The following is a 65,952-nucleotide window of genomic DNA, read 5'->3' as shown; positions in this document are numbered from 1 at the left end:
GAATACCAACCGGTCGTATATGTATCTGACAAAGTACTTGTAGCAAGTGATGTGTTATATCACACTGGGTCAGGCGTGTTCCACAGCAAGCCAAAGTAGCGGGCGAGCCCCAACTGTTTGTACATGTATCCAATAAGTTAACCAAGGCAGTAGCCTGCGTTCACAGGACAAAAGAGACATACCAAAGAGTGTCCCAATATTTGCTCGAGTCAGACAAGCTGCCCATCTCACAGTTTTTGGAGAGCTGAGGCACTATTATCAAAGCTTTGTCTAGAATATGTCTAACACTATCTGTGCACTGCAACATGATCCGCCACGTGCCAGTCACTGAGAACGGTGCTGATGCCCTCAGTTGGCTACCGTTGCCCACCAGCGGGGTGGAAATGGCGCAGCCCGCAGACATGCCCGTTGTTATGGAAGTGCTAGAAAGCAAGGGGTCATCCATAACGGCTCCCCAGTTTAAGACCTGGACCAGCCAGGATCCCACGTTACCGCCTGCTAACGGCGAACCGCTAGATGGGATGTTGCAGCTTATCCGTCGCAAAGACGAAATGCTCATCCTATCAGATTGCCCCCAGTGGGGCAACCCTGCAATGTTGCAAAGAAAGGCAGGGAGGCTACACACAGTCGGTGGTCCGGGGCCTCCATACCATGGCCCAGGATCCATGGGGACCATGCGGTCTCCCACCACTACTAAAAGTCTTAAGGCCATTTGGGCCATCCTTGGCTTGCCAGACCTTAGGGTCATTGACAATAGTCCAGAGCGGCCAGCCCAAATCATAAAGCCAAGCACCACATGTGTCATGGTACACTCCCTACAGACCCGGCTATCTGGGTGCTACGCAGTCACCGGACAGAATCACTCAGAACCGAGTCTTCCGTATGCTATCAGCAGAGAATGTACCATGATCGCACGGCTCCCCCATGCGACATCAGAATAAATGATGTAGACCATGTTCATGGCCCCAGATGGGCTGCTAGCACTGTATTATCCAAAGAGGGGAATGGAGTGTTTGTGATGAAAATGGAGTGTTTGTTGTGAAACCATGTAATGGACAAACGCAGAAAGCATTTGGACCAGACCAAACTGCGAACTACAGATAACCAGGAACCACTAGGAAAGGACCTGGCCTCCGGTGACCCACTAACACAATCAACCTCGTTGTCAACCACGAGGATGAACCCACCATGCCTGACAGTCCGATCAGACCAGCCGCGCAGCCATGCAGCAATGATCCGACCAACTCACCCATGCCAGGACTTCAACTCAGGCGATCGACCCAGGAACGCAGAGCGCCAGATCGCCTCAACTTGTAAATAACTTGTACATAAGACTTTGGGGAGGAGTGATGTTATGTATGTATGTAAACCTCACCAATATGTAAGACTTGCCACCAGGGGGCACACCTGTGGGAGACCTAAGGGTCACCTGGGCAAGCAGGTATAAAGGTAATCTACCATGCTGCCTCCTCACTCTGGAGTCACATTAAAGAGACCAAGGTCACAACAGTTTGAGCTTACAATACAGTCTTGTGGAGTTATTCTGAATGTAACAACAGGCATCCCAAATCTTACAATATCTCCAGCTTGAGGTGGAGGAATTTTTTCCGACTCCTCACTTTATCATGATATTGGCTAGCCCTCTTAATCTGGATCAGCAGTATCATACCCAGATCAATTCACTACCTCCGATGTCCATCATCATGATAGGCAGTCCCTCGAAATCGAGGAAAACTTGCTTCCACTCTAAAAGTGAGTTCTCAGGTGACTGTACAGTCCAATACGGGAATTACAGTCTCTGACACAGGTGGGATAGTCGTTGAAGGAAAGGGTGGGTGGGGTGTCTGGTTTGCCACACGCTCCTTCCGCTGCCTGCGCTTGTTTTCTGCATGCTCTTGGCGACAAGACTCGAGGTGATCAGCGCCCTCCCGGATGTTCTTCCTCCACTTAGGGCGGTCTTGGGCCAGGAATTCCCAGGTGTACTTTATCAAGGAGGCTTTGAGGATGTCCTTGAAACATTTCCTCTGCCCACCTGGGGCTCACTTGCCGTGTAAGAGTTCCGAATAGAGCGCTTGCTTTGGGAGTCTCATGTTGGGCATGTGGACGATGTGGCCTGCCCACCGGAGCTGGTCTAGTGTGGTCAGTGCTTCGATGCTGGGGATGTTGGCCTGATCGAGAATCCATATTCATCGATATCCATACGCTTTATGACATTAACTTCATCCTTTCTGAATTATGGTACGATTTTGGTTTTCCATCCTTACCCATTATCATGGAGTTATTTGTTCTAATCAATTAGATTTTTTTTTGAGTGCAGGTTAGTCATAGAAATTGGTTTATGCATCAAAGTCTTGTACATCGGGTATATATATCAAATACACTATCATTACAAGTTGGAGAACTACCAGAGCATGTGAAATAATACGAACCTATGGCTGAGCTGATATATTGTGCCACATAATTGTGCAGCCTTTACTTAAGTATCTCATTTACTGTTGGTTTCACTTGAGCATAGTGTGGTGTCCCTGCACCTTACTACAAATTCACATGAGGCATGTACAGCAGACACAGTCACTACGTGACCTTAACCTTTATTCCCAGGACCAAGGAGTGCTGACCCTGGGTGGGACCTCCTCTTTTATACCTGGAAACCCAGGTGAGGAGTGTCTCCCACAAGTTCACCCTCTGTGGTCAGGGTGTGCATTTCTAGGGTATAAGTACAGTGTACAGGAGTTGCATGAAGGTTACAGTTACATGAAGATTACCGTTGCATGATGGTTACAGACATGACATCATCGTCCCCCTTATGTCTTTTTGTGTCAAAGGTTAAGTCTTACAGGTGGCTGACGTTCTCTTGTTGAGCGCCGCAGTTGTGGATCTGGTGGCTGAGCCTCAGCACGCGTCTCTGTCACCTGAGGTGATTCCGGCCTGTCCGGGCTGGCCGCAGGGACTGTGCACGCTGTGGATTGTCCTCGTTGCTCATCCACTGGCAGTGGTGTGAGTGGCATCTCATGTTCTTCTTCAGGTTCCTCCGTGTCTATACTGAATCTTTTCTTTACTTGGTCCAAGTGTTTGCGGTATATCTGCCCAGTGTTCAGTCTGACCACTATGAACCTATTCTCTTCTTTGCCGATTACTGTGCCCTCGAGCCACTTGGGTCCCAAAGCATGGTTAAGAACAAATACCGGGTCATCCATTTCTATACACCTCCCCCTTGAATTTCGATCATGGAACTCGGTTTGGGACTGGCACTTGCCCTCAACAATGTCTGCCAGGGCTGAGTGAATGAGGGACAGCCACGTTTTAAGCGTGCGTTTCATGAGGAGTTCCACTGGTGGGACTCCCGTGAGCAACTGTGGGCGGGACTTGTAGGCCAGCAGGAGGCGCGATAGGCGGTACTGAAGGGAGGGTCCTTGGATGCGCAGCACGCCCTGTTTTATGACTTGGACCGCACGTTCCGCCTGGCCATTGGAAGCCGGCTTGAATGGCACTGTCCGGACGTGTTTGATACCATTACCCGACATAAACTCCTGGAATTCATGGCTGGTGAATCACGGGTCATTGTCGCTGACCAGGATGTCCGGCAAGCCGTCGGTCGCGAAAACTGTACGCAGACTCTCCACGGTGATGGATGTCGTGCACAAGTTTAATATGATGCACTCGATCCATTTCGAGTATGCATCGACAACAATCAGGAACATTTTCCCCATGAACGGGCCCACATAGTCTACGTGAATACGTGACCATGGCCTGGTGGGCCAGGGCCACGGGCTGAGTGGGGCCTCCCTGGGGGCACACGTCGTGCACCTACGAACTCAGGGTTCTAGGTCTGAGTCAATCCCCATACATGTGACCGGGCAATGGCCTTCATTAACACGATGCCAGGGTGCTTGCTCTGGAGTTCCCTGATGAACGCTTCCCTTCCTTTCTGGGGCATGACTACTCGGCTGCCCCATAGCAGGCAGTCGGCTTGGATGGAGATCCATCCGTCTCTGAAACGGTCTGACCTCCTCGGGGCACGCCCTGTGTGCGGGCACCCAATCCCCAGTCAGAACACATTTCTTTATCATGGATAGGATGGGGTCTCTGTTGGTCCAGAGTTTGATCTGGCGGGCTGTGATGGGGGAGCCTGCGGTGTCAAAAGCCTCAACGGTCCCCTTGGTGACGGCCAGTGGGAGCCTGCTGAGCGCGTCAGCGCAATTTTCGGTGCCTGGCCAGTGCCGTATGGTGTAGTCATACGCAGCCAGTGTGAGAGCCCATCGCTGTATGCGAGCTGACGCATTGGCATTGACAGCCTTGCTGTCAGACAACAGGGATGTTAACGGCTTGTGGTCCGTTTCTAGCTCGAACCGTCTACCGAAAAGGTACTGGTGCATCTTTTTCACACCGTAAACACAAGCGAGTGCTTCCTTTTCGACCATGCCGTATCCACGCTCTGCCTGGGAGAGTGACCTGGAGGCATAAGCCACCGGTTGGAGTCGGCAGTCATCATTACCCTGCTGTAACACACACCCAACCCCGTAGGATGACGCATCGCACGTTAAAACCAGTTTTTTACAGGGGTCATACAAAGTCAGCAGTTTGTTAGAACACAGCAGGTTCCTCACCTTATTGAAAGCCCGTTCTTGACAGTCCCACAAAAGCCATTCACAACCTTTACACAGGAGCACGTGTAACGGCTCCAACAATGTGCTTAAGTTCGACAGAAAGTTCCCAAAATAGTTCAAAAGTCCCAGGAATGATCGCAACTCTGACGTGTTGCCAGGCCTGGGCGCCCGGCGGATTGTCTCCGTTTTTGATTCAGTGGGCCAGATCCCATCTGCGGCAACCCTCCTGCCCAAAAACTCGACCTCTGGGACCAAAAACACACATTTAGCCTTTTTCAGCCACAAGCCTACCCGGTCCAGTCGGCGTAGCACCTCCTCCAGGTTGTGGAGGTGTTCCTCGGTGTCTCGACCCGTTATAAGGATGTCGTCTTGGAATACGATTGTTCCAGGAATGGATTTGAGCAAGCTTTTCATGTTTTTCTGAAAGATAGCTGCCGCCGAACGAATGCCAAACGGGCACCTGTTGTAGATAAATAATCCCTTGTGCGTCGTGATGGCGGTCAGAAGCTTGGATTCTTCAGCCAGTTCCTGAGTCATGTAGGCCGAAGTGAGGTCCAGCTTCGTGAACAGCTTGCTACCTGCCAGCATGGCAAAAAGGTCCTCCGCTCTCGGGAGCAGGTATTGGTCTTGCAGCGACACTCGGTTGATGGTGGCTTTGTAGTCGCCACAAATCCTGACTGAGCCATCTGCCTTAAGGACAGGAACGATGGGACTTGCCCAGTCGCTGAATTCAACGGCTGAAATTATGCCCCCTCTGAGCAGCCTGTCCAATTCACTTTCAATTTTCTCACGCATCACATATGGCACCACTCTGGCTTTGTGGTGCACTGGTCTGGTGTCCGGAGTGATGCGTATCACTACTTTAGTGCCCTTAAACGTTCCGACACCGGGTTGAAACAGTGACCCGAATTTTTGTAGGACCTGTGAGCATGAACTTCGCTCCACAGATGAAATGGCGTGCACATCCCCCCATTTCCAATTCATCTCGGCTAACCAATTCCTCCCCAAGAGCGCGGGACCATTTCCCGGGACGATCCAGAGTGGCAGCCGGTTCTGTGATCCATTATGTGTTATCACCAAGTTTGTACTGCCTAGCACTGGGATGATCTCTTTGGTGTACGTCCGTAGCTGCGTGTCAATGCGTTCCAGTTTGGGCCTGTTAGCTCTGTCTAGCCATAGTCTCTCAAATTGTTGGGCATTCATAAGTGACTGGCTAGCTCCTGTATCCAGCTCCATGCGCACCGGGATGCAATTCAATAAAACTTTCATCATCATGGATGGCGTTTTAGTGTATGAGCTGTGGACGTCAGCCACATGAACCCGCTGAACTTCAGCATCCATGGTTGGGACCAGGGCTGCGCGCGTAAATTAGCTTGGTTTCCTCTTCCCCTGCCATGAAGGTCTGAGCTATCCACACCGCCCTTTCTAAAGTAAAATCCTTGGTCTCTATGAGCTTCCTGAAAATCCTGGCATGATTAATGCCCTCAATGAAGAAATCCTTTAACATCTCCCCCCTGCAGGCGTCTGTGAACTTACAGAGACTGGCCAAGTGCCGCAGGTCCGCAACGAAGTCCAAGATGTTTTGTCCCTCCCGACGCCGGTGTGTGTGGAACCGGTGCCGAGCCATGTGTATGCTACTCGCCGGCTTGAGATGCTCACTGATCAGCTGGCTGAGCTCTTCAAAGGACTTGTCCGCTGGCTTTTGGGGTGCGAGCAGGTCTTTCATCAGCGCATACATCTGTGGTCCGCAGCTGGTCAGTAGATGCGCCCTCCGCTTGTCAGCCGCTGCTGCTCCCAGCCAGTCCTTCGTGACAAAGCTCTGCTGGAGTCTCTCCACGAAGACGTCCCAGTTCTCACCCACACATTAACGTTCCTCTGTGCTACCGGTGGCCATCCTCGTGGTTCGGTGATTCCAGTTTCTCGTCGCCAAATGTGGTGTCCCTGCACCTTACTACAAATTCACACGAGCATGTACTGCAGACACAGTCACTACGTGACCTTAACCTTTATTCCCAGGACCAAGGAGTGCTGACCCTTGGTGGGACCTCCCCTTTTATACCTGGAAACCCAGGTGAGGAGTGTCTCCCACAAGTTCACCCCCTGTGGTCAGGGTGTGAATTTCTAGGGTATAAGCACAGTGTACAGGAGTTGCATGAAGGTTACAGTTACATGAAGATTACCATTGCATGATGGTTACATACATGACGCATAGGTTTTGGGAGAGGTCCTGTTAGACCCCAAAGCATGGTACAGGAGGCACCACTAAAACCACCTCATACTGGATTCATACTGGCTTTTCCCACATTCTGTTACCTACAAAACACAATTACAGTTAAAGTTATTATTCAGTCTCACACTCACTAGTACGTCGACTAAGTACATACATTTTGAGCGACAATGATGCAGACAAAGAAAACAGACAAGAAAGCTGAAGTTTAACATCTAAACTACAAGTAATGGATTTAAAATATTTTCCAGATCTCTTTTATTTGTATCCATCCATTGTGGACAATTCTTACTAAATTTATTTCTCCTTAGCCTGCAATTATTTTTCTTAAACTTAAATTTTAAGCATTTTTTTCTTAAACATACTTTCAATCCCTCTAACAGGTACCAGTGTGTTTAACTCTCATCTGATTGTTTCATTAATTAGATAGTTTCTCAAAAGAGTATGTGTCAGTGCTTAACACTTCCTGAGTCACATTAACCATTTCATGTCTTACTATTGTCAAGTAACTGAGCATGTCTGAGTTCCTCAGTGCAAATTCACCATGCATTTCCGCATGTTATTTGATTCATATACTACAAATCATGTCTGCACTCTTACACCGATGCCATCCAATAAAAGCCATCTTGGGCTTTCAGGTGATCTTATCAAAAGATTGTCTGGAGATCTTTGCTCATCTTTCATTGCATGTTCCCGATTATTTGGGTAGTGGCCAGGCTATCAAATTCAGTTTTCTTTAAAAGGTACATAGGCAAGAACACAAATGTCTCCAAGAGAAAGCTATCAGTTTACTATTCTTAACTACACTTTCCTGACTTTCACTAAAATGTTAGAAAAATTCTCATTTGGTGTTGTACTTTCCCTATTTCTGTCTTGCATCTTAAGTGGGGCATCCCATTAATTACTATTTACATCTCATCAGCTCTGGAGTAGCCTTACTGTCCAACACAATATTAAAGATAGAAAACATAGATCAAATGTTCTAACTTGGTCCAAGTTAATAACACTTAAAAAAAAAATTCTTTACAACCAGCTATATTGTACCCAAATCCATTTTATAATTTCAAACTTATCACAAATCCAAACAGCAATATTGCTGCACTGACAGATTTTTCCAATGTTCAATTTTATTTCTCCGCATACTTTTCTCTTTATACACAGCAATTATCCCCTTAAATTTCAGTTAGATTTTACTTTCTCGAGCGTTTGAATCATTATAATGTTCCATATCATTAAAATTTAATTCGGCAATTCAAAAGTGTTTCCTTGCTGAATTAAAAAAACACACATCAGCGGAAAGGGTTAACTTCTTTCTAGGTTTATAAGAAGGCAGAGAAAAACATTGTCTGACGTCGTTACGTCACTTCACGTAATTCTTTTTTCCTTTTTTTAAAAAAAACCTATCCCGATTTTTTTTTCAGTCTTTTACCTTCAAAACTTCCTCTCTCGAGTTTACACATCAAATGCAATTTTAATTTCAAAAACAAGTGATAGTTTACAAAGTGTCTTAACATACAAGTGCTTGCAATTCAAGTGCTCGTAATTCATTTATAAGGCTACTTCCATACCTTACCTCGTCTCCCCCAAATGGCATTTGTCTCTCATTAGAGAAAACCGCATTTTAGATTGTTTCCAAAATTTTTCTATTTCTTTTACTAAGGTTTCCAAACCCAAGATTTTCCAATACAACCAAAATGTTTAACAAAGAGAATCACTCAAATGTCTCTAAATTCCAATTCAAATACTGCCAATCTTATATTTAAATCTCCTTAACTGAACTAGAAGCTTTCATATAATTTAAAATAAAATTTTCCAAACAACAAAAAGGCAACTTTTATCTTTCCGAGCAAACATCATGTCTTCATTCATTTTTTTTTCAATGTGAAAATTTCATGTCCGGAACGATGGACATTCACACTGGCTCTAATGAACAAAATGTTGAATCATTGTGGGTGGAGATTAGAGATAGTAAGGGGAAAAAGTCACTGGTGGGCGTAGTTTATAGGCCCACAAATAATAACTTCACAATGGGGCGGACAATAATCAAGGGAATAATGGAGGCATGTGAAAAAGGAACGGCAGTAATCATGGGGGGTTTTTAACCTACATATCGATTAGTCAAATCAAATCACACGGGGTAGCCTGGAGGAGGAATTCATAGAATGCATATGGGATTGTTTCTTAGAACAGTATGTTACAGAACCTACAAGGGAGCAAGCTATCTTAGATCTGGTCCTGTGTAATGAGACAGGAATAATAAACGATCTTCTAGTAAAAGATCCTCTCGGAATGAGTGATCACAGTATGGTTGAATTTGTAATACAGATTGAGGGTGAGGAAGTAGTGTCTCAAACGAGCGTACTATGCTTAAACAAAGGGGACTACAGTGGGATGAGGGCAGAGTTGGCTAAAGTAGACTGGGAACACAGACTAAATGGTGGCACAATTGAGGAACAGTGGAGGACTTTTAAGGAACTCTTTCATAGTGCTCAACAAAAAGAAGGGCAGTAAGAGAAGGGATAACTAGCCGTGGCTTGACCCATCCACCTCCACGGAGGTGTGTGGGGGACCTGACCCATCCACCTCCATGGCACGAACCTGGTATTGCAGTACTTCCAGGAACGGTGCAGTGGCTCTAGGCCTTTTGGCTAAGAGCATTGGCGCAGAGTGATCCTTGGCGTGTGCAAGGTGACCTCTGGCGTTTGTGATTTGACAAAGAATTGGAACGATTGGCTACGAATTTCAAAAAAAAAAACTAGCCGTGGATAACCAAGGAAATAAAGGAGAGTATCAAATTAAAAACCAATGCATTTAAGGTGGCCAAGGTTCGTGTGAAACTAGAAGATTGGGAACATTTTAAACGACAGCAAAGAATGACTAAGAAAGCAATAAAGAAAGGAAAGATAGATTATGAAAGTAAACTTGCGCAAAACATAAAAACAGATAGTAAAAGCTTTTACCGATATATAAAACGGAAGAGAGTGACTAAAGTAAATGTTGGTCCCTTAGAAGATGAGAAGGGGGATTTAATAATGGGAAATATGGAAATGGCTGAGACCTTAAACAATTATTTTGCTTCGGTCTTTACAGTGAAAGACACAAAAACCATGCCAAAAATTACTGGTCACGGGAATGTGGGAAGGGAGGACCTTGAGACAACCACTATCACTAGGGAGGTCGTGCTGGACAGGCTAATGGGACTCAAGGTAGACAAGTCCCCTGGTCCTGATGGAATGCATCCCAGGGTATTAAAAGAGATGGGTTGTGTAGAGGACACAGAGAGGCTGCAAAGAGATTTAGATAGGTTAAGCGAATGGGCTAAGGTTTGGCAGATGGAATACAATGTCGGAAAATGTGAGGTCATCCACCTTGGGGAAAAAAACAGTAAAAGGGAATATTATTTGAATGGGGAGAAATTACAACATGCTGCGGTGCAGAGGGACCTGGGGGTCCTTGTGCATGAATCCCAGAAAGTTAGTTTGCAGGTGCAGCAGGTAATCAGGAAGGCGAATGGAACGTTGGCCTTCATTGCGAGAGGGATGGAGTACAAAAGCAGGGAGGTCCTGCTGCAACTGTATAGGGTATTGGTGAGGCCGCACCTGGAATACTGCGTGCAGTTTTGGTCACCTTACTTAAGGAAGAATATACTAGCCTTAGAGGGGGTACAGAGACAATTCACTAGGCTGATTCCGGAGATGAGGGGGTTACCTTATGATGATAGATTGAGTAGGCTGGGTCTTTACTCGTTGGAGTTCAGAAGGATGAGGGGTGATCTTATAGAAACATTTAAAATAATGAAAGGGATAGACAAGATAGAGGCAGAGAAGCTGTTGCCACTGGTCGGGGAGACTAGAACTAGGGGACACAGCCTCAAAATACGGGGGAGCCAATTTAAAACCAGTTGAGAAGGAATTTCTTCTCCCAGAGGGTTGTGAATCTGTGGCATTCTCTGCCCAGGGAAGCAGTTGCGGCTAGCTCATTGAATGTATTCAAATCACAGATAGATAGATTTTTAACCAATAAGGGAATTAAGGGTTATGGGGAGCGGGCGGGTAAGTGAGTCCACGGCCAGATCAGCCATCATCTTTTTGAATGGCAGAGCAGGCTCGAGGGGCTAGATGGCCTACTCCTGTTCCTAATTCTTACGTTCTTATGTTCTTTCTTATGTTCTTATGTTATGAAATAACCAGAATTTCACCATGACTACAATGAAAGTCGGGTTTTCATAGTTCCAATCAAATTCAGACCACTATTTTTTTTTCATAGCCAATATGTTATTAACTAAATACAATACAGAGCAGATAAAATAAAACAAAATAACACAGTAAGTTATGCCACTTTCCATAATCTTCTTTCTTCAGATGCCTTTCCAATTGACTGTAAAAATACTGAACTGGAGAAACATTAGCTTTTTATTTAACAAACATCACACACATCTTCTACACAAAAGGAAAAAGAGAGTGGAGCTTCCCCCAGCCTGTTGCCTCGAGAAACCCACACAGGCTTTTTTAAAAAAGGCATTGAAAGGAACAAGAGCTTCCCCTTCTTCTTCATCTCATTCATAGACTAAATTTAGTATCCTTCAACCCAATATAATCAATGATTACTTTTTTTTAGCAAGTAAGTAGGCGTCTTGGGCTTGCAATAACCAAATTGAAAAGACAGCGCTTTGTTACGAATTGAAGTGATTTAAAATGAGACCACACATTTTTAATTTAAACTACATAAGACAATTTTTTTTCCTGTAATCCAATTAAAACATCCAATTCATTTTTTTTTTAGCAACTGTAACTTCAAGGCTGAAGTGTTATCTTTTGTGCATTTCATAGCTCCATAAATCATAATCAAAATAAATTCGTACCACGAAGGGGACTTTGACCACAACTCAAACTAAGTTTATTGTGAATAAGGCAACAGGGACAAGGGTTTCGTCGGGCCAAACAAGTCAATCCTTGTTGGGTTAACCTCATGAGAGGGAGCATTAGTTTAAATTATCCGATAGTGTCTCTTAAGTACACCAAGATGCCGAAAGGGGACCTTTGGAAGGAATATAAAGCAAAGTTAGGTAAGCAGTGTGATGAGACACTGGTAGAGTCACTAGTAGTGGAGTACCTAACTTAAAATGTAATTCAATTCTAGGTACACAATGTACATTTTAACACTCAATTTATCCACACTTTTGTAAAACTTCCCACATCTATGACAAAAGGCTAGCTTCTGCACAGAAAAGTGGGTGGAGCTTAAACAAACATAACAGACACTTTCTTTTAAAGACAGACATTTACACCAACCTTTCATTCAACAAAGCTTATCTTTCTCGGCACAAAAGCTGAAGCTTCTGTGCCAGTTTTATTTTCTCTTTTTTTTATTTGTTTTTTTTCAGCAACTTATTTTCTGGTTCCCTGATTTTTTCTTCCTTTGCTGAGTTCTTAGATCTTCCCACTCTCTCTTTCCTGTACTTTTTGTTTATCTTATTTCTGAAGTCTCCATGCTACAGCACAGAGGTGGATTGTGTTAAATTTAGTGTTTTTTTCATTCATTTGGGATACTATTTCAACTAAGGGCTTGCTATTTCCACCAGATTCGTAATTTAAGTAAGGGTCACCCATTAATGCTCCCTGTGAATCAACTAATTGTCTGGTGAGATGGTTATTATCTGTTGTTAGGGTGCCTATCTGACCCCTAGCTTCAAGATTCTGTTGTTCATACATTCTATCATCCTGGTCTAGAATGACAGCACTATCTCTCTCTGCACAGAACATTGCTGCATAGGCAATCAAAGTTATTAGACACTCCACTACTAGTGTCTCTACCAGTGTCTCATCAACTGCTTACCTAACTTTGCTTTATATTCCTTCCAAAGATCCCCTTTCGGCATCTTGGTGTATTTAAGAGACTCGATTGGATAATTTAAACTAACACTCCCTCTCACAAGGTTAACCTGACAAAGATTGACTCGTTTGGCCCGATGAAACTCTTGACCCTGTGCCTTATTCACAATAAATCTGGTTTGAGTTGTGGTCAAAGTCCCTTCCGTGGTCGCCAGTTGTAAGATTTATAAGATCTGTCAGAAGAGACCTGTCCATGACCATAACAAACCATGCTGGGTACAGGTATATTGTAAATAAGTACAACAGATTTTATTAAGTAGTTTACTTCCAGTACAAAGAAATATTACTTAACAAGGCGATCGACAGTCTGTTCCTTGAAACCTCAATGGTAGCCCACTGAGTTGACTGTGGCGCTGTCTCTTGCTGTGTTCTGTTGACTGTGGTTCTTCTCCAGTCTTCCTCTGTGTTTGCGCTGCTTCCAGAGTTCAATAGTGCTATTCATATACCCTTTTTCTCCCATTCAAATGTTGTATAAGTCTGCAGCTGTTGAAGCCTTACAATACATCATTGTAAGAATTATGCCTTTGACCTTCTATGTTATCTCTACCCTCCCTTCCTTCATTTCTCCTCTGAGAACTTTTACACAGACTTCATTCTTAGGCAGTTCCTCGGACTTCCACGCTAAAATTGGGTTCTCATGTGGCTGATGAGTCCCATGTGGGATCTACAGTCTCTGTCACAGGTGGGGAAGACGGTGGTTGAAGAAACGGGTGGGTGGGGTGCTTGGGTTGCTGTGCGCTCCTTCTGCTGTTTACGCTTGGCTTCAGCTTGCTCTTGGTGTAGAGACTTGGCCCGAACATCATTTTGAAGGGTGGAAGATGCCTGTGCGTGAATTTTTATTCACAATAAACCTGGTTTGAGTTATGATCAAGTCCCTTCCGTGGTCGCCAGTTGTAAGATTTATAAGATCTGTCAGAAGAGACCTGTCCATGACCATAACAAACCATGCTGGGTACAGGTATATTGCCACTGCCCACCAACTACCACACGGGCTTGGCTGAGCAAGGTCTTGGTCCAGTGGCAAGTGGGTCCAAGACGACTGGAGACCGGGCTCCGCTATATGGGCCTAATACATACAAACACACATACTCCTACTATCGTCCTTTCTCCTTCCCGCAGGGCCTTCATTACTGAACTTGGCTTTACAAAATTATGGTAGAAATGGCACATGCTGCATACCTTTATCTTACTGATTAATATTCTGGTCTTGACCATTCTAATTCTAAATGAAGCTTGTTTCAGCAGTTACAAAAAATGGTTCATCATCATACATCATAGGCAGTCCCTCTGAGTCGAGGATGACTTGCTTCCACACTAAAAATGAGTTCTCAGGTGACTGAAGAGTCCAATGTGGGTACTACAGTCTCTGTCACAGGTGGGGCAGACGGTGGTTGAAAGAACAGGTGGGTGGGGTGCCTGGGTTGCTGCACGCTCCTTCCGCTGTCGACGCTTGGCTTCGGCTTGCTCTCGGCGAAGAGACTTGAGGTGTTCAGTGCCTTCCTGGATGCTTTTCCTTCACTTTGGGCGGTCTTGGGTCAGGGATTCCCAGGTGTCAGTGGGGATGTTACATTTTTTCAAGGAGGCTTTGAGGGTGTCCTTGAAGCGTTTCCTCTGCCCACCTAGGGCTCGCTTGCCGTGTCGGAGCTCCGAGTAGTGCGCTTGTTTAATGGAGTCTCGTGTCAGGCATGCGGACGATGTTGCCCATCCAGCGGAGCTGATTAAGCATGATCAGTGCTTCGATGCTAGGGACATTGGCCTGAGCGAGGACACTGACGTTGGGTGCACCTATCCTGCCAATGGATTTGCAGGATCTTGCGGAGGCAGCATTGGTGGTAGTATTTTGAGGTACCTGCTGTATATAATCCATATCTCTGAGCCGTAAAGAAGCGTGGGTATCACCACTGCTCTGTAGAGCATGGGCTTGGTGCCGAGTTTGAGATCCTGGTCTTCAAACACTCTCTTCCTCAGGCGACCGAAGGCTGCACTGGCACATTGAACGCAGTGGTGGACCTCATCGTCGATGTCTGCCCTTGTTGACACTAGGCTCCCAAGGTATGGAAAATGGTCCACATTGTCCAAGGCCTCGTTGTGGATTTTGATAACCCGGGAGCAGTGCTGTGTGGCGGGGTTAGGTTGGTAGAGGACCTTTGTCTTACAGATGTTTAGTGTAAGGTCTATGCTCTCGTACGCCTCAGTCAAGGTGTTGACAATGGCTTGGATTTTGGCCTCCGAGTGTGCATAGACACAGGCGTTGTCTGCGTACTGTAGTTCGATGATGGAGGATGGTTAACATAAGAATAGCTCAATCTACCATGATGCTTTGCTTCTTCGTTTTTACCACAGTTAGCTAAGCTTACACACATTTTACTTACTTTTATCATACAACAGTTAAACAAAAGCATTATTAAAACACTATCACAGCATGCAGGTAAGTTTTATCTTACACCTTTGCCCACCATAGGCACTTTACAGCCAATGAAATACTTTTGAAGTGTAGTCACTGTTGTAAAGTTGGAAACACTAACTAAGGGGATGAAGAAGCTCTCTCCTTTAGTTGCAATGAATTTTGACAGTCTCAAACTAGTTCCTACTGGGCGTGAATTCTGCTATTGCCTCACACTGTTCCATTTCGATCAGCGACGGATGTGATCAAACATCCACAATAATTAAAACCTCAAATTGCAAGAGAAGCCCAGAAATTCAGTGGTAAACCGATTGCTTACAGTGGATACTAATGCTGTTTTCATCAATTTATGGCTTGAAGGGCAAGGTCACGTGTTGAAACCTCCAGGAATACGTCCAACGAGAGTTGGCAACCTTTGTGTCCAGAGTTATACAAAGTCCAGAGAGAGGCAGAGTCCAGAGAGGTACAGGGGGTTAAACTGGATCATCTCTTAAAACGGGCATGGGGATCACAGTACGCAATTAACACGTGCGCGTTCACTGCGATGCTGTTTTAAATGATTGCTGTGTCCAGCCAGCGCTACCCGCACTGATCCATTGGCTGAAGACATCAGCAGTGAGCTCGATATCGCTAGTGGCTAGCGCTACTTAAAGTCAACCTGCACCTCTTAACAGGGGAGGTGCATTGTGCCTGCAAGAAGTGGTGGGAGTCCTTTGAAAAGTCAATCTGGTCTGTGACAATAAGAACATAAGAAATAGGAGCAGGAGTAGGCCATACGGCCCCTTGAGCCTGCTCCCCATTTAATATGATCATGGTTGATCCGATCATGGACTCAGGTCCACTTCCCTGTATGTATAATATAAGTATACTCCCTGTACACTCAATGTACAGTTACATAAGACTACTGGATGTACCTTCACACTGTATACACTATGCTTGTACCACCAGAGGGTGCAACTGGTGGAGACCTAGGGGTCACTTGTACACGACAGGTAACCAGGTATAAAAGGGAGCTCACCCTCCATGCTGTACCCTCACTCAGGAGCTGTAATAAATGGATTAAGGTCGCCACAGTTCAAGAACAATACCTTGCCTCGTGGAGTCATTACTAGAGTGCTTACAGACACAATAACTGGCGACGAGATTATGAATTTGCACGCGAAAATGGCTAACGGGGAAGACTGAGAGGCCTTTATGGAAAGGGTCGAACACTTCTTCATTACGAACAACCTGGTGGGAGACAACCCGACCTTGCTGGCTGATAAGCAAAGAGCTATCCTGCTCAGCGTTGTGGGCAAACATTTAAACAATCGATGAACTTCAACAATTGTACATCCCTGTCTGGAGTAAAAATAAAATGGGGAAGGTGGCTCAACTGTGACTAACAGGAGAAATTAAGGATCGTGTTAAATCCAAGGAAGAGGCATATAAATTGGCCAGAAAAATCAGCAAACTTGTGGACTGGGAGAATTTTAGAATTCAGCAGAGGAGGACAAAGGGTTTAATTAGGAGGGGGAAAATAGAGCATGAGAGGAAGACTGCTGAGAACATAAAAACTGACTGCAAAAGCTTTTATAGATGTGTGAAGAGAAAAAGATTAGTGAAGACAAATGTAGGTCCCTTGCAGTCAGATTCAGGTGAATTTATAATGGGGAACAAAGAAATAGCGGACGAGTTAAACAAATACATTGGTTCTGTCTTCACGAAGGAAGACACAAATAACCTTCCGGAAATACTAGGAGACTGAGGGTCTAGTGAGAAGGAGGAACTGAAGGAAATCCTTATTAGGCGGGAAATTGTGTTAGGGAAATTGATGGGATTGAAGGCCGATGAATCCCCGAGGCCTGAAGGTAGCTAATGTAACACCACTTTTTAAGAAAGGAGGGAGAGAGAAAACGGGGAATTATAGACCGGTTAGCCTGACATCAGTAGTGGGGAAAATGTTGGAATCAATTATTAAAGATGAAATAGCAGCGCATTTGGAAAGCTGTGACAGGATTGGTCCAAGTCAGCATGGATTTATGAAAGGGAAATCATGCTTGACAAATCTTCTAGAATTTTTTGAGGATGTAACTGGTAGAGTAGACAAGGGAGAACCAGTGGATGTGGTATATTTGGACTTTCAAAAGGCTTTTGACAAGTTCCCACACAAGAGATTGGTGTGCAAAATCAAAGCACATGGTATTGGGGGTAATGTACTGACGTGGATAGAGAACTGGTTGGCAGACACGAAGCAGAGAGTCGGGATAAACAGGTCCTTTTCAGAATGGCAGGCAGTGACTAGTGGGGTGCCGCAGGGCTCAGTGCTGGAACCTCAACTATTTACAATATACATTAATGATTTAGATGAAGGAATTGGTGTAATATCTCCAAGTTTGCAGATGATACTAAGCTGGGTGGCGGTGTGAGCTGTGTGAATGCTAAGAGGCTGCAGGGTGACTTGGACAGGTTAGGTGAGTGGGCAAACGCATGGCAGATGCAGTATAATGTGGATAAATATGAGGTTATCCACTTTGGTGGCAAAAACACGAAGGCAGAATATTATCTGAATGGCGGCAGATTAGGAAAAGGGGAGGTGCAACGAGACCTGGGTGTCATGGTACATCAGTCATTGAAAGTTGGCATGCAGGTACAGCAGGTGGTGAAGAAGGCAAATGGGATGTTGGCCTTCATAACTAGGGGATTTGAGTATAGGAGCAGGGAGGTCTTACTGCAGTTGGGCCTTAGTGAGGCCTCACTTGGAATATTGTGTTCAGTTTTGGTCTCCTAATCTGAGGATGTTCTTGCTATTGAGGGAGTTCAGCGACGGTTCACCAGACTGATTCCCGGGATAGCAGGATTGACATATGAGGAGAGACTGGGTCGACTGGGCCTGTATTCACTGGAGTTTAGAAGAATGAGAGGGGATCTCATAGAAACATATAAAATTCTGACGGGACTGGACCGGTTAGATGCAGGAAGTATGCTCCCGATGTTGGGGAAGTCCAGAACCAGGGGACATAGTCTAAGGATAAGGGGTAAGCTATTTAGGACTGAGATGAGGAGAAACTTCTTCACTCAGAGAGTTGTTACCTGTGGAATTCTCTACCGCAGAGAGTTGTTGATGCCAGTTCATTGGATATATTCAAGAGGGAGTTAGATATGGCGCTCACAGCTAAAGGGATCAAGGGGTATGGAGAGAAAGCAGGAAAGGGGTACTGAGGCGAATGATCAGCCATGATCTTATTGAATGGTGGTGCAGGCTCGAAGGGCCGAATGGCCTGCTCCTGCACCTATTTTCTATGTTTCTATGGCCTCGTCAGGGACTTGCTAACCCCAGCGACAACAACGACCAAAATATATGAGGAGCTCGCAACGCTGATACAGGAACAACTCAAACCTAAGTGGATGACTCATCCCCAGGACTCTAACCTGGCAAGTACTGTGAACTGTCTGGCGCCTTTTAGAGGCAAGGCTGCTGCAAGCAGTCTCTCTCAGGGAAGAGAGAACAGAACCCCGAGTCCTGCAACCCTGAGTCCGCCACATGGGGCCAACCAGCTAACCCCATGCTGGCGCTGTGGAGGAATTCACAGGGCCCACCAGTGCCGCTATAAAGACTATACATGCAAAGGCTGTAACATGAAGGGCCACCTCCAGCGAATGTGCAAGAGAAATTATACTCACTGGATCGATGAAGAGTTGGCCGATCATCCGGACTCCAGCGACAGTGAAGAGAGAGTCCATGAGGCAGCTCAGCCCCACGGTGAGGTGTACGGAGTGTTTACCTGCACCACCGAGAGTTCCCTATTGAAAATGGAAGTCGAAATCAACAATGTTCCAATTACGATGGAGGTGGACACAGGGGCGAGCCAGGCACTGATGAATCAGGCGGACTTTGAGAAACTCTGGGACAATCCAGTCGCACGACCTAAAATGATCCTGATCCAAGTGAAGCTGCTCACCTACACAAACAACACCATTCCAGTCGTTGGCAGCGTGGATGTCCAGGTGTCCCATGTCGGCGCGATGCACAAGTTACCTTTGTGGATCGTTGCTGGTAATGGTCCAACGCTGCTAGGAAGAAGATGGATGAAAAAGATCCGCTGGAGCTGGGAAAACCTCCAGCCTCCAGCGATCGACGTCCTCACGGCCCCAAAGTTGGATCCAGCGCAGCACCTGAAAAACCAGCCGCTCAATTGGACTGCGTAGAGATGACTCAGACCGCTCAACCCAACTGCGAGATGATCCAGCCGAAATGACCCAGGCTCCAGTGGCAGGACTCCGGAGGAAGAAAATCAGCGCAGAAGGCAACTTCCCTGCTTCTGTGGCAGTACTTGGGGAGAAAAGGATCACCGCAGCCTACCTCGTGGAGAGAAAGAAGATGGCGCCCACACCACGAGGTGACGCACCCGAAGTAAAGATGGCGGCGGCCAGACCACGAGGGGCAGCGACGATGGAGCAACACGTGATGCCAAGCAGCGAACCGAATTGGGGTAAAGATTGCAAGGCTCTCTTAAAGGAGACCGGCAACCCATCACAATTAAAGGGACAGTTCCACTCTTTATACAGCGATGCCGGTGATACTTATGTAAGCGATGTAATTGACAAATTCAAGTATGTAAATGTAATTAACCATGTTAAGTCGGGTGATTGCGATCGGAACTAATGTACTGTGAGAGTAAATGAAGTAATGATGTGCAATGCCGAATTCTACATGCATGCCGACAAAACCAAGAGCAACCTCCCGTCGGAAGCACCCAGGTCCAGCCGGACTACCTGATCATGTAGCTTGCGCCTCCAGGACCAATGTGATGCCCCAGGGAGCATGGCCACACACAGATGGAGCATACCAGCTGCAGGGCCAGCGATCAGTGGACGGCAAAGGCACCACTACCAGTACCCTGCCCCTGATCGGCTCTCCCTCTCTGGCCACCAGGGCCAGTACCGGGAGCAAGAGGCTAGCACCCTCTAGCTCTCCCAACAGCACCTGGGATGATCAGGCTCCCACTATCGCTGAAGGGCAGCGAAGAGACACCGCAGACCTCAAAGGAGGACAGGGAGGCCACACACTCCTGTGGCTCTGCCCACCACTAGGCAACGGCAAAGGCCCTGAGTCTCAGTCAGGTGAGCGATCCGAGCCCACCCATCTGGCAGGGGGCACAGCGCCGCCATCAGACAACCTGGACACAGTCCGGTTACTCTGGAACTAGCGTCCTCACCCACCTGTACCTACACAACCCAGGGGCAAGACTGTGATACTATGTATGTACCTTACCTGTAAAATGTACTTGTTCCACTACTGCAGAACCCAAACAGTAATGTAATTAATCCTATGTTTTTTTTTGTTCTTTCTTTCTGTACATGTATGCACATGTAGGTGTTGATCCACACACATGGTCTATGTATGGGGGGAGGGGGGGGAGGCGGAATGGATGTATGTAGCCATGGACACACAAGAATCACACACAGAACCCACTCAACCCCCACTGCAACCTCAACCCGTTCATTGCTGACCACGTCCCAATGTGGCAATAAGGATTGGGGGTCAACAGGGAGAGAACCAAGCCAAAGCATAGACAAGGTGCAAAGACGTTGGGCACTCAAGTCTAGGGCCAGGGCACACAATGCAAAGATCAGTGGCACAAGACTTAGGGGAGAGTGATGTTGTGTATGTATAATATAAGTATACTCCCTGTACACTCAATGTACAGTTACATAAGACTACTGGATGTACCTTCACACTGTATACACTATGCTTGTACCATCAGAGGGTGCAACTGGTGGAGACCTAGGGGTCACCTGTACAGGACAGGTAACCAGGTATAAAAGGGAGCTCACCATGATGTACCCTCACTCAGGAGCTGTAATAAATGGGCTAAGGTCACCGCAGTTCAAGTACAATACCTTGCCTCGTGGAGTCATTACTAGAGTGCTTACCCTGCCCGCTCTCCATAACTCCTTATCCCCTTATCGTTTAAGAAATTGTCTATTTTTGTCTTTAATTTATTCAATGTCCCAGCTTCCACAGCTCTCTGAGGCAGCGAATTCCACAGATTTACAACCCTCTGAGAGAAGAAATTTCTCCTCATCTCAGTTTTAAATGGCCCCTTATTCTAAGATTATGCCCTCTAGTTCTAGTTTCCCCTATCAGCTGAAACATCCTCTCTGCATCCACCTTGTCAAGCCCCCTCATAATCTTATACGTTTCGATAAGATCACCTCTCATCTTCTGAATGCCAATAAATAGAGGCCCAACCTACACAACCTTTCCTCATAAGTCAACCCTCTCATCTTCGGAATCAACCTAATGAACCTTCTCAAACTGCCTCCAAAGCAAGTATATCCTTTCGTAAATATGGAAACCAAAATTGCATGCAGTATTCCAGGTGTGGCCTCACCAATACCCTGTATAACTGTAGTAAGACTTTAAGGAATGGCTGAACATGCGAGAGAGTGTGCACCAAGGTTTTCTGACAATGCACTGGAGGTCTTGGTGCAAGATGTGGAGGGAAGGAGAGACATCCTGTATCCACAGCGGGTAGGAGGCCCTCCAGGGACTAACTAGCAATCTTGTTGTGCGAGGTCCCTTGGGGGAAGAGTGACCATTATATGGTAGAATTCTTTATTAAGATGGAGAGTGACACAGTTAATTCAGAAACTAGGGTCCTGATCTTAAGTAAAGGTAACTTCGATGGTATGAGGCGTGAATTGGCTAAAATAGACAGGCAAATGATACTTAAAAGGTTGACGGTGGATAGGCAATGGCAAACATTTAAAGATCACATGGATGAACTTCAACAATTGTACATCCCTGTCTGGAGTAAAATTAAACGTGGAAGGTGGCTGAACCGTGGCTAACAAGGGAAATTAAAGATAGTGTTAAATCCAAGAAGAGGCATATAAATTGGCCAGAAAAAGCAGCAAACCTGAGGACTGGGAGAAATTTATAATTCTGCAGAGGAGGACAAAGGGTTTGATTAAGAGGGCGGAAATAGAGTATGAGAGGAAGCTTGCCGGGAACATAAAAACTGACTGCAAAAGCTTCTATAGATATGTGAAGAGAAAAAGATTAGTGAAGACAAACGTAGGTCCCTTGCAGTCGGATTCAGGTGAATTTATAAGGGGAACAAAGAAATGGCAGACCAATTGAACAAATACTTTGGTTCTGTCTTCACGAAGGAAGACACAAATAACCTTCCGGAGGTACTAGGGGACCAAGAGTCTAGTGAGAAGGAGGAATTGAAAGATATCCTTATTAGGTGGGAAACTGTGTTGGGGAAATTGATGGGATTGAAGGCTGATAAATCCCCGGGGCCTGATAGTCTGCATCCCAGAGTACTTAAGGAAGTGGCCCTAGAAATAGTGGATGCATTGGTGATCATTTTCCAACAGTCTATCGACTCTGGATCAGTTCCTGTGGACTGGAGGGTAGCTAATGTAACACCACTTTTTAAAAAAGGAGGGAGAGAGAGAATGGGTAATTATAGACTGGTTAGCCTGACATCAGTAGTGGGGAAAATGGTGGAATCAATCATTAAGGATGAAATAGCAATGCATTTGGAAAGCAGTGACAGGATCGGTCCAAGTCAGTATGGATTTATGAAAGGGAAATCATGCTTGACAAATCTTCTGGAATTTTTGAGGATGTAACTAGCAGAGTGGACAAAGGAGAACCAGTGGATGTGGTGTATTTAGACTTTCAAAAGGCTTTTGACAAGGTCCCACACAAGAGATTGGTGTGCAAAATCAAAGTACATGGTATTGGGGGTAATGTTCTGACGTGGATTGAGAACTAGTTGGCAGATAGGAGGCAGAGAGTCGGGATAAACGGGTCCTTTTCAGAATGGCAGGCAGTGACTAGTGGAGTGCTGCAGGGCTCAGTGCTGGGACCCCAGCTCTTTACAATATACATTAATGATTTAGGTGAAGGAATTGAGTGTAATATCTCCAAGTTTGCAGATGACACTAAACTGGTGGAGGTGTGAGCTGTGAGGAGGATGCTAAGAGGCTGCAGGGTGACTTGGACAAGTTAGGTGAGTGGGCAAATACATGGCACTGTGTACTGTGGGGTATCTATTCCGTACAAGGAATCTATTCCGTATGTCACAGTTCTTCCAAGCATTTCACCATCGGTCATCAAGGCTGAGGGGACATCGCCGAAGCCACAGTCCAAAATGGCCTTCTAAATTTGAGACGGGTTGGTGGTAGGTTGTTCGTCCACCTGGATCGGCATGTCATTGCTAGTGTAGTGGTTGTATTCTTTGGAGACTGCATATTTGCGGCGTTTTGTTGTCAATAAAAGCGTACCGGTGATAATTCTCATAACAGAATTCAGCTGGACATCAACGGATTTCACAAGAGGACTTGATGTGACACACAACTTTAAAATGCGGCAACATTTTATATTGCTTACAACTAAAATCAATAAACGGAAATGCAGCTGCCGCTCTTTAATTTCTTGTATTGAATTGTTTAGTGAATAACTTTCTGCTTTTGGTTGCTAAGGGAGTCACGGGACCTGATGCCCTCACCATCATGGCGCCGAATGTGGCCGGCAACGTCAGCGTCACGTGGCCCCGTGCGTCGTAAAGCGCAGCTGCGGGGGTGCTGTGAAGTGTCGCGCGGCGCGGCAGGTTGCCATGGTTTGAGCGGTCGGTGAGTGTGGGCCTGGTAGGAGCAGCGGCGGGGGAATCGGGCTTCGTGCTTTCACTCGCCATCTGTTCGGCGTGATGGACAACTCGGGAACCAGTGGCGGCTTACGCGCCGGCTTCGGTCTTTTCGGCGGCGGCGGCGGCGGCGGCGGCGGCGGAGGAGGAGGAGCCGGCGGCGGCGGCTCGGTGCACGATTATTCCCAGCCCGACCTTTCCCGTGTCCCCTGTGAGTACCGCGCCCAGCACGGGTAGGCCGCAACCCGCCTAGCGCGGCCCTGCCACTGTCGTTGGTTAAAGGGACAACTAACTAGTAATCGTTTAGAACGAGTTTAACAAACATCGGTATAAGAACTAGATTATAGCTGATCCAAAACTCGGCTGCCCGTGTCCTAACTCTCTCCAAGTCCCACTCACCCATCACAGGCGGTCCCTCGAACGAGGATGACTTGCTTCCACGAAAGTTCACAGATGTTTCAATGAAGGACCCGATGTTCCAGTCCTGAACTCCAGTTGAGGGTGTGGAAGATTCCTGAGTTAATTTTTTTAACATGGAAACATACAAACAGAAAATAGGTGCAGGAGTAGGCCCTTCGAGCCTGCACCACCATTCAATAAGATCATTCCCTCAGTACCCCTTTCCTGCTTTCTCTCCATACCCCTTGATCCCTTTAGCTGTAAGGGCCATATCTAACTCCCTCTTGAATATATCCAATGAACTGGCATCAACAACTCTCTGCGGTAGGGAATTCCACAGCTTAACAACTCTGAGTGAAGAAGTTTCTCCTCATCTCAGTCCTAAATGGCATACCCCTTATCCTTAGACAGTGTCTCCTGGTTCTGGACTTCCCCAACATTGGGAACAATCGCCCTGTATCTAACCTGACCAGTCCTGTCAGAATCTTATGTTTCTATGAGATCCCCTCTCACCCTTCTAAACTCTAGTGTATAAAGGCCCAGTTGATCCAGTCTCCCCTCATATGTCAGCCCAGCCATCTCGGGAACCAGTCTGGTGAACCTTAGCTGCACTCCCTCAATAGCAAGAACGTCCTTCCTCAGATTAGGAGACCAAAACTGAACACACTACTCCAGGTGAGGCCTCACCAAGACCCTGTAGAACTGCAGTAAGACCTCCCTGCTTCGATACTCAAATCAAGTTTGCAGATGACACTAAACTGGGTGGCGGTGTGAGCTGTGAGGTGGAGGCTACAGGGTGAATTGGAAAGGTTAGGTAAGTGGGCAAATGCATGGCAGATGCAATATAATGTGGATAAATGTGAGGTTATCCACTTTGGGGGCAGAAACACGAGGGCAGAATATTATCTGAATGGCAGCAGACTAGGAAAAGGGGAGGTGCAATGAGACCTGGACGTGGCACATCAGCCACCACATGGGCTTGACAGAGCTAGGTCTTTATCCAGTGGCAAGGGTTAACCAGGACGACTGGAGACCTGCTCTGCTGCACGGACCTAGTGCGTGCACACATCGCAGTGTGGGCTGGCCTGTGCTGCCCCTGGGCTCTTCTGGTCCCCGTACCCTCATTCGCCGCACCTCCACGATGTTTCAGGGCCTGGCGCTCCAGCTCTTTATAGCCCCGACCCGTGATGGTGTTTTCACACAGGTCGCTGACCTACATTGGCTCCTGGTTAAGCAACACCTCATTTAAAAAAAAAAAAATAAAAAAAAATTCTTATCCTTTTCAAATGCTTCCATGCCCTCGCCCCTTCCCATCTTTCTGACCTCCAGCCTAACAAAAAAGATTTGATTTATATAGCGTCATTCATGACCACCGGATGTCTCAAAGCGCTTTACAGCTAATGAAGTGCTTTCGGAGTGTAGTCACTGTCGTAATGTGGGAATCGCGGCAGCCAATTTGCGTACAGCAAGCTTGATTCTGAGGGATACGGGAATGATAATGCCATTGAATATCATGGGTAGGTGGTTAGACTCTAGATTGTTGGAGATGGTCATTGCCTGGCACTTGTGTGGCATGACTTACTTGCCACTTATTAGCCCAAGCCTGAATGTCGTCCAGGTCTTGCTGCATGCGGGCACTGACTACTTCATTTTCTGAGGAGTTGCAAATGGAACTGAACACTGTGCAGTCATCAGTGAACATCTCCACTTCTGACCCTTTATGATGGAGGGAAGGTCATTGATGAAGCTGCTGAAGAGGGTTGAGCCTTGGACATTGCCCTGAGGAACTCCTGCTGTGATGTCCTGGGGCTGGGATGATTGACCTCCAACAACTACAATTATCTTTCTTTGTGCTAGGTATGACTCCAGCCAATGGAGAGTTTTCCCCCTGGTTCCCATTGACTTCAATTTTACTAGGGCTCCTTGATGCCACACACAGTCAAATGCTGCTTTGATGTCAAGGGCAGTCACTCTCCCCTCACCACCTAGAATTCAGCTCTTTTGACCATATTTGAGTATTGGTAAGTAACTGGCTTGGAAGGTGTCGTTGCCAGTACTATCATCATTTTGCTGATGATTGAGAGTAGACTGATGGAGTGGTAATTGGCTGGATTGGATTTGCCCTTTTTGTGGACAGGGCAGTTTTCCACATTGTCAGATAGATACCAGTGCTGTAGCTGTACTGGAACAGTTTGGCTTGAGGCACAGATAGTTCTGGAGCACAAGTCTTCAGCATGGCAGCCAGGATGTTGTCGGGGCCTATAGTCTTTGCAATATCCAGTGCGCTCAGCCATTTCTTGATATAATGTGGAGTAAATTGGATTGGCTGAAGACAGGCTTCTGTGATGGCGGGGACGTCAGGAGGAGGCCAATATGGATCATCCAATTGGCACATATGGCTGAAGATGGTTGCAAGCACTTCAGCCTTGTCTTTTGTACTTGAGCGCTGGGCTCATATATCATTGAGGATGGAGATATTCATGGAGTCTTCTCCCATTGTCCACCACCATGCACGGCCGGATGTGGCAGGACTGCAGAGCTTTGATCTGTTGAATGTGGGATCGGTTAACTCCATTTATAGCTCGCTGCTTAGCATGCATGTAATCCTGTGTTGCAGCTTCCCCAAATTGGTACCTCATTTTTAGGTATGCCAGGTTCTGCTCCTCTGCACTCCTCATTGAACCAGGATTGGTCCCCTGGCTTGATGCTAATGGTAGAGTGAGGGATATGCCGGGCCATGAGGTTGCAGATTGTGGTGGAATACAATTCTGCTGTTGATGGCTCATAATGCCTCATGGATGCCCAGTTTTAAGCTGTTAGATCTGTTCTGAATCTATCCTATTTAGCATGGTGGTAGTGCCACACAACACGATGGGAGGGTGTTTTCATTGTCTTCAAAGACTGTGCGCAATCATTGCTACCAGTGCTGTTGCATCTGCGACAAGTAGATTGGTGACGATGAGGTCAAGTAGGTTTTTCCCTCGTGTTGATTTTCTCATTACCTGTCGCAGGCCCAGTCTGGCAGCTCTGTCCTTCAGGACTTGGCCAGCTCAGTCAGTAGTGATGCTACCAAGCCGCTCTTGGCGATGGACATTGAAGTCCTCAACCCAGAGTACATTCTGTGCCCTTGTGACCATTAGTGCTTCTTCCAAGTGATAACTGCAGGTCTACCTGACGATCTTGGTGCTGCTCGCAACGCTCCTCCGTGTGCTCCCCTCCTAAGTGAGAGCCAGCCCACTTTGCGCTGCACTTGTGGTGGCTGCACTCTGCTCACTACTTAAGCGAATGAGCGGCAGCCGGAGGCGGGCTTGATGCGAGCTGGGATGGAGCGTGGCTGCTAACTGTCCAGTAAGGCCGGTCCTGCTTGGTACTCGTGTTATTCTGTAGACCCCAGTTTGAGAAGCACTGGTAAGAGAAAGAAGCTGAAGGGACAGCCAGTAATGCAGTGAAGGGATTGAGGAATGTGTTAGAGGACCTATACAAGGACCTAAAGGGGATCACAGTGACGGGCAGGAATGAGGTAGTGGAAGGGTTTGAAAGGCAGGTCTAGATTCAAAGTTGGACATGGAGAGCCAGTGGTGCTTGGCAAGGATTAACGTGATGGGAGGATTGGTCTAGGTACTTTACAACACCACCTGTGCTATTTTGTGTGATTTTTGATAGTTTATCAATAGTTGAAATGGAGAGGCTGACCAGGAGAGCATTTAATGTCCAACTGCAAGATGATTAAAGTGTGCATTTAGTTTTTGAGGTGGGGGGAGGTATGGGGCAGAAATGGCCTGGTTGCCGAACAGCAACTTGCTTTTTTATATAGTATCTTTTAGTGCAAAACATACTGCCAAGGTGTCTAAGGGAAAGAAAACAGTCTTGATGAGTGATTTGGATGGGAGAAGGGAAATTGAGTTTGAGCGAGGTTCTGGTGCAGTGGACTTGGCCTGAGGTGGCAGCCAGCGAGGGAGATGGGTAGGTGTAAGTCGGAACAGAAGAGGATGGCTTCAGTTTTACCCACTTGAAGCTGGAGGAATTTGAACCTGCAGTAACAGCAAGGCCCTTTTTTATGCCGATGTACACTTGCTTGACAGTGTGTAAATGCTGTACTCTGTCTAAAGGCATTTCACTGCAGCAGTGAAGTGGAGTAAAATATTGGAAGTGAGGAATGTTATGTCCTTGAGTTGGCAGCACTGTTTAATTTTGAAAAAAACACGAGGTCAATTCTTCAGGATTCTTTCTGTCTCGCTCCCTCTCTGTGTGGGTCTCCCTCTTTCTTTCTCCTTTCTTTTGTCGTCTCTCTTTCTTTCTCTTTCTCGCTCTCTCTTTCTCTTTCTCGCTCTCTCTTTCTCTCTCGCTCTCTTGCTCTCGCTCTCTTGCTCTCGCTCTCTTGCTCTCGCTCTCTTGCTCTCGCTCTCTTGCTCTCGCTCTCTTGCTCTCGCTCTCTTGCTCTCGCTCTCTTGCTCTCGCTCTCTTGCTCTCGCTCTCTTGCTCTCGCTCTCTTGCTCTCGCTCTCTTGCTCTCGCTCTCTTGCTCTCGCTCTCTTGCTCTCGCTCTCTTGCTCTCGCTCTCTTGCTCTCGCTCTCTTGCTCTCGCTCTCTTGCTCTCGCTCTCTTGCTCTCGCTCTCTTGCTCTCGCTCTCTTGCTCTCGCTCTCTTGCTCTCGCTCTCTTGCTCTCGCTCTCTTGCTCTCGCTCTCTTGCTCTCGCTCTCTTGCTCTCGCTCTCTTGCTCTCGCTCTCTTGCTCTCGCTCTCTTGCTCTCGCTCTCTTGCTCTCGCTCTCTTGCTCTCGCTCTCTTGCTCTCGCTCTCTTGCTCTCGCTCTCTTGCTCTCGCTCTCTTGCTCTCGCTCTCTTGCTCTCGCTCTCTCGCTGTGATAGATGTTGCATGTTTTACTGCATATCCGTCACATAAGCAGTCTCTGAGAGATGGTTTTACAGGCTCCTTTTTTTATAAAAGAATTGTCTGCTGGTCAATCTATATCATTCCAGGTCTTGGGAGAGTCTTGCCCCATCTGATATTAGTTGGTGTCCGAATAACGTCATCAGACCCAAACTTCTGAATTCCAACAAGGCCTGGTGCGAAGGCCTCGCTGACTGGCCTGTTAAAATAGCGGTGGAGTGAGACCAATGAGGATCGAGGCTGCTGCAAGCATTTTACGCTCACGTAGTCCAGTTCTCGCTGGGGGGGTTAAAATCGCATAAATTACATGCACTCGTCATATGGTTAGAAGGAAAACCTGAAAAATGCTACGTCAAAATGTCCAGTCTGCCAATACTAGTGACGTTTTAGTTCTGAATGCTTCATCACCATTTCTAAATCTAAAAACCTTCATGGAAGCGGTTGTCTAGTTTGGAAATGGTCAGGCCTGAGCTGCCCTGAAAGCAGCAGTTCATGCTGAGTGGGAAGGGTGGGTTTATGGTGTGATGCTGCCGCACTTTACTTCAGAGCTATGCACAGGCAGTCTGCGTCCGATTGTGTTGAAATAGCTCAGAACTTCCACTAGCTGCAAACCACCTGGACATGTATGCACTGAGGTGATCCTTTTATTATTTTGTCTGAGCAACAAGTTTGGTGGAACTGTCAGTAAATATCTACAGCAACACAAAAGCAAAATACTACAGATGCAGGAATCTGGAATAAAAGCAGAAAATGCTGGAAATCTCAGCAGGTCAGGCAGCATCTGTGGCGAGGAAGCAGAGTTAATATTTCAGGTCAATGACCCTTCTACAGTATATGACTGCTTACCCGCTTGTTTGTCTTTTGTAAAATAAATCCACCTGATATTTTAAACTGAAAGTGAGGTTTGACGTGATGCTCTATCGCTTTAAAAGACCGCAGTGAGACCCTGTGAAGGCCTAAGATAATTTGAAAACCAGGATTTCTGGTTGTTTCCTCGAGTACATTACCTAAAGCTTACCCAGACCTTGAGGCAAGGGTACCCCCTCTCAATTATGGGGAGTCAGGACCAATATTCCTCTTCATGCGTGATCCCTTTAACCAGCAGCACGGCCTATTCAAATTTTCGCACGTGCAGTTTCTTCCATATAAAAGCTGGTGAGCGGCCTGTGCAGGACCTCCAGAACGCTGCATGACCTTGCTTCCGTGCTGCTTAGCGGAAGCAAGGTCATGCAGAATAATCGGGTAATAACGTTAGAAAAGAACCAAACGCATAACACCGACCAATCGACATCTCACTCTATTACTCCTGCCATTAAAGGTATGATTCCCCAGGTTCTAGGGCCCTGCACCCAAGTTGCCATAGTTTTGACTTGAAGCTAAACTATTTTGCTCTACTGGCGACACATAGGATAAGTGGTGATGACTGACTGAGCCATCTATCCGAGTGGCTGTTCTTAGTGTGAGCGTAGGCGATGGATGTTGGCAGGCTATTGAACCATGGGAAGTGTTGTGATCACATGTCACATGCACGCTCCAGAATGGGTTACTGGTAATTGATGGGGACGAAAACTTGGGCTTTCTCCTGAGCGCAGTCAGAGAGGGTCACTGTAGAATCCCAATGCCACCCTGATTGAGATTGGTAAACTTGGCATAGACTGGGAATCAAATCTGGTATTTTCCTGCTCTGGAATGGCTCAATACTACCCACATTATGTACTGTGTGATGGACAGAGCAATTAAAAAAAAAAAATCAAACAGTACAGCATGAATTTACCCTGCTGGCCCACAAGGAACTTTGGCTAAGTTTCAGTGTTTAGCTCGATCCTACAGCTTTTTCTATGGGGAAAATACTTTTTGACATGGCAGTGGTGGAATTGATGCAGCTAAGCCTTTTATCTTTCTCTCTGATCTCTCGCTGTGCTTATTTGGACCTCTTGAATGCTTTCTAAACCTATAATTATGGGAAAGACATAAGTTGAGGACCATTGCTTCCTGTGTAAAGCCTACTCCACTTCACCATTTCATCCAGAAGAAACAAAAGAGAAGTTAAAAGATGATTACCCAGCAAGATTTTCTGGAAAGCACTGCCTGACAGGGTGGTGGAAGCAGATTCAATAGTAGCTTTCAAAAGGGACTTGGATAAAGACTTTAAAGAAAAAGAATTGCGGGGCTAGGGGAAAGAGCAGGGGAATGGGACTAAATGCATAGCTCTTTTAAAGAGCTGGCACAGGCACGATAGGCTGAATGGCTTGCTTCTGTGCAGTATGATGCTACAATGCGTCCTAAGACAATGGCGACTTGCAGCATGTTTGTATCAGTCATTTTCAGGATTGAAAATATGCAAATGGCTGGCGTAACAACACCGGTGCCTTTGGAAGGCCTGTATAGGCTGGCAAGCAGAAAGCTGCTTTGTACAGTACCAAAGAAGCATGCTTCACTTCTGCCAGCCCAGGTGGGTTTGTTGTCGGTGCTGGCGCTTTCCGATGATGCGCATTACATAAGAACATGAGAAGCAGGAGTCGGCCATTTGACCCCTCAAGCCTGCGCCGCCATTCAGTAGGATCATGGCTGATCTGATCTTGGCCTCGACTCCACTTCCCTGCCCTCTCCCCATAACCCTTGACTCTCCTATTGTTCAAAAATCTGTCTCTCTCCACCTTTAAATATATTCAGTGATTCAGCCTCAAGTACCACCAGTAGTGGCAGGATACTTCACTGGTTTACCATTCGGATTAAACTGGCAATGTAAATGTATGATCGGTAATGCTAATGTACACCATCTTGACTGGCTCCTAAATGTTGTTGCTTGGAAGCCATCCGCTGTATGCAGAAGTATGCACACCGTTGGCTATCATTACTGAGCCAAAGTTACTGATGCGGATTTGGCTCCAGGAAATCTGTGTCATTGCTTAATTTTGTCATGCCTTTCTGTGTTCCCAGTTTCAGTACTGTTGCTTAAACCCATTCTAGTAAGATGAGTTCCACTTTAAATTTCATTCCAAATGCACAAATCAGCCAGTCTGGGGAGATAGCTGCTTTTTGCAGCAACTACTTCATAATCATTATCATTAAATTCTGAAGTGCTCATCGCGAATAGAAGATAGAGCAGTGGTTTATGCTTCTGCTGAAATATCTAGGAAACTCAAAGTGCAACATGTAAACAATGGCTCGAGTGTCTTATCTCATCGCAAAGGTTGTGTTGCAGTTGCCCCACGACCACTCTATCCGAGCTTGACTGTGCAACCTCCCACAATGCAGAATAAAGTGTCCATTCAGTGCTGTGCCTGCCACCTGCCCGTTTCTAATACTGTACAGCGCAGCAATCTATCACGGTGACTTCTTTATTCCTGCTGGGTCGGCTGGCTGTTAAAGCTTATTGAGTATATCTCTAATGTGGTAATGGTGCTTTTCTCAAATGGCTTGTGCAGCAAATAACCTAGTCCTGCTGATCTGATACTAAATGTTACCAAGATGAGAATTGACAGAGCTGTTTCTTGTTAAAATGATTATTCTTTTCTTCCCCCTCACACCAGCTGCTCCAGACTGGTGCTTGGTCCTGACCTATTTCCAGTCCCTAGTGAATGCTGCTCTTGTGCCGGACCACAAGGTGATAAGCTTAGGGTGACTCGTTCCCTGTGTGTTTAATATATTTCTGGTGAATTTCTTTGCTAAAATCAGGTGACGGGAATAGAACACATTTTATCCACCATAAGAGTACTTTTAGGTCGGGTATCGTACAGCCTAGGTGCAGGATAAAGCTACCTTTGCATTGTGCCAACAAATGTCTTTAATATTGATGCCTGAACAATGCCCCCTACTGCATCACTGTCTGTCCTTTCTATAGCAGCTGTCCTCTGCCATATTGAGACTGTTTTGCTATGGACTCTCGCCCATCCACCAGGACTGCTCCGTATTCCTCACTTCGGGCAGTAGAATCATAGAAAATTAGAATGTCCAGTAGACTGGATAAAAGAGACTTTCATCCCGTTGGCTTGAGCTCGATTGGAGCCCAAGCCCCAGAGGTGAAAGGTCAGTGCTAAGCTGCTGCACCATGTAGTCCGGCACTTCCTATCTACCTCTCCTTCCCTTTTTTAAGTAAACTCCTGCTGTGACAGTCTGGTTAAAGTGGGTAGCTGAGTGAAAGAAACTGGTGTGTTAGGGATGCTGTAAGAGGCCGTAAAATAAAATGACACGGGATGTTACTGGTGCTAACTTTTCCCCCTTGCTGTTTGCAGTGACCGGAATGAGCCCTTTGTCTCCTTACCTGAACCTCGATCCGAGATATTTGATCCAGGTGAGTCAGAAATATGTTGTTTTAAATATTCAAGGCTCCGTATGGGTAGTTGGGATAAGACTGGTCATAATCTTTCAAGGTGGAGATGGACCTAATGTTTTTAATGCTGCAGGAAAAGCGTGCTAATGAGTATAAGAATAGAGAGGATGAACACGTGGCTGGAAAGTTGGTGTGGGAGGGAGGGCATTAAATTCTTGAGGCATTGGGACCGCTTCTGGGGGAGATGGGACCTGTTGCACTTCCACAGCGCCGGGACCCAATATCCCCACTGGAGTTTTGCTAGTGCTGTTGCGGAGAGTTTAAACTCGCTTGGCAGGGGATGGGAACCTGAACAAATTCAAAAAGGAAGGAAATAAAACAGAAATTGGATAGCAAGAATCTAGAAAGCGAATCTGTAAGACTGAGGAAACGGGGCTTAGTATGTAGTAAACAAGGAGGTCTTCCTGTGCTGAATGGTATACTTTAATGCAAGGAGTATAGCGAATAAGGTGGATAAGCTAAGAGCACAGGTAGACACTTGGGAGTGTGACATAATAGCAAAAATGGCTGAAAGAGGAGCAGGTTTGGCAGATCAATATTCCTGGCTAAGGATTTTTAGACAAGATAGAGAGGGGGGTGGGGTGTTGCGGTACTGATTAAAGAAACTATTAGAGGTGAGGAGGGATGATATGTTAGAGGGATCATCAAATGAGGCCAATTGGGTCGAATTGAAAAATAAATGAGGGCTGATCATACTGCTGGGCATGTATTATAGACCCCCAAACAGTGGGAGGGAAATAGAGGAGAAAATATGTCGGCAAATTGCTGTGAAGTCCAAAAACCATAGGGTAGTAATAGGCGATTTTAACTATCCAAATATTGATTGGGACAAATTTAGTGTGAAGGGTATATAGGGTGCGGAATTCTTGAAATGCATTCAAGAGAACTTTTTTAGTCAGTATGTAGCAAGCCCAACACGAGAGGGGGAAGTCTTGGGGAATGAAGCTGGGTAGGTTGAAGGGGTATTAATGGGCGAGCACTTGGGTGCCAGTGACCATAATTCAGTCAGATTCAAGTTGGTTATGGATAAGGACAAGAATAGGCCTGGAATAAAAGTTCCGAATTGCGAAAGAGCTAATTTTGCTAAGTTAAGGAGTGATTTAGCCATAGTGGACTGGAAACAGCTACTTGTCGGTTAAATCAGTGTCGGAACAGTGGGAGGCTTTCAAGGAGGAGATCCGGAAGGCTCAGGCCAAACATGTGCCCTTAAAGAAAAAAGCTGGGAAAAATAATTCTAGAGCCCCCTGGATGTCTAGGGACTTACAGGGGAGGATTAAGAAAAAAAAGGGACGCTTATGTCATATACCAATTGTTAATTATTTTAAAATCTTTAGAGGAATATAGGAAGTTAAGAGGCAACATTAAAAAGCACGAGAAATTCTTGGCTAGTAAAATTAAGGAAAACCCGAAGATATTCTATAAATACATTAAAAGTAAGAGGGTAACTAAAGAAAGGGTAGGGCCTATTAAAGGCCATGAGGGTAATCTTTGTGTGGAGGCGGAAGATGTTGGTCAGGTTCTTAACAAATACTTTGCATCTGTTTTCACAAAGGAAAAGGGTAATGCAGATACTGCTATCGAGGAGGAGTGTGATATTCTGGAAGAAATAAATATAGTGAGAGGAAGTATTAAGGGGTTTATCAGCTTTGAAAGTAGATAAGTCCCCAGGCCCAGATGAAATGCATCACTGGCTGTTGAACGAAGTAAAAGAGGAAATCATTTTCCAGTCCTCTTTGGATCTGGGCATGGTGCCGGAGTATTGGAGAACTGCTAATGTTTAAGAAGGGAAAAAGGGATAGACCGAGTAATTACAGGCCTGTCAGCCTAACCTCAGTGGTGGTAAAATTATTGGGGAAAAATACCTGAAAGACAGGATAAATTTGCATTTGGAAAGGCAAGGATTAATTAGGGACAGTCAGCACGGATTTGTTAAGGGAAGATCGTTTTTGATTAACCTGATTGAATTTTTTGAGGAGGTAACCAAGAGGGTTGATGAGGGTAGTGCGTACGATGTAATATATATGGACTTTAGCAAGGCTTTTGATAAGATCCCACATGGTAGACTGGTCATGAAGGTTAAAGCCCATGGGATACAGGGCAAAATGGCAAGTTGGATCCAAAATTGGCTTGAAGGTAGGAAGCAAAGGGTAATTGATGATTTTGTGACTGGAAGGATATTTCTAATGGGGTTCCGCAGGGCTCAGTACTGGGTCCCTTGCTTTTTGTGGTATATATCAACGCTTTAGATTTGAATATAGGGAGTATGATTAAGAAGTTTGCAGATGACACTAAAATTGGCTGTGTGGTTGATAATGAAAAGGAAAGTCATGGGCTGCAGGAGGATATCAATCTACTAGTCAGGTGGGCAGAGCAGTGGCAAATGGAATTTAATTCAGAGAAGTGTGAGGTGATGCACTTTGGGAGGGCTAATCAGGAAAGGGTATACACATTAATCAGTAGGCCACTTAATAGTGTAGATGAACAGAGAGACCTTGGAGTGCTTGTCCACAGAACCCTGAAAGTAGCAGGCCAGGTGGTTAAGAAGGCATACGGAATTCTGGCCTTTATTGGCTGAGGCATAGAATATAAGAGCAGGGAGGTTATGCTTAAATTGTATAATACTTTGGTTAGGCCACAGCTAGAGAACTGCGTGCAGTTCTGCTCGCCGTATTATAGGAAGGATGTGATTGCACTAGAGAGGATGCAGAGGAGATTTACTAGGATGCTGCCTGGAATGGAGAATCTTGGTTATGAGGACAGATTGAATAGGCTGGGTTTGTTCTCATTGGAACAGAGGAGGTTGAGAGGAGACCTCCATTGATGTGTACAAAATATTGAGGGGCCTGGACATAGTGGATAGTAAGGGTCTATTTCCATTGATGGATAGGTCTATTATGAGGGGGCATCGTTTTAAGGTGGTTGGTGGAAGCTTTAAAGGGGATTTGAGCGGGCGCTTCTTTATGCAGAGGGTTGTGGGGATCTGGAACTCTCTGCCTGGAAGATTGGTGGATGCAGAAACCCTCACCACTTTTAAGAGATAGTTGGACAGGCACTTGAAGTGCAGTAACCTGCATGGTTACGGACCTAGAGCTGGTAATTGGGATTAGACTGGATGATCTTTTGTTGGACGGTGCAGATATAATGGTAAGTGCTGCAGGGAATAGAATCCGTCCAGGGTGATTTCCTGGACTAGTTTCGATCGCCTGGATGGGTCGGAGAGGAAGTTTCCCAGAATTTTTCTCTCAATTGACCTGGTTTTTTATCTGGTTTTGCCTCTCTCCAGGCGATTACATGGCTCCGGTTGGGGTGGAGTCTAGAATGTTTCAGTATAAGAGGTGTCGCAGTTGTGTGGGGCGGGCTGAATGCTCTTTGCCTTTCCGTCATTGTTCATTAGGTTTATATGTAACCTTTAGGGCTGCTGACCAAGGGCCCTGCAGCTCTTTGTCGGCTGGCGCAGACACGATGGGCCGAAATGGTCTCCTTCTGCGCTGTAAGTTTCTGTTTCTAAGTCCAGATCAATCACCTGGCTCTGCACCACAACATAGGATATCTTACAAGTCTGCTCCTGATGTCTGCGCTTCATTATTTAGTATTTGGCACTGACTTTCACTGTCCTTTTTTGAGACTTGGGTGGTGTCTATCCATTCTTTGCTACATGAATCTGTGCTGATACTTTCTCAAAGCCTGCACTCCCACAGTTAGATGCCAAGTGGCACGCTCGTCTTTTTTTCTCAAAGAAATATTAACACTGTGGGTGGCTCAGTAGGCTAGTGATTGTACACGAGATTCCCAAAGCAAGCGCTCTACTCGGGACTCCTACACAGCACCGAGCCCAAGGTGGGCAGAGGAAACGTTTCAAGGACACCCTCAAAGCCTCCCTGATAAAATGCAACATCCCCACTGACACCTGGGAGTCCCTGGCCAAAGACCACCCTAGGTGGAGGAGGTGCATTTGGGAGGGTGCTCATCGCCGAGAGCATGCAGAAATCCAGTGCAGGCAGCGGAAGGAGCGTGTGGCAAACCAGTCCCACCCACCCTTTCCCTCAACAACTATCTGTCCCACCTGTGACAGAGACTGTAATTCCCATATTGGACTGCTCAGCCACCTGAGAACTCACTGAGTGGAAGCAAGTCTTCCTCGATTTTCAAGGGATATGATGAGGTGGATTTAAACTCTCTCCAATTGTGGGGGTGGGAGGGTGCAAACCTAGTGTCGTGAAGGCCCCAGTCTGGGACCCCCTCCCTCCATGTGCTGCAGCTGCTAATGTTTGAAGTGCCAAGGGTCGGTAGGGGGCTGTTTGCTCATCAGTACCTGACATACTGGTGGAGCAGGGCTGCCAGCTCTGGTTGGAGGCATTCCTGAAGGCTTGATCACGTGACCTCAGATCATGTGATGTCTGATCACATGTCTTCTACGCATGTTATCGGATTTATGGGGATAACAGTTTGGTCCCCTGTAGTTGAGATGCTTTATGTGTAGTTTGGCGCCAACAGCTGTTGGTGTGAGAGGTTCCAAGAACCAGGAGGCCACCCGAGAGCAGATGAAGAGGGAAAACCGAAGACCGGGAATAGGGGAAACCATTCTCGTTTTTTTCCCCCCCCCCTCTCTCCACCACAGTCTCCATCTCTGCATCCAACTCCCATTCTATGGTCTCCCCATTTCTTCACCCCCCCCCCGCACCCCTGCCAGTTCTGGGCTTTTATGTAATGGAGCACCCACAGCAGCAGAGAACCCCCTCTATCCCTGGCTGCACAGCTCATCACATTCAGTCCCACAGTTTCTCTGCTGCTATGCATGCTGTTTAGATATATCTCCATTACACAAAAACGGTGTTTTTTCACCTGCTGCTGCCTCTCACTTGCCTTAAGTTGCCAAATTTGGCCTTTTGAGTATCCCCCATTTTAATTGCTCCACCATTGGCAGCTGTGCCTTCTGTTGCCTAGGCCCTAAACTCTGGAGTTCCCTGCTTAAACCTTTCTGCCTCTACCTCTCTTCCCTCCTTATTAAGACGCTCCTTAAAACCTACCTCCATCTGCTTGAATTATGTGGCTCATAACAAATTTTGTTTGATCGTGCAGGCAAGTGGTGTTGAGGTAGAAGATAAGCCGTGATCTCATTGAATGGCGGAGCAGGCTCGAGGGGCCGAATGGCCTACTCCTGCTCCTATTTCTTGTGTAACCTACACCGTCGGACATTTTACTACCTTTAAAGGCGCTTATATAAATGCTAGTGGTAGTAAACAGACTTTGTGCATTGATGGTTGTCCGTGGTTTGTAATTTGCGAGTGTCCAAGATTTCATGGAGACCTATTGTAATGCAAGTTATTTGGGGTCGTCAGTAAGTATCCATTTATTGCAGGCGTCTGTACAGGTTTCACTATACAGTGATTGCTTATAGCCAGACATACCTTGCCATCTAGTGCCAGAACATCAGGATTGCAACTACTGGCTATGTGTCAGTCTTCAATTGCTAGTTGCACCTCATCCCTCTGTTACATTAACTCTCCCATCACGGCACTAAGTATATTTTAATTAAGCTCAATATTTTTGCCTCAGTTATCTTCGCTGTCAGATTGTGCTAGATATATAGTCTAAGCAGTTTTAAATTTACTAGTTTCCATTTCTGCTACTTTAAAGCAATAATAGTTTATTTTATCTTCAACACTTGATATTTTATATTCCTCATGAGGTACCTTTTGCACTTGGGATACCCTTAACAACTTTCTTTTTAGATCTTACAACCTATACTTCTCCAACTTTATAGCTCATGGTTGAGATGAGTTTTGTAACTTTTCTGTACCCCTTCTAATATTTTGTGAGGTGACCAAACGTATGGTCTCGCCAGTATATCAGAAAGAAAGACTTGCATTTATATAGCACCTTTCATGACCACTGGACGTCCCAAAACGCTTTACAGCCAATGAAGTACTTTTGAAGTGTAGTCATTGTTGTAATGTAGGAAACATGGTAACCAATTTGCGCACAGCAATATGATAACGGCCCGCTAATCTGCTTTTGGTGATGTTGATTGTGGGATAAATATTGGCGAGGACATCGGGAATAACTCCCCTGCTCTTCGAAATAGTGCCATGGAATCTTTTACGTCCACCTGAGGGGGCAGACGGGGCCTTGATTTAATGTCGCATCTCTGACAGTGCAGCACTCCCTCAGTACTAGATTTCTGTGCTCAAAGCCTCAACATACTTTATATATCTGTGTAAGCTCATTCTATTGCTGTATATTCCAACACTCTATTAGCTCTTGTGTTGCTTTGACATGGCTGGACATTAAAAGCAGCATCTGTTACTTCCGGCTAATTTTTGAAGCCTCCCTGTGCAGCTCCCCTCATTGTAAGCTTGTGTCCTGTTTTATTTTGACCGATGTGTAATACTTTACATTTACCAGTATTCAATTTCCTTTGCTATGTGTTTGCCAGATCCATAACCATGCTAAATCTTTTTGTAAATCCTTTCCTACTGTCCCTACTGTTTTTCCTTTTTTTCCTGTTTGTCAGCAGATTCATTCAGTCTGCAAGTGGTTTTGGTACCCCAAGTTCATAAAGACGCTCTGGTAATGTTCAAAGAGGTGATGGGAGAAAGGAGTTCTATTTGTGGCATTTTCAACCATTACGAAAACTCTGGAGGGTATTGAGAGTGGGGTCATAAGATTTTGAGATGTTATAGAAATTTTAAGATCCAATTAGTGTTTCGACTGCAGATTCTGACCTTTGCCCTGCTTCTCTTTCAGGACACTGAAGAATTTATATTACCAACTGGAGCCAATAAGACTCGAGGAAGATTTGAGCTGGCTTTTTTTACGATTGGTGGCTGCTGTATGACGGGTACGTTTGTGGTGGTTGTTATTAGATCAGTCATACCTGCTGAGAACCATAAATTAAGATCTCTAGGCTAACACCAGTGGACTTGGCAAGTAGCATACCGGCTGTGTCCTGCCTGTAAGTTGTCACTAAGTTGGACTCCAAAGATAGCTGATGGAAGAAATATAAATGATGCACAGATACAGGAGAGGGACAGTTTTTTGAACTTGGGCCCAAGAATCAATGTTGGGTTAGAGTGGAGAGATATTTGGCCAGATCTAAACTGGAGCCCTTCATGGGACAGTGTTGAGAGCTTTGGCCTGCAGCAAACTTGTACTATGCTTGCTGAGAACGTATGACTGGTGCTGACTTCACTTTGTATGCTGTCTCAATCTAATCTTTTTTCCGCCCCCGCCCCCCCCTCCCAACAAAAAAAAAAACACTCTGGTAACCTGTGCAGATACCCATTTCACTATTATTCTTGCTGTGTAATAGCAGATATGGTCAGAAAGGAAGGGTCTTTGTAAGTGAAGGGAAATGTTTGCAGTTCCAGGTAGGAATAGACCAGCGTCCTTCTCTGGTTAGGGACGGATGGAATTTGTTTCTAAAGAAGATGAATGTCCCAACTTTCTGGTTAATAATTGTAAATAAAATTAATTTAATCTCTATCCGGTTTCCAGTGGAAATCGCACCATATTTCCAAACGGCTCCTACTAGTTGGCAGGCACATGTACAGAGTTCCTTTTAGTTGATGTGGAAGCAGTCCAGTTGGTGGATGCTCGTCACTGAATCTGACCTGGGAGTGCAGGATGTTTGCAGGTGTAAAGAGGATAAAGGTTCGTACCCCAGTAACTCACTTTAGGCACTGGTTACTCATTTAGCATTGTGACACCAGCTTCAAAATGTTCCTCTGGGAAACAGAGTTTGACATTGATTTAAGAACCTAGAACCTGCCTCTGTATAATGGTTTACAGCTCTTCTCTGTTTCATCAGGGGCTGCTATCGGTGCAGTAAATGGCTTGCGTCTGGGCTTGAAGGAGACTCGGGATATGGTTTGGTCAAAACCCAGAAATGTTCAGTGAGTACCCATTCGTGTGAGGCTGCCCGTCCTCTGTTAGTTCTCTAATGGACAGGGAAGGCTGCAAAGGTGTGGACTTTCTCGGGAACTGTTATGTTTGGAGCTCAATGTAAAACTAACTTGGCTCAATTTGCAATAGGTAGAGAAAGCTTGAAACCCTATTGTGTTTTTCTCTCAAACTGGAAAAAGCACTTGTTTGTCAATGTCAATCAGTGTTAAATTCAGAAATTGTTGCAAATGCTCCCCAATGTATTCCTCCTGTCGTCTTATAGTTGGGATGATTCTTTTTTTAAAAGATACTCCTCTCTATATTTGCTATACCACCCTCTTTAATAACGTGCCATGCAGCATCCTTGGCATGAGGGCAAGCAGCCTGATCCCAAGTAACAGTGCCCTGCTACTGGCCTGGAAAGTGGCGTTTCCGAATCCCTCCAGTGAGGAAGCTTTGTTTTTAAGCGGTAACATTTTAGCAGCTACAGAGTCTGGGGTCCCTATGAGGGCAAAAGTCTTGCTTTATGCACTCTCTTTGTGACTTTCGACAAAAAAAAACTGTTTGGGAATTGATGGAATGAGAGAAATATTTTTTCCAGCCCCCCCACCTTCCTGGTCTGAAGAGGCTGTTATATTGCATTCAACCACTAGATGGCGATTATAGATTTGATCAGTGAATGATGGGAGAGACTGAGCAAATGAGAAGGGCAGGCTGAGATTGACTTGTGTGGATTACAAGGGCACAAATTCCACAAGCCAAGCAAAAACTGAGAAGTAGGGGTGGGCAATCATTTTTTTGGAGCAACATTCTATGTTGCATTATTTATCTGGCTTTTGCTTGCTCATGGGACATGTGTGTCTTCGTAAATATAACCATAAATGCACACTTATTATCTAGCCTTTTTCTACTGCTGCCCAGCAAAGTTGCAGAATAATTGGGCAATTAAAAACACGAGTTGCCATTTGAAAGCTGGCATGTATAAACTTTTTTTTAAACGGTATTTATATAGCATTTTACCACCCATGGAATGTCCCAAGTGCTACACAGCCAATGAATTATTCTGAAATGTAATAACTAGTTGACACACAGCAAATTCCCACAAACGGCAAATGAGATAAATGGGCATTTAATGTGTTTTTGATGATAGTTGTGGGAGAAATGTTGGCCAGGACAGCGGACGAACTCCCTGCTCTTCCAATAGTGTCGAGGGATCTTTAATGTCCACATGAACCACAGAAACAGACAAGCTTGTCCGCAGTTTAGCATCTTGCGCCGAGAGATGGATCTTCAGCAAAGCAACAAGCTCTCATTACCAACGTTCCCCCTAAGCCGTGCGACTGTGCAGCAATCTGGGGGTCCCATGCAGGACGAAAGAGACATCACATGGCCATGAGGCATATTTAAAGGAACAGCACACGAAAAAGAGAGGGAACATTGCTCATTACTGCGCAGTATTAGCCGAGATTGTGTGATCCAAGTTCAATGGCGTGCACAATCTTTTGATTCAGATGTCCGTGTGTGTACTTTCGGCAGATTTTCTAATGTTTAACAAATCAGGTGCTCATTCCTTCAATTGTTTTTGATACAACCTACAACCTGACTCGTGAGTGTCGTACCAACTGAACCAAGCTGGCTTTTTTTTATCCCACATTTAAAATAACTGGTGTTTCCTGTTTGTTTTCGTAACCTGTGTAAGAACAGTAATTGAGGTGTTTAGGCTTTTTTAGAACTTCAGCTTTTGCCCATTCCAGTAGGGTAGATGGATACTGTACTTGTGTCCTATACTGCCTAGCATTCTGGTTTCCCCACAGTGCACATACCCAAGGGAGTCCAGATACCCGAGTGAAGGAAAGACTAAGATTGAGCTCGCTCATATTCCACAGGCTAGCTGTGAAGCTGAAAAGGCCAGGAGCAATTTGCCTGCTTGTTCTTAGTTGTTTTGTGCAGTGGGGGGCTATGTGTGTATTGTTGCTGTGATTCAAACTGGGAATAATAAACAGACAAAGAATGAGTGAACGAATTTTGAGAGCATTAGTTTCTGTCCAAAACAGAAGGACTTTTATCGGCTTGTTTTCGCCCCTTGTCCTTGTGTTGCTGAATTGGCAGTTTCTTTTTCAATCAGATCTGCATTTGATTGCTGACCCAGTTAGGCACAAGATGTTTAAATCATCCTTAAATTTAAAAATAAATCGCATTAATTTTCCTGGTTCTAAGTTCCTGGACCCGGAGAAAATGTTAGTCCTGACAGACCACTTATGACACACAGCTTGGAAAGGTAGTAAATAGTGAGGGGGGCAAGTAGCAGATTTCAGGAGGACATAGATTGGTGAAATGGGGCAGAAACATGGCAGACAAAATTTAATGCAGAGCATTATGAAGTGATGCGTTTCATAAAGAATGAAGAGAGGCAATATAAATGGTACACTTTTTTTAATAGGGCTGCAGGAACAGAGAGTGCACATACACATCTTGAAGGTGATAGGATAGGGCAAGTTGATCAGGCTGTTAAAAAGGCATACAGGATACTGGGCTATATAAATAGAGGAATAAGAGTACAAAGCGAGGTAGTTATAAATTACCAGGTCGGCCTTGGGTGTGGAGTATTATGTCCAATTCTGGGCATCACCGATTAGGAAAGATGTTGAGGCTTTGGAGAGGATGCAGAGGAGATTTACCAGAATGGTGCCAGGTATGAGGGATTTGTGTGGAGACTAGAAAAGCTGGGATTGTTAATGGGAGATTTAATGGGTAAGGGGTTTTGATCGAGTAGATGGGGAGAAACTATTAAGATAATTGGCAAAAAAAAATCGGGAAATTAGAATTTTTTTTGCGCAGAGAGTTAAGATCTGGAAAGCATTATCTAAAAGGGTGGTGGAAGCAGATTCAGTAGTGATTTTCAAAAGGGAATCCGATTTTATATACTTTTAAAAAGGAGACATTTGCAGGGCTAGGGGGCGAGAGCAGGGAAGTGGGACTAATTGGATAGCCCCTTTTTCAAAGAGCTGGCACAGGCACAATGGACATTCTGTGCTGTGATTCTATAATTCACTGGAAAATAATGAGTCGGTTGTGCTGCAGTGTCTAGTTTATGCCACAATTACCTAATTAAGAAACTGGAGTGTATCATCTTTGAGCTGATCTTGCATATCCGTCTGAATAATTCATATGCTCAGACCCTGACCTGGTGAGTCTGTCCATGCCATAATTTGACAGTCAGTAGCTGCCACATTTGAAATTTTTTTTAAATAGCCTCCCTATTGCGCTATTCAAAAGTTGTCCTTTAATCTAAACCGCAACCGGTGTAATTCCTGGAAGTTTATGCCCCTCTCTTTATGATGCCAGTAGGATCCAAATGCAATGTCTGGTGCCACAACACACTCGGCCCGTTGGTACTTGGTGTTTTGTGAACTAACCAGCAGTGCTTAAAGGGACTGCGGCAAGCCAATAAAAATATCAAAAAAGAGAATATGCGCAATTATATAATTCCCCCACCAGTGCCCTCCTTGGGATCCCCTCCACATAATTGAAGCGGGTGCATGAAAACCAATGCCTACGTTTCCATATAACAAATGTTAAGGAGCCGCTGCAAGATTCCCCCTTGTGACTCTACATGAATGGTGTCCAGTGTTATTACTCAATTGTTTTCTATTTTAGTATAGTACCAAAATGCAATGGGAAAAACCATACTTGAGCCAAAACTCCTCTTGTGCTGTGTGACATTGCTCCCACTGCCAATACTTCATCCTGACGTGGCTCTTGTTGGACAGAAGTCCAGTCTGGAAGGTTAAACTTTATAATTTCAGTTCAAATGGACAAAGCATGGATGTTCATAGACCCATGGGTGCACTTAGTAAAATCTTGATTATGGGCTGCTATACCACACTGATTGATTAAGAAGGTCCTCAGTTTGACCTGTGGTCTGGACTGAATTAACTTGGAAGAAGGGACTGAGTGTAACTTGGCCAAGTTTGCTGATGATACAAAGATGGGAGGAAAAGCAATGTGCAAAAGGACATAGACAGGCTAATTGAGTGGGGAAAAATTTGGCAGATGTATAATGTTGGAAAGTGTGAGGTCATGCACTTTGGCAGAAAAAAAATCAAAGAGCAAGTTGTTATTTAAATGGAGAAAGATTGCAAAGTGTCGCAGTACAGTGGGACCTGGGGATACTTGTGCATGAAACACAGAAGGATAGTATGCAGGTACAGAAAGTGATCAGGCAGGCCAATGGAATCTTCCCCTTTTATTGCAAAGGGGATGGAGTATTAAAGCAGGGAAGTATTGCTACAGCTATACAGGGATTGGTGAGGCCACACCTGGAATACTGCATGCTGTTTTGGTCTACATATTTACGAAAGGATATACTTGCTTTGGAGGCAGTTCAGAGAAGGTTCTCTAGGTTAATTCTGGGGATCAAGTCTGGGGATAAGTCTGGTTGACTTATGAGGAAAGGTTGAGCAGATTGCGCCTCTACTCATTGGAATTCAGAGAATGAGAGGTGATCTTATCGAAACGTATAAGATTGAGGGGGCTTGACAAGGTTGATGCAGAGAGGATGTTTCCACTGATGGGGGAGACTAGAACTAGAGGGCACGATCTTAAAATAAGGGGCCACCCATTTAATTTCTTCTGAGGGTTGTAAATCTGTGGAATTTGCTGTCTCAGAGCTGTGGAAGCTGGGACATTGAATAAATTTAAGACAGAAATAGACAATTTCTTAAATGATGGGTTATGGGGAGCAGGCAGGGAAGTGGAGCTGAGTCCATGATCAGATCAGCCATGATCTTATTGAATGGCAGAGCAGGCTCGAGGGGCTGTATGGCCTCCTACTCCTATTATGTTTTAACTGATTTATTACTGTGGAAGTGGTAGTTTGTCTCAGGCTGGTGGGGGTGAGGGAAATAATCAGCTGTGTCTCTGTGTGTCTCTGTGTGTGTCTGTGTCTCTGTCTCTGCCGCCTTTTCCCCACCTTCCTCCCTATCTCCATAATCAGGAGAGGTGATCTGGCTGGAGAGTCTAGAACTAGGGGGCATAGTCTCAGGATAAGGGGTCAGCCATTTAAGACTGAGATGAGGAGGAATTTCTTCACCTGAGGGTTGTGAATCTTTGGAATTCTCTACCCCAAAGGGTTGTGGATGCTCTGAATATATTCAAGGCCGAGATCGATAGATTGTTTGGACTTGAGAGATCGGGTGGGAAAATGGAGTTGCGGTGGAAGATCAGCTATGAGTTTACTGAATGGCAGAGCAGACTTGTGCTGCTGGTGTCTGTACAATAAGGTCTTAGCGCATGTCATCACCTTTTATTGAGGTGTTTGGGAACACAGCGCTTTCGGATCTGAGTTCCAACTTCTAAAAGCAAATGTTCGTGACCACAGTTACATAATTTCTTTAAAAATAAATTAGGAAGCATTCTAGTTTTTCTACGGTTACGTAATCCTGTGTTGGGTGTTATCAGTCACTGGGCAGCTGCTTCAGGACATGCAATGAGTGCGTGTTATCAATTTGGTGCACCAAAACCAGGGCAGTAACTCCCATCCTTTCCCTCACAATATTGCTTGTTGGAATGCTTCATTCTCTCTGAGAAACCCCTTGTTGATTGTCTGTCTCTCCTCTCCCAACTACATTTCTTCCTAATTGTTAGAAGTTCTAGGAAGTGAACATAATGGAACTGCATTTTTGCTTTTCGAAGTTCCAAGATCTGAGTCCCAAAGCGCTGTATACCCAAACATATACAATCTGCAGCATTGGCAAATGAGTTTATATGGTTTTTAATTTGAGATTGCTGTCTAGAGAAATTAAGATACTCAAAGTCTTCCTGTTCAATAGCCCTGGAGTTTTTTGTTTGGGGGTGGGCTGATGAAGAATTAATCTCATATAGCATGCGTTTTCTGTAGGTGTCCCACTTGCTTTCTGCCACACTTTAGCGGTGACTTTTTAGCGAGGTCTGAGGGGTCAACTGAGATTTTTGGAATTATGAAATCTGTTTGATAGGTTAAACATGAAGATGTTTCCACTTGTGGGGAGTCCAAAACTAGGGGCCAAAAAAAAAAAGATAATCACTAATAAATCCAATAAGGAATTTAGGAGAAACTTTTTGCCCAGAGCTTGGTTAGTTAGAGAGTGGAACTCGCTGTCACGTGGTGGAGTTGAGGCAAATAGTACAGATGCATTTAAGGGGAAGCTAGGTAAGTACATGAGAGAGAAAGGAATAGAAGGTTATGTTGATGGGGCAAAATGATATCAGGTGGGAGGAGGCTTGTGTGGAGCATAGACCAGTTGGGCCGAGTGGCCTGTTTCTGTGCAGAAAATTCTATAATGTATCCTGACTCAGCGTGAGCTTGGCACAGGAGATCTGTTCTATTACAGCACACACTTCCTATCAGTGTTCCCTCACACTCCCCACGAGGCACCCCATTGGAGATCTGCTAGTATTCTATAACTACTTTAATTGCTATTATCCACAAAATAACCCTTTGGCTAAATTGTTAATTGGGACTAGGACTGTAAACTGTGTGTGTGTAATTAACGGAAATCTTTTTAACAGTTCTAGACAAAACTATAATTTTTAACCTCAACATCATCCCATTTAATACAGCATGTAAGTGCTTGAGATTTATGGTGCTGGTGTAACTGGGCTTTCAGTAATGCTGAAAGAGCAAGCGCTGTGTGTTAAATGTTCTGTTCTCGGGAAGCACAAGTAGATGCTGAGGGGACAGCGTGTTCAGGCACTGACATAAAAAGACCTACTTCAGTGTGTCTGTGCAGTAGGCGCTAATCCTCAGTAGCAACAAGCAGGATAACCATCGATTGGCCTCCTGCTGTAGAGGCTGACCGTGTGAAGCAATGTGCCTGCCATACCTTGTAGCTCCAAATGTAACTGAGTTTCCTGATCACTGGGAGCTATTGTGCGTCTTTTAAAAGCCGATTTAGAAGCTTGCAATTGTATACTCCTTTGATTACCTCAACATTTATTTAACTTCTGTATAAAATGAATGGATTTATTGACTCTGCAGCTACGCTTCATAAATTCTCATGCTATCGTTATTTAAATGCAAGAAGTTGGTGCAATATGTTTCAGCATTTGTGGTCCCACTTTTAACTCATTTTGAAATATGTAACTGTTCTGTAGTTCACTGTTGCTGGGAGAAATATTATGGTTCATTGAGTTCATTGTTTGTAGAATGGCATGTTTTAATGTCATGTGGCCTATTGAGCTGTGGGTCAAATTGTTTCTCTTAACACTCCAGTTGATTGTAACTGGGATCATAGGACATTTTAGAAACTGAGTGAGACCATTGATCCCAATAAGTCTGCTCCTTTTTGATTAAGCTCAACCCAAGCGTCTCACCATATCCCTCCACCCCCTTCTTTCTTTCTCCAAATCCTATTTAGTTGCCCCTAAAACCCATGCTTCAGTGACCTTATTCCGTACATCTGTTACCCTTGCGTGAAATATTTCTGCCTTAATTCCCTATGTACTCTTAACTTTTGAAATAGCTCTTCAAACCTTTATTAATGTATCAGCTTTATTAAATGCTGTGCCGTGCCTACCACTGACTGAATAAAGCTTACTATAGTCAGTTTGGGGTATTCAGTTTATCGGACTAATGGTTGCCAGAGGTTTTAAGGCTGCCTTTGGGACCATTTGCTTCAACAGCCACGTTTTATTATTTCTCCAGTGCGCCATGTGGTCCAGGTCCAACCCTTGCTAAGCTCCACTCTATTAGCCCAGGCTTCCACTGGCACACCATGTCGGGACATTCATTTAAATCTTTGCCCTCGTTTGCAATTCCCTCCCACAGACTTGCTCCACCTTTCCCCCCCCACTTAATCACTCTGCTCTTTCAATGTACATTCTCTTTCTCTTTCTTCCCCCCCCCTCCTTCACTCTGGCAGCTATCTCACTACCACTCAGGAATATTCAGCCCAAACCCCTCTGCCCTGTCACATTTCCAAATCTTCAGGAGTTCCTAAAACCCACCTGGCTGCACTTTTAATCACTTCCCCTAACTCCTGCTCTCTAAAGCCACTTTCTAAAAGGCTCTGGAAGGCCTTGTTAAGTGTACGATAGAAGTACAACTCAAATATTTCTAAATTTGCACTTTGAAAACGTGTTTGAATGTTTAAAGAGCTGCAGGTAAAATGTCTTGTTTTGCAGAATCCTGAACATGGTCACAAGGCAGGGAGCTCTGTGGGCCAACACACTAGGCTCCTTGGGTAAGTGTTGGTGCATTTACTTTTCTGATTAATTATTTCTGACATTGTCTGAACTATTGTCTGAAAATTGATCATTTCTGATAAATCCCATACGCAGAAGGTTATTGGTCGAGGCCTTCGCCTCAAAAAAAGCCTAGAAAGAGTGCTTTTCCTCCTCGTTCGTTAGTAAATCTGTTTTTATTGATTGTGAAAATATATTACTGCCAGCAATATCATCTCCTCGATACATAATTCCTCTCTTTTTCCCTGCTCCCCACCCCAGGAATTTAGCAATTTTTAGGTTAGCATTGAAACTTTCCTCATTTTCCCTTTTCCTGTCCAGAAAGTGCTGACTCCATTGATGTAATAGGATTCTGCATGCAGGGGTCACTCCAGTACCTAGAGTAGGATTCTATGTACAGTGATCACTGACTCTCCCCAAAGCTGAATGTTCCTCGGGTGTTGTGTCTTGGTGTGTGGTGACTTGCTATTTGGCTGTGACGGGAGCCCAATATTGTCTCCATCCAAGGGAGTTGTGCTCACTCCCTGTGGAGCTGACAAGCAGGAGTGGGATTCTAGTTCCCCCCCCCCCCCTCCAATTCCTAGACCAAGTGTAGTACCTCTGTAACTGTTTCAGCTTAGATCAGCTGACAGCAGAGAGTCTGGGTCGAATTGGTGCCATTCTTCATCTTTTCTCCCGCGCCCACCTTGGAATTGACCACTCTGAGAAGCCCATTGGTGATTTGTTGCTGTTTTCATGGAATGTATGTAAGGTGGAAATGAACAGATTTTTGAATTATAGGAGAGTTGAGGGTTATGGGGAGTGGGCAGGAAAGTGGAGTTGAGGCCAAGATCAGATCAGCCATGATCTTATCAAATGGCCTACTCCTCCTATTATGTTCTTATGCTTCACTTTCTTTCCCTTCCCTCATTCTTTACCCCTCCCCTTGTCAATTCCTTCCTCTTCTGAAAACACTGCCTCTCACTGACCTATAATTCCAAGTTTTCTGACAGCCCATCGGGTACCTTGCTCAAATGGCTATTGAGTCTAGCGTGAGTGTTGTCCTTTTGGAGGGCATCACAGCACGGCTTGACCCTTTCCTTGTGCGACATTCACACGTGTGCTTTCTAGTGGCTTTACTAAAAAGAAAGACTTGGATTTATATAGCGCCTTTCACAACCATCAGATGTCTCTAAGCCAATCCCTAGAACGTGTTCTCTGAATTTTAGCCCAGGCCTCTGCATTGCTAGTCAGTACCATAATCATTGCACTACAGAAATCAAGTGCAGGCAGCGGAAGGAGCATGCGACAAACCAGGCTCTCTGCCCACCCTTTCCCTCAACGACTATCTGTCCCACCTGTGACAGAAACTGTGGTTCTCGTATTGGACTGTACAGCCACCTAAGAACTCATGCTAAGAATGGAAGCAAGTCTTCCTCGATCCCGAGGGACTGTCGATGATGATGACTGTACCTGTACAGTGTGATGTATACTGCTTCATGTTTGCATTGTCTACATTCAAGACTGATGCACTCCAAGCCTCACTGCCACCTTTGTACAGCACTGATTTGGCCATGACACTTATACCTGCCTGTATCTTTATGCAGCTCTCTTGTACAGCACGTTTGGTGTTGTCATTGAAAAGGTTCGAGGTGCGGAGGATGATCTGAACACAGTGGCAGCGGGGTCCTTGACTGGCCTACTCTACAAATCCACAGGTAAACCAGCATTGGCGTCCAGGGTCTCGATCATCTGGGACTCGGCTTGCTTACTGGTGAGTCGTGTCCGGTCGGTTAGCACCCCAAAGTAATTACAGAATTGGAGGTACATTGTGTAGATGTTCTAAGAAAAGCTACGTGTGGCAGTTTGATGAAGAGGGCCAATTCCCAAATCTGTAAATTGTTGAAGTATTATTAGTTTGAAAGCTAACTTTACAAATCAAAATGTTACAATTGTGTAAGAAGTATTCACGATCCTTTGCAGTGTTGGCTGCACTGAGGTCGTGAAATCTCCTTGTTCATTGATCCCAGTTATTGAGCTATCAACCCTGTCCTCAAACATTATACGTGTGTTGTGTAACACTTATCTAGTAAAGTTTAGCTATTCAACTTGTGCTGCTGTTTAGAAAGAAGCAATAAAACATGAACACACAATCATTAACTGAGTGCTTAAGGTCTGATCTCCAGATGAAGTGACATTTTATTAGCTTTGCAAGATCCCTTCTCGTGGGGCATAGTCTGGTAATGGTCATCTCCTATTGAGTTATTTATTGAGACTTTAAGGGGTACTGCAGAAAAATGATGCTATATCCCACTCGTTTCATTTCCAGGTATATACGGCCACTGGGATAAAGGATCTCTCTCAGCAATGGCCCTTCAGGTAGTTGTGTTTTTTAGATTTTCAGTCAGCGAGTGCTGCAGCCACACATTTTGAAACTGGTGCACATAACATTTACATCGGAAAAGACTGATGAGTCAAAGTAATCTCACTGGACAGTGTTTATTTTCATGGATATTACAACTTGGGCATAGGCCATTTAGCCCACTGCATCAGTGCTGGTGCTAGCTGTTCACCTGTTCTAAACCAAATGTTCAGTGATTCCCCTCCCCCACCCAAGTGAACTTTCCTTCAATAAAAACACAAAATGCTGGAAATCTCAGCGGGTCAGGCAGCATCTGTGACGAGAAACAGTTAACGTTTCGGGTCTGTGACCCTTTGTCAGAACTGTAAAAGTTTGAGCTGTAACAGATTCTTAAGGAAGTGCTGGGACAGGGGAGGAAAGAACAAAAAGGGGAAGGTCTGTGATCGGGTGGAAAGCAGAAGAGATTTGAGACAAAAGGGATGATGGGCAGAAATGGAAATAGTAATGGCAGCTGTTAAGAAACAAAAGATGAGTCGAGATGGGGTGTGAATGGTGGAATCATTACCAGCTGCCATGGAAAAGAGAAAAATAAATTAAAAACACACCACCTCGTGGGGTTCAAATAAAAGGATGAACTTTCCTTCACCCTTTGCTTAAGTGATCACCTCTCGTGAAACATTCAGATGTTATGTGAGGATTGATGTACAAATATAAGATGAGAATCCTGTGCGATATCAAACCGAAGAAAGCTACTCACCTTTTTGAGGTTGCATCTGATCAATATGTTACTCACTGAGCAAATCCTGATTTGCTGCAGTCGAGGGGAACAATCCAGAACTCTGCAATAGTTTACCTGCCAGTGTTTTCCTGAAAAAAGTACAGCCCGTATAGGGTGAATCATTGGCCCTTGCCACAAGATGGCTGATCTGATTGAGTTCCGATCTGAGAAATAGGGCTTTCCTACATTGGTCTGCTCCTGTTCCTGTGTACCCATCAGCCCCTGAGCTTGCCCCAATCTAATTCAGTCAGATCATGGCTGATCTGTATCTTAACCCCATCTACTCGCCTGGGTTCTGTAACCATTATTGTCCTTTCCTAACAAAAATTGATCAGTATCAGTTTTGAAATTGTTAATTAATCTAGCCCTTATAATCTGATCTATTCCTTGATTTTATTTTAAATGTGATTTTTTTATTTGGGTGGGGAAAAAGTAAATGATTCTGTGCTTTCAGTAACGGCATTTGACTAATGAGGACCCCAAAAGCATACGCTGAGTTGAGTGACAATGAGATCACTGCCAAAATCGAAAGGGGCTCATTTAAGGGAGTATATACTTGGTGCTACTGCATGCTCGACCATATTCAGACTTGTTTAGCCCAACTTTGAGTACTTGTATTCTGCTGTGATTAACTTTTTCCATATCTGCTAGCTCCCAATCAGATTCTCTGTGGCACTGCCCTCCAGCACACCCACGGATTGTTATGAAGCAGCTTTTTGCTGCAATGGAGACCCAATAACAAAATTCTGCATATTTCTTATCTGATGAGATTTCAATTCTTTAGTATTATAGATGTGGAGAAATACTCTAAGCACCTTCCCAGGCTCCCTGGTGGGATAGTGTCCATGGCCGTATTACGTGAGACAGAGCTGAATGTCCCCAGGGTTTAGGGTTCTGTCTCCAGTCTGAGCTGGGTTAGCTGATCTCTCCCAATGTGGCAATGCAAGTGCTACTGTCTGTATCTTTCTTTTGGGATAGGCAGGAATGTAAATTAGTCACGGTTCCTGCTCCTGATCACTATCCAGTCTGTGGATTGTTGGTGTGGCTGGTGTGAGGACAGCCTCAGGTTTGGATGTGTTGCTCCGGTGTGCCCTGTCCTGCAGGTGCTCACCACTGAAGCTGATGTATGAAGAATGGTCAGGTGGGTGAGGTACCTGAGATCAGCCAGTGGGTGTGAACCTGCCCCAGCCTGTGGGGAGTGGGATTGGAGGCGGCGGCAGTCCCTTTCTGTTCCTTCACACCATTCGCAACCTCCTCAATCCTACCCTCCTTTTACCATTGTACCAAAGGCTCCAGTTGAGATGGATGCACTGCTTTTGTGTGTTTTTTTCCAAGGAAGGTGCTTACATTTTTGTGCAGTTAGTGGTGCTAAAAAGGTAAAGATGGATTCTGATCAATTTTTTTGAAGGCATTGGAACCAATGTTCCCTTTTTATATATAAAAAAAAATGTGGGTCCCTTTGACAGCCCGTTCAAAAGCCGGTGAGCGGGCTGTGCCGGATCCAAATATTTGCATGGCCATACAACTTAAAGGGAACTTGCCTAGAGCTGTTGCTGATGGGATTGTATGTTGGCTCTTCAGCTGTTGAAATTGTTCTAATATTGCTTTGCGCTCCTGGTGATCTAAAAGTCTGTCTAGATTCACCTGAAGGCAACCCAGTGTCTCTCCACGAGTTGCTGTTGTGCGGGTCTGGTGTCCAGTTACTCTTCAAACCATGTACAAGGCTTCACATCACCAGTGCCTAAAGAAGTGTTTTGGTATCTTTTTTTTTTTCCCCCCCACATTTTATTTCAAGAAGCCAAACATCGCAAGCTGAAACACAAACTGGCAAATCTGGAAAGAATAGTCCAGGTATAAACACTTTATTAAAAAAAAATTAAACATTTTTTGGGGAGAAACTTATTGTACTGGTTTTCATGCTGATTTACTGCTGGTTTCTCAATTCCCTGTCCCCATCACCTGCCCTAAACAAATCTACAGCAGCATTACCTGCGAGACACTCGCCATCTGACAGGAGGAGAGGGGGGGAGCTGCCTGCTTGTCAGCTGTGGCTCAGTGCAAATGTGCTACCCACTGAGTCGGAAGGTTGTGGATTCAAGTCCCACTCCAGGAACTTGAGCACCTAAATCCAGGCTGACATTCCAGTGCAGTGCTGAAGGAGCACTGTTCTGTCGGAGGTGTCGTCTTTCAGATGAGACGTTAAACCGAGGCCCCATCTTTCCCCTCGGGTGGACATAAAAGATCCCATGGCACTATTTCAAGAAGAGCAGGGGAGTTAACCCTGGTGTCCTGGCCAATATTTATCCCTCAATCAACATAAGCAGTTTATCTGTTAATGATCACATTGCTGTTTGTGAGAGCTTGCTGTGTGCACGTTGGCTGCCGTGTTTCCCACATTACAACAGTGACTACACTCCAAAAGTACTTCATTGGCTGTAAAGCACTTTGAGACGTCATGTGGTCGTGAAAGGTGCTATAGAAATGCAAGTCTTTCTATAAACTACACCATTTGTTGTGCAGGGAGAACTGTTGTGTAACTCTATGTAGGAACAGCTGTGTATACAATCCTTCGAGTCTGCAAGGCAAACTGCTGACCTTGCTCTCCAGAGTTCCTACGTACATGCAGAGACTTGTTTGTGCCTGATTACATATCTGTACCGGGCACAGTGCACGGGGGCAGGGTGAGGATGTGTCCTTTATCGCTACATTTTGAATATGTTTCTGCTTTGTTCCTGTGAGTGTACAACACCACAGAAGTCCAAATGTGGAGGTCATGGGTGGATTCCATTCTGTGATTTACAAACAGAAACTCCAGCTGTGAGTTTTCTCTCAATGTTTTGTGAGATTCTTTTAAAGGCAAATGGAGGGAAATTACAAATGATTTTTCCACCCCCCCCCCTCCATTTTCAGTGCACCTCCCATTGTTGAGGATAGTCAGTCTGTGTGCCCCACCCCACCCCTGAAACTGAACAGGGAAGTGCTCAACCTCCACTCTGTGCACTCCTCCCTCAGTGTGGCTAAGATCAGGACCATTGGGGCTAATGCGAGTATATTCAAGAGTGAGATACATAGATTCTTGGGCACTAAGTGAACCAAGGGATATGGAGGATAGGGCGGGAGAGTGGAGTTGATGTAGAAGTTCAGCCATGATCTAATTCAGTGGCGGCGCAGGCTCGAGCGGCCATATGATCTATTCCTGCTCTTATTTCTTATGATGTTTTCACTTCCACCTTGTCTATGCTCTGAAAGTATCTTCCTTTTTATTTTGGGCTGCATTGTCCCCTTATCTGAAGCAGTTGATTTCTTGCTGTTATACAATTCCACAAGCGTCGGTCACACTTCAGTACCATATGGGATTTTGTACAGATGTCACTAGGCTATTCAGCTATGGGAGCATCGCAGCTGGTCCTGCCCTCACTTGGCACTGCTGTTCCCTTAAAGCTGCAGGGTTGCACAGTGCTCTGAAGCTCTCGTGCAGCCAGTGAACTGGCTTTTAAATAGAAAAATCCACACGTGCACAGCATTTCACACAGCCCCTTAAAGGGGCCACGCAGGCCAAAACAATTGGAGGGTACATTGCCTGGCACCCACATACAACCTTGAAGAGGTTGCTGGCTAGCGATAGAAAACGGGAATCCTAGCTGAACTGCAAGAGTGAAGGTGGTATATTAAGAGCACAGCACCAGTCATTCCTGCATGTGAGAGGGTGGGGAGGGAATGCTCAGCAGACTGGGAGGAGTGAGCCATTGGTTGTGCAGATCCCTCCCATTGGGCAGTCTCCAAGTGTTAATATGGTATGGGGCTTGAGAAACAACAGCCCTCTGGGTGCCCAGTGACAAGGGATCCTGTGCACAAGCTGTACTCCAGTTTGAAGGGTGCAGCACCCTGCATAACGGTAGGACTTTCACCCTGCATTTTATTGTATGTTGTGGAAAAGTAAGCAGATGGAATAGTTTGACCGCTTATTATTTTTATGTAAGATGCAGTGTGGGGTATGGACTGGTTTTTGTGCGCACTGATCATCAAAAAGGCTGATTGCCCAACCCTCCTGTTGCCTTTTGCCACCGGTTTGATAAGGGAGGGGTGTCGAAATGTCTGCTATCAACAGTTAGACAGCTGGAAGTGAAACGACTGGCTGTGCTGACCCAGAAGTTGTGCTCTCCGGGTCACTGCAGTTTGTTCCTGTTTGATTTTTGCCCTCCCGAGTTGAATAATTCACAGTGCAATGACAGTCCATGCCGAGCGTTGGAATGCTGTTTATACAGGGCCTGGGAAGGCACATACTAACTCCTCCGTCATCATCACTTGGTTTGGACTGCTATGTGGGATAAACATTACTGTAACTCTGGCAGACTGGAAAAAAAGATGAAATATATAGAGCAAAATGGCGCAGGTTTTGTTTTGAGTACATGTGCTATCAATACACCTTCCAGTACTTGTGAATGAAATGCTTTCTCACTGGGGCATAGTCATGTGGCCACTCATCACCTTCGAAACCCTGCTCCCATCCAATTTTGTGGTTGTATAAAAAGTACCCGATTGTGGAAATGCCCATCCAGTGGTGATGGGGTCTCCCATTTACAAGGTAGCACAACAGGACAAGCTAAGAATAACTCTGGGACATGCCATGCAATTGCACAACTGATCCATCGAGTCAATGCAGGTTTTGGCGAGCTCTCAGTGAGCAGGGCACAACACTGCACACTCCAGTTTTGCCCAAAGGTACTGCCCTACGAGTAAAAGACCAGCCAGCAGGCAATGGGACTGAATCTAGGGCAGTGCTTCTAACTGCAGTGCAGTGTGGTTTAAATGCTGGCCCGGGACACTCTTCAAATAGTGGGCGTGGGATTTTTTTTATGTCCACCTGCAAGGGCAGACAAGGTGTCGGTTTTGAAGACTCATTGGAAAGACAGCACCTCCAACAGTGCTGCACTCCTCAGCACTGGCACTGAGTCTTGGCCTAAATATGTGCTCGAATTTCGAGTGGGAATTGAATCCATGACTCGGGGGCGAGAGTGTTACCAGTGAGCAAGGCTGACCAGATCCATTCCCTTTTCCCATTACACTAGACTGTGCCTTTTTGTTATTACACAGGGCCCAGATGAGGTGAGGGCCCAATGGCAGCACCGGCCAGCCCACACTCCGACTTATGGATAGTAGGAGTATGTGTGTGCACTAGGTCCGTGCAGCAGAGCAGGTCTCCAGTTGTCTTGGTTAACCCTTACCACTGGATCAGGCCCTAGCTCTGTTAATCCAGTGTGGTGGCTGGTGTGCAGTGGCCACCCATGTTAAAAGAATCCACACACTGGCATCTTCCATCCGTCGATATGTAGTTCGGGACCTGGAATATCAGGTCCCTCATTGAAACACCTGTGAACTTATTCCTTTTTGGTGTGGAAACAGGTCATCCTCGACTTGAGGGACTGCCTAATACTATACATTATATAGTACTGAGGTCATGGCATGAAGCTCCCCCATCCTAGTCCATGTGCGATGCAAAATAGCCCAATCCAAGAAAACCCATTGCACTCCCCGTGGATGAACTAGAAAAAATGTTGACATTTAGACCCAATTGATGGCCCAGTGCCGGTGACAGGCAGATATTCCTTCTCCCACCCCCCGGCCCCATGCACACACCTTGTTTATCAAGCCCTTGACACGCTGTGCCCTGCCCAAATAAGGTCATTTCCGAAGTTCTTGTGGCTTGTCCAAAATCCACCCGCCCGGGTTGCGCAGTTTAAAGAGCAGAGTGCAGTCTATACAATCTATTGCCACTCCGCACTCTTTGGCATGTGGTCCACAGAACAAAGCCATTCCATAAACTTCACTTATTGCCAGATTGTAGCATGGAAAACTATAAGAAACAAAAAGACTTGGATTTATATAGCGCCTTTCATGACCACCGGACATCTCAAAGCGCTTTACAACCAATGGAGTACTTTTGGGGTGTAATCGCTGTTGTTCTGCACCCGGTGTACTGTGGATATAATGCATATCCGTGTTTACAAGCCACCTAATGAGTAGGGGTTTGGTGCCAGTGTGTTGTAGGTTGATATTACAGACTGGATACAGGCCTTTAAACTTGAAGTTAGTGTAACCATGTTGGTTTCATGTTTGCAGGGCAGAGCTGGATGTGATGCCATTGTTCTGCCAGCCTTTGGGTGGCTATTCTGTGCCGCCGGCTGTAAATTCTCTGGGAAAAGTAGAGGTGCCTGCAAGTTGATCAGTCTGCTGGAGGTGAAGCAAGATGGCTGAGATTTCATGGCCCATGCAGGCTTCCAATATTTGTGTGTTGTGTGTGTGTGTTTGTGTGTGTGTGTGTGTGTGTGTGGAGTTTAACCATATTGGGCTAAACATTCTGTAGTCTGCAGAGGTTTTTAGGTTCCATTCTTTACAGCTGATGGTCACTGAGGATACATGGGTGACATTGACCTGCCTGATTGGAGCTCTGTTCCAGAGCGGTCAGTGCGACTGACCAGAAGGAGGCCTTTGCAGTCCGCATCCAGTGTAACTTTTTTTTTTCTTTCTTTACCCTAGCTGGACTTCGCGGGGCAGCACGGGGAGGATGTGTCGGCTTTGCGCTGACTGGACTCTACGCTCTCTACAACAACTGGGACCATATAAAGGGCGCATCCGTACGACATTCCCTCTGAGGCTGCATTGTGGGAATTCTGCGGGAAGAACTGTCGGGGACATTTGAATCGGTGTTGTACAGTGAATGAGACCGGAGCCTGGGGTTGCATCTGATTTTTAAAAATTTATTAAATACCACTTTATCCCTAAATTTTAATGATTTGAAGGTTACTCACATGTTGCTGGCTGATTGATCCCAGTCTGATTGTAACATTGGACCTAGATGAGCAGAGGTTGCAAATTCCAGCAGTCGTGGGTCTGAGATCAGCAGCAATCCCAAGTCTGATTGTTTACTCTGCACTGATCAATGAGGTTGCTAGAGCAATTGGATAACTAATTGGCCACCCTCCATTGGCAGAAACCGAGTACTCTGCTGCAGCAGCATTGCGCGGAGCGATGCAGCCAAACTTTGGATCAGAATCCCCACACCATTGTAATCCACAGGCCATTTCCGCAGGGTCGTGGGTTAAAGACCCATCCCTGTTCACTGTTTTCAAATGGTTAAATTTTCTGCTGTAATTCTGTAAGTCTGAGCTCAGTAATCGAGATGTTGATACGCTATGGGCTGTCCTTGCCATCTATTATATATTAAAATCTGACACTGGGCAATATCTCGGCCTCTGATGAACTACAGAGTATCCTCCCCTCCCTGCCCTGCCCCCTACACAGGCCAGTGTCCCTGATCTGCTCCATGTGCAGACCTTGTGGATTGGACAGGTTGCCTGCTGATTGTTTGCTGGTCTCTAATGCAGAAAAATGTATTCTCATTGAACTGATCTGGCAAATAATTATGGTAAAGGCGCTGATCAGATGGGCTGAATGGTTTCCTCTCATTCCCTATATCCTGTTGCACTTGCTGAGAGTAGATTGGCTAACCCCATGATTTGTGCAATAGAATCCAGCACTGCCGCTGGGTCATGGCTGCGAGTGGAATGTTTTATGCCACGGCCAGTGTTTATAATTGTGTTCTGGACGGGGAGGGTGGGAGGAATTGCTGTTCCCAACCTGCTTGTTCAGTTTGCCATGATCATTAAATTCTTCCCAATAAAAGTGAGAAATCTCACGTTGCTATTTGTTTTACTGATGTACTTCCCTTTATAATAATAATAGTGCTCTATTGAATACTGAAGTAATTATGTACAGGTGGGCTTGCATGGAGAAATGAGGCAATACTTTTTTGAAAAGAATAAAACTGTAGCCTAAAGCCAAGATTGAGAGTTTGAGAATAAAAATGTTGATCGGGGGTCCGGGTAGATTATCGGGGTAACGCAGAGGAAACCCTGCCTCTGACCTGAGCTCTGTGTGTGTTCAACATTGCAGGAGTGCCAGGAAAAGGCACAGGAACCGTGAATATAGAAAACATAGACTGGTGCTCTGAATGCTTACCTGAGTTATTTAGGTAGAAGTGTCCAACCCTTTAACTCTTCCATTCATATGAAGTTTTGTCTTCATCAAATTATTCTGTTTGAGGAATCTGGTCACAAACTGTATGGACAAGTATGGCATAGAATAAAGCAAAGCTATTTATTGTGTAATAAACTGATGGTGTGAAGTTTTTTTAAAAACTGATTGTTACACAAATACTTGGAGCTTGATAAAAGCGACGTTGGGTCTAAGGTTCTAAGAATTCCATTTATTTAACATCTTAGCTGGTTAAACCATCTTAAAGCAACTCAGTGAATTACGTTCTGGAGGACATTGACTGTTATATAGGCAAATATGGCAGCCATTCAGTGTCAGCAGGATTCCACAAACAGCAATGAGATGAATAAAAAATGTATCTTTTTTTGTTTGATTGGGAAGAAATGTTGGTCAGCACATTGGGAGAAGTCCCTGCTCTCAATATTGTAATGAGATGTTTAACATCCACTTGCCTTCAGTTGCCAAGGCCCTCCACTCTGAAATTCCCTCCCTAAGCCTCTCCACCTCTCCTCCTCCTCCTCCTCCTCCTCCTCCTCCTTTTTGAGACGCTCCTTAGAACCTACTTCTTTGACCAAGCTTTTGGTCACCTATCCTAATGGCTTGGTGTCAAATGTAGTTTGATAACGCTCCTGTGAAGTGCCTTGGGACTACATGGGATATATGGCACAGAAACAGGCCTTTCAGCCCAATTAGTCCATGTTGGCATTTATGCTCCACTCGAGCCTCCTCCCTGTCTTTCCTCATCTAACTTGGCATCAGCATAACCGTTCTCCCTTCTCCCTCATACTTATCTAACTGCCCCTTAAATGTATCTATACTATTCGCTTCAACCAGTCCCTGTGGTAGAATTTCACATTCTCACCAGTCTTCTGAGTAAAGAAGTTTCTTCTGAATACCCTAATTATATTTTTTGATGGCTTCTAGTTAGGCTCATTCCCACAGTAGAAACATTTTCTCTGTCTACTGTCAAAACCTTTCATAATTTTAAAGAATCTCAGAAATTTACAGCACAGGAGGGGGGCCATTGCAGCCCATCGTGTCCACTCTGGGCAACCAAGAGCTATCCAGCCTAATCCTACTTTTCAGCTCTTGGTCTGCAGCCCTGTAGGTTATGGCACTTCAAATGCACATCCAAGTATTTTTTTTTAATGTGGTGAGGGTTTCTGCCTCTACCACCCTTTCAGGTAGTGAATTCCAGACCTCCACCACCCTCCAAGTGAAGAAATTTCCCCTCGTATCACTTCTAAACCTCCCACCAATTACTTTAAATCCGCCCCCCCCCCCCCCCCCCCCAGTTGACCCCTCTGCTAAGGGAAACGGTCCTTCTTATTTACTCTATCCAGGCCCTTCATAATTTTTATACACCTTAATCAGATCTCTGCCTCTGTTCCAGAGAAAATCGACCCAGCATCTTTCCTCATAACCAAAATTCTCCAGTCCAGGCAACATTCTTGTAAATCTCCCCTGCACCCTTTCCAGTGCAATCACATCTTTCCTGTAATGTGACCAGAACAGCACGCTGTACTTCAGCTGCGGCCTAAGCAGTGTTTTATACAGTTCAAGCATAACCTCCTTGCTCTTGTGTTCCATGCCTCGACTAATAAAGGCAAGTATTCCATATGCCACCTTAATGCCTTAAGATTGAGGGTGAGGAAGTAGTGTCTCAAACGAGCGTACCATGCTTAAACGAAGGGGACTACAGTGGGATGAGGGCAGAGCTGGCTAAAGTAGACTGGGAACACAGACTAAACGGTGGCACAATTGAGGAACAGTGGAGGACTTTTAAGGAGCTCTTTCACAGTGCTCAATAAAAATATATTCCAGTGAAAAAGAAGGGATAACCAGCCTTAGATAACCAAGGAAATAAAGGATAGTATCAAATTAAAAACCAATGTGTATAAAGTGGCCAAGGTTAGTGGGGAAACTAGAAGATTGGGAAAATTTTAAACAACAACAAAGAATGACTAAGAAAGCAATAAAGAAAGGAAAGATAGATTACGAAACATAAAAACAGATAGTAAAAGCTTTTACCGATACATAAAACGGGAGAGAGTGACTAAAGTAAATGTTGGTCCCTTAGAAGAGAAGAGGGATTTAATAATGGGAAATGTGGAAATAGCTGAGACCGTAAACAATTATTTTGCTTCGGTCTTCACAGTGGAAGACACAAAAAACCATGCCAAAAATTGCTGGTCACGGGAATGTGGGAAGGGAGGACCTTGAGACTATCACTAGGGGGGTAGTGCTGGACAGGCTAATGGGACTCAAGGTAGATAAGTCCCCTGGTCCTGATGAGATGCATCCCAGGGTATTAAAAGAGATGGTGGAAGTTATAGCAGACGCATTTGTTATAATCTACCAAAATTCTCTGCACTCTGGGGAGGTACCATCGGATTGGAAAGCAGCTAATGTAACACCTCTGTATCAGAGGGGCAGACAAAAGGCAAGTAACTATAGGCCGGTTAGTTTAACATCTGTAGTGGGGAAAATGCTTGAAGCTATCATTAAGGAAGAAATAGTGGGACATTTAGATAGGAATAGTGCAATCAAGCAGATGCAACATGGATTCATGAAGGGGAATCATGTTTAACTAATTTACTGGAATTCTTTGAGGATATAACGAGCATGGTGGATAGAGATGTACCGATGGATGTGGTGTATTTAGATTTCCAAAAGGCATTCGATAAGGTGCCACACAAAAGGTTACTGCAGAAGATAAAGGTATGCGGAGTCAGAGGAAATGTATTAGCATGGATCGAGAATTGGCTGGCTAACAGAAAGCAGAGAGTTGGGATAAATGGGTCCTTTTCGGGTTGGAAATCTGTGGTTAGTGGTGTGCCACAAGGATCGGTGCTGGGACCACAACTGTTTACAATATACATAGATGACCTGGAAGAGGGGGACAGAGTGTAGTGTAACAAAATTTGCAGATGACACAACGATTAGTGGGAAAGTGGGTTGTGTAGAGGACACAGAGAGGCTGCAAGGAGATTTAGATAGGTTAAGCGAATGGGCTAAGGTTTGGCAGATGGAATACAATGTTGGAAAATGTGAGGTCATCCATCTTGGGGGGGGGGGGGGGGGGAAAGCAGTAAAAGGGAATATTATTTGAATGGGGAGAAATTACAACATGCTGCGGTGCAGAGGAACCTAGGGGTTCTTGTGCATGAATCCCAAAAAGTTAGTTTGCAGGTGCAGCAGGTAATCAGGAAGGCAAATGGAATGTTGGCCTTCATTGCGAGAGGGATGGAGTACAAAAGCAGGGAGGTCCTGCTGCAACTGTACAGGGTATTGGTGAGGCCGCACCTGGAGTACTGCATGCAGTTTTGGTCACCTTACTTAAGGAAGGATATACTAGCTTTGGAGGGGGTACAGAGACGATTCACTAGGCTGATTCCAGAGATGAGGGGGTTACCTTATGATAATAGATTGAGTAGACTGGGTCTTTACTCGTTGGAGTTCAGAAGGATGAGGGGTGATCTTATAGAAACATTTAAAATAATGAAAGGGATAGACAAGATAGAGGCAGAGAGGTTGTTTCCACTGGTCGGGGAGACTAGAACTAGGGAGCACAGCCTCAAAATACGGGGGAGCCAATTTAAAACCGAGTTGAGAAGGAATTTCTTCTCCCAGAGGGTTGTGAATCTGTGGAATTCTCTGCCCAGGGAAGCAGTTGAGGCTAGCTCATTGAATGTATTTAAATCACAGATGGATAGATTTTTAACCAATAAGGGAATTAAGAGTTATGGGGAGCGGGCGGGTAAGTGGAGCTGAGTCCACGGGATCAGCCATGATCTTGTTGAGTGGCGGAGCAGGCTCGAGGGGCTAGATGGCCTACTCCTTGTCCTAATTCTTATGTTCTTAACGACCTTTATCTACCTGGCCTGCTACCTTCAGGGATATGTAGACCTGCACTCCAAGGTCCCTTTGTTCCTTTACACTTTTCAGCGTCGTACCATTTAATGTGTATTCATTTGCCTTGTTAGACCTCCCCAAATGTATTACCTCACACTTACCCAGATTGAATTCCATTTGCCACTGTTCTGCCCACCTGACCAGTACATATCTTTCTGTGGTCTGCAGCTTTCTTGTTCATTATCAACCACACAGCCTATTTTAGTGTCACCCTGCAGCCTTCTCTTTTCAAAAGAGAAAAGAAACCCAGCCTGTCATCCTTTCCTGATGTGTATACCCTTGCATTTCTGGTATCTTCTTTGTAAATCTTCTCTGCACCCTCTCCAGTGCCTCTGCTATCTCTTCCCTGGCTTCTTTGAAAATGCGCAAATGTAATCTGTCCGGACCAGGGGTTGGTTTTATCCTGAGTTTGATTCATTTATTTAATATGTCTCTCTTTTAAATGCAGTTACTTCATTACTAATCTCACCTTCCGATGTCATGTTCACCTGTTCTCTCTCCCTGGTAAATACTGAAGCAATTATTTAATATTTCTGCCATCTCTGTGCTGCCTGTGATATTATCCTGTCCATCCCTTAGTGGTCCTATTCCCATCCCAGCCTTCCTTTTTTATTTATGTGCCTGTAAAATATTTTACTATTTTTTGTTTTGTTCCTTGATAATTGAATTTCATAGTTCCTCTTTGCCTTCCTAATTGTTTTATTTAAACTTCTCTCCTAATCTTTTCACATTCTCCCTTATGCTCTCCATGTACTTAATGTATGCTACTTTCCTTACCTTTGTTACCTTTATAGCTTTATTCTCTAAGTGATTCGTTTCGTTCCTGTTTAGCGGAATATATTCCTGGACTCTTGAATACCGTTTTAAATGTTTACCATTGCTGTTCTATGTCATTGTTTGCCGATATTCTCCATTTTATTTTCCCAAGTTCTATTCTCAACCCCTCAATCAGCTTTTCTCCAATCTGTTACACTGGTCTTCATCATACTTATGTCCTTCACAATTATCATAAGTATTATATTATGGTTACTATTGCCTAGATGTTTCCCCTACTTTTACACCTCATTTGCTCTGATTCATTTCCCATTACTAGACCCAATAGTGAATCCTCCCTTAGGCTTTTTACATATTGGGTTAGAAAGGAGTCCTGTACACATTGTAGGAACTCCATTCCTTTATCCCCTTTACTCTACCTCTTCTTTCCATCAATATCTGGGTAGTTGAAATTCCCAATGATTATTCTGTTTTTTTTTACTCATTTCCCTAATTTGTTTGCATATTTCTTCCTCCATCTCCCTTTCACTATTAGGCAATCTGTAGATCAGCCTGATTAGTGTGTTTAATATTTTATTTGTATCTAAA

At 45.2% G+C, this 65,952-nt stretch overlaps 1 protein-coding gene across 1 annotated transcript; it reads left to right on the top strand.

Moving 5' to 3' along the window:
• Positions 1 to 23,742: 23,742 nt before the first annotated feature.
• Positions 23,743 to 60,792, top strand: LOC139234922 (mitochondrial import inner membrane translocase subunit Tim23-like). Its single transcript, XM_070865815.1, has 7 exons — positions 23,743 to 23,985; positions 33,297 to 33,355; positions 40,142 to 40,235; positions 41,205 to 41,289; positions 49,442 to 49,500; positions 51,088 to 51,198; positions 59,158 to 60,792. The coding sequence occupies exons 1-7, from the start codon at positions 23,838 to 23,840 to the stop codon at positions 59,271 to 59,273; spliced, it is 672 nt and encodes a 223-aa protein (XP_070721916.1). The 5' UTR covers positions 23,743 to 23,837; the 3' UTR covers positions 59,274 to 60,792.
• The last annotated feature ends 5,160 nt before the right edge of the window (positions 60,793 to 65,952 follow it).

This window comes from Pristiophorus japonicus, chromosome 22 (genome assembly GCF_044704955.1).
Source record: "Pristiophorus japonicus isolate sPriJap1 chromosome 22, sPriJap1.hap1, whole genome shotgun sequence".
Lineage (NCBI taxonomy): Eukaryota > Metazoa > Chordata > Chondrichthyes > Pristiophoridae > Pristiophorus > Pristiophorus japonicus.
The sequence above is the reverse complement of the archived record's forward strand: the minus strand, read 5'-3'. Positions and strand labels throughout refer to the sequence as shown.

What these genes read in the sequence shown, in the direction of transcription:
- LOC139234922 (XM_070865815.1), top strand. Translation starts at nt 23,838, where the DNA reads ATGGACAACTCGGGAACCAGTGGCGGCTTACGCGCCGGCTTCGGTCTT. An exon ending in TCAAAACCCAGAAATGTTCA is followed by an intron (nt 41,290 to 49,441) that starts GTGAGTACCCAT and finishes CTTGTTTTGCAG; the next exon opens with AATCCTGAACATGGTCACAA. An exon ending in CCTACTCTACAAATCCACAG is followed by an intron (nt 51,199 to 59,157) that starts GTAAACCAGCAT and finishes TCTTTACCCTAG; the next exon opens with CTGGACTTCGCGGGGCAGCA.